The 62,144-nt window shown below is 39.3% G+C and overlaps 2 protein-coding genes across 5 annotated transcripts in view; both read right to left on the reverse strand.

Annotated features, from left to right (window-relative positions):
• The window catches only part of LOC139130991 (sodium- and chloride-dependent glycine transporter 2-like), a 31,271-nt gene extending 20,364 nt beyond the window's left edge, over positions 1-10,907 (reverse strand). The window contains exons 1-2 of one of the 4 annotated variants that reach the window (XM_070696876.1): positions 10,381-10,907; positions 1,286-1,499 (exon numbers count right to left, since the gene is read on the reverse strand). In XM_070696876.1, the coding sequence (XP_070552977.1) occupies positions 1,286-1,499; positions 10,381-10,413 (247 nt within the window). In that variant the 5' untranslated portion in view covers positions 10,414-10,907. Of the gene's footprint in view, positions 1-1,285; positions 1,500-4,980; positions 5,146-10,380 lie in introns of those variants that run through there. The other 3 variants (XM_070696878.1, XM_070696879.1, XM_070696877.1) reach the window with 3 other exon arrangements.
• A 13,801-nt stretch (positions 10,908-24,708) lies between these two features.
• LOC139130994 (sodium- and chloride-dependent glycine transporter 1-like) lies at positions 24,709-44,754 on the reverse strand. Its single transcript, XM_070696882.1, has 14 exons — positions 44,475-44,754; positions 40,296-40,506; positions 33,200-33,331; positions 32,370-32,604; positions 31,194-31,326; positions 30,714-30,848; positions 30,008-30,111; positions 29,640-29,764; positions 29,147-29,259; positions 28,073-28,213; positions 27,662-27,761; positions 27,204-27,322; positions 26,200-26,373; positions 24,709-25,995 (listed from the first exon to the last, which is right to left on the reverse strand). Exons 1-14 carry the CDS (start codon positions 44,502-44,504, stop codon positions 25,852-25,854), a joined length of 1,896 nt encoding a protein of 631 aa, XP_070552983.1. The 5' UTR covers positions 44,505-44,754; the 3' UTR covers positions 24,709-25,851.
• Positions 44,755-62,144: the final 17,390 nt, after the last annotated feature.

The raw sequence follows: 62,144 nt of genomic DNA on the forward strand, positions 1-62,144 counted from the left end.
TATATATATATATATATATATATATATATATATATATATATATATATATTACAGTATTTATATTATTACATATTACAGTTGTCGCGTGCGGGGGGGGTCACCCTGTTTTCAAAATTTGGAATAGGGGGGTCAGCCACTTTTTGACGTCGGCAAAAAATAATCCACCCCCCTCCCCCCAGGCCGAAGAAACTGACCAGTCCCTAATTTGTAATTAGTTTGACCCTGTTGATCACAAGGTTACAGTATGAATGGCTCTATATGAGGGAGGCTGAGGTGAAGGGATTGATGCCTGTTTACGTTTCAGAGTGAAGAGAACACGAACTTACACACCCTGACCCTAATCCTATCAGCATTACACATAAAACAACTTCTGTATCGCTCCCGTGATCCTCGCTTTTGCATCTCCGTGTCATTTTTCTACGCTGAAAGAATATCCAGGCGCCATCACCGAGCGGGCAGATCAATGCTGCGTTTCAATTTTCCAGCACATAGCTTTATCTTCTGCCTGGCAGGCACCTGATAAGATAGCTCGAGTTTTCATTGTTATTGCCGGGCATGCGCGTTGATCGTCAGGATTGTAGGAAGCCTATTTCATCATGTCGGATATTACGTTGCGGAGGAAAGAGCCACCTGTTCATCTTAATCTTTATTTTCCCTAATATTGCCATGGAGTAATCTGTTTGATGATTTAAACACTAAATTTATTACCCAATGCATTTGGTTTAAGAGAAAGGGACAGTAAAACTCGTTAGCATTTGATTGTCAAATTTGACATAAGGCTGTGAGCGTTGCTCATATACGTCAGAGTGAAACGTGAATATTTTCACAAGTTTGAACGGGTAATTTCATTGAGATCATGTTGACACGATCGTCTTTTCCCCTCCATAGAGTACTTTGAACTGTCTCTGAAACAGAACTGTCTTGGCAAATAGTCAATATGCACTGCTCACGAGGTTTGCAAAGTAATGCAAACTTCTAGTTTAAAAACTATTACAATTCGGTAAATTTAAGGGTATAATGACATTACAATAACAAGATTCATCGGAAAGGACACTTTTCTTCGCGCGTACGGCAACAATTTTGGAACTAGGACACGCGCACGCGCAGAAGCAATTATCCGAGCAAAGGTCATCTGAATCAAATGCAAAAGAAATCCCCGGGAAGAAATCATTTCGCTGGGCAAACTACAGTAGCTACCTGGACGCAAATCGCAGGAGAACCGTTGTTTAAATACCCTAGCAAGATAGCAATACAAAGCAGAAAAAGACTGCGTATGAACGCTCACCTCCTCCATTGCTGAAACACAGATAAGGAAATCGCCAGAGGTTTCCAAGGCCGACGGCGTAACCTAGACAAGAGAGAATGAACTCGGCCTTGCGAGACCAGTTTCCCCTTTCAACGTTTTCATCTTCCGTCTCACCCTCAGCTTGCCCTCGTTCACGCAGTTCGATGTCCTGCTTGGTTTTGAGTTCATCCTGCTTGGTTTTGAGTTCATCCTTCTGAAATAACAAACGGAGAAAATAATTCAATTAGCTTTACACATAATATCTATCTATCACATGTGGTACTTTTGTCAGAGGTTTTAATTAAGCTTATCTAACAAAAATGGGTACAGAAATGCAGAGTTAGCCAGACAACACCACTGAACAATGTTATCTCATTCCATGACCCTCTCACAGATAACTTTTCTAAAAATGGGATATTGCAAGTTGGAATGGAGATTAGGGAGGAACGACTAAAAATAACTGTGGGGCATCAAAAAGATAAAACGTATAGAGTAAACATTACATTCAAAGGTTTCATCTGGCAGTGGAAATATAACTGAAAGTATATAGGTAAAATGCGCTTCGAGAGCATATATTTGGACTCTCAAACTTTTACAATATTCTTTTGACCTACCACTTGTGGGGTTTTTATTTGTGAAAATAGGGAATTTCATTTCCCCTAGAGAGATAACACAGAGATGACGGCCATTTTGAATTTCAAATATCGGTAAATTTTGGGTAAGTTGTTTCTCTAGTGCCGAAAATTTGCACGGTGAGCTCTGATTTTTATTCTGATTTTGGACGTTTTCTTGGGGAAAGTTTCAGCAAAAGTTTAAGTCTTTCATTTTCGAGGCTCGAACTACCTTAAATTTCAGCTTTGTTCGATCGCAATGCTGAGATTGTGTGTAGCATAGAAGCATTCAAAAGTCTCTTTGTGAGATCAAGATACACAGTATGTCGGTGTCACCTTATCGCCTGAACATCACTGCAGCATGTCAAGTAATCGTAGCAACGGGAAACAACAACGACAAAGGCTGGCTGATAAACGGTAGCAGATAAAACTGGCAGCTATCGAGTTAGCGCAAAGAAAGGTGAGAGTGTACGCGGAAAATAACAGAATATCACGTGATCCAATGACGTATGGTTTTGTGAAACTGAATACATCGGAGATATTTGCATAATGTTTAGTTATAAATGCCTCAGTTTGACACCAATTAAAATATTTCACTATAATTTTATCATCATAATTGGATTTTTTCATTGTTCCAAAATGGGAAAGACTAATTACACAAGCTACAATTAACTATAATGATAAGCAATTAATAACAGATCTTTGGGCATGCTTAGCTGTCTCTTATCCAGAGCAAATTAGAATGCTCTGTGAGGCAAAAATGCTCTATTTCGTTTGTATCGGGTGTCGGTCATATAAACCGTTGCAGAGTCCTTGTACACCACACTTAAAAATAAGAGGACAACAGGGTCACCGAAAAAAATCTGTGATTTGAAAAATGTTATAAACATCCGCAATATCGGCACAGCCTTTGTTTATCGTGTATTTCTGTGAGACTTAAAAAATGGGGATGCAATTAAATCTCATGTTTCAGTGACAGTATATTTTCATACATCAATTAAGCGTACCGTACAAACTTTCATTCTTGTAGTCCACGTGGATAAAACCACAGCATATGCGACACAGATAACTGTTGCAAAATAGTAAGAAAATCATCGCCGCAATTATTGATGAATTCTGCTTGTAATGGCTTGAAATTGAACATATGTAATTGACTTTCACTTGTCAATTTCTAAAGAATGTCCATTGGCAGAGCCATATATGTGGCTCTCTGTTTTGCGAACTCTCTATTCGATCATTGCAGCGAAAGAAGCTTTTTAAGCAAATTATCGCATGCATAAGACGTCACACTTTAACAGGGTTGAGATGTAAGAAAACTTTCTTGAACAAGCTCCGATATTCAATGAGAAAGCCTTTCTTATCGTCATTATTACTGAATAGCTATTCATTGCTCGTGGTATCAGATTATTTTGGGAGGCCTGGTGCATGTGTACGTATGTAGATTAACCCGATGTTTGACAAGAAACAGAAAGCATTGGCAAGCAGACATTATTTTGGTGATCTCGTGGGAATGTGGACAAAGTCTATATGAGTAAAAATACGCCAGTGTTAGGTAAAGTTGGACGGATGTAAAGTCATCAACATGTCTAGTAGACAGTCGGGTCTGTGTATATACACTATAGCAGCCTAACCATTGTCTAAAGCTGTTACTTTCGGACCAACCAACACAACAAATGAATAGTCACTGCGACAATTCAAAGGAAGTGTGTGTAGTGGTCATGTGGATCACGTGACTGGTGCATCTGAAAATCGGTATACATAATCCACAAACTGTTTCTCGTTACGGGACTTTGCCGCCACTACCGCTTTCCTGTGTAAATATCCCCTGGTTTCACGTTGCTACTGTTGTTTGTGTACACGCCTTAGGACGGAGTGTCCAGCGCTGCTGCCCAGGGTTCACCGTCAGCCTCGATTAGCACGTGCGTCCGATGTTAATGACAGGCGGCTGGCAGATAACGGTACCAGACTGCAGCATTAAGCGTTTGACAGTCATCGCCATTTATAATAAATAATCGGAACATTAATCTATGCTTCCGACGCTAAGTGGCTTCCATCTCACGAAAATGAGAACTGGATATTGAAAGAGAATCTGGATGGATAAATGGAATAAATGAAAGATGCTGGCCAGTGATAAACGAGAATATGTAATTACGTCGGCTTTAGAGCTAATATGTACTTCATTTCATGATTAAATGAAATTATTTATGTACGTACGTATAGTTTGTGTATATGTGTGTGTTTGTGTGTATGTTAAATATATATATATATATATATATATATATATATATATATATACAAATATATATTATATATATATATATATATATATATATATATATATATATATATATATATATATATATTGTATAATCCATTAGACTTTTCCTTGATGTTTGCATCTGTGAATTAAAAAGAAGTTAATGGGCCTGGAGTTTCATATTTCATTTATATGGAAAATGATATGCTATCTATTACTGTGATTAGCGCCCTTCGCCCATGGGTATTGGGCAAAATCTGTATAACTGAGCCGATAAATCATACGTTATATTTTGAAGCTGAGCCGATTAACAGGTAACGGCTGCAACTAGACCCGCCACTGTGAATCCGCAATTTGTGAAGCTGAACTGGTCCTTTAAAAAAACGACACAGCATGTGTCAATGAAGTTTGGGCCGTACGTGTTGGAGACGAGCCAATTACCGTAATGAAAGCGCACAAAGGATGACGCAAGGCGTGCATATGCACGCTGCAGTTCCGGACATGAGCGTGTGTTGTATGAATCCTTTGAAGATGTTCACCTCTAGTTATTTATAGCTAGTCCTGTTAAATCAATCGTGAACCTGTACGCCAAAAACAGATGATGGAGTCCACGCTACCTATTAGCAGCGCACACACACAATACAAACCTGTAACTTTCACCTACATAGGTTCCCGGGCCAGTAACGTATGGCCGCAAGATACGTATAAGCAGACACTTTCAAAACCATTACCCATGGTCCGTTCAGAGTGCAGGATTCCACACTCTTCAAGTCCCCGGGGACGGATCCCTCTAAACACTAGAGAAGTTGTTATAACAAACAGCTTACCACAGAAAGTAGAGGTTGTGCCATCATGCAATAAACAACGCACTTTGCTCAAATGTTTATGAGTTCCTCTTGAGACATTTCGCTCGCGCCGCTCGTCATCGACTGAATATTGCCCTGGAGAGAATCGCTTGAGCGCAGTGCGCAGTCTCCGAATACTATGGTACTACTGTCTGTTTACCTGGGTATGCAAAACGGAAGCAATATAATTACAAGCTGGGATGTTTTGAACCAACGGGATAAAAGTGGCATGGCCTTCGCGCTGCCGAGACAGACAAACGAACAGATTTGTTTCGGGTACGTATGCACCAAGGCTAGAATCAGCAGGGAAGTATTATTCTGGCCAAAAGAGCGACTCCACACAAACCCAAATATCTTGTGTGAGGCAAACAACACGGACCGGATATAATCAAAAGGTCGTATTGACATTTATGTCAAATCGTTAGTGCTGAATTGCAAAGAAGTCAAAGCTGTCATGTCGGACAATATTGAAACATACTTTTGGAAATGACCTTTTACGATATGTGATATTTTGTGTAACAGACATTCCTTTTATCTAATCAAAGCAAACACACAGACAAGCAGACACATACACATATGTATGTATGTATATATATATGGGGAACATCTTCAAAGGATTCATACAACACACGCTATATATATATATATATATATATATATATATATATATATATATATATATATATATATATAAACTGATTTATACACTGATTATCCTATATATTTCTCTGTGTGTCTGATATATTTTTTCTGTCTGTCTGAAGATTGTGGGACGCGTACGCATGAAACTTAATTAAAAATATTATCACTTTGTACTTCAAATAATGTGATATATATATATATATATATATATATATATATATATATATATATATATATATATATATATATATATATATATATATATATATATATATATATATATTTGCAAGTCTGATGGCATCATTCAGCTGTAGCGTACTGTGTACATTCGTCTGTGACTATCGGTGATATACATTTTACAATGTGTTCGTACCTGATCATTAAGGTAGAGTGCGTCTCGGGGGCACATATTTTGGCTCTCAATTTTTTTCAGTGCATTTCTGGTATACCACTTGTGGGGATCATTTTACAGCTCTTGGTGTAATAAGATTTTACCATCTTAGCATTTTGAAAATAGAATATTATATTTTCCCCATAGAGTTAACACAGGAATGGCGGCCATTTTGAATTTCAAATATCTGTAAATGTGAGGTAATTTCTTTCTCTAGTACCAAACTTTACACACTGACTCCTGTTTTTTATTTTTGATTTGATAAATTTCTTGAAAGTTTCATTGAGGGAAGTTTTAGCAAAAGTTTTAAGTCATTCACTTTCGAGGCGCATACTACCTTAACAGGAGATTCCGACAGAGATCTTTCGTAACCAGGAAAGAGTCGACCTTGCTCGCGCCAATGAGAAGGTTAGGCCCAGCGTATCCACCTCCTTGGCGCTTATATCATCAATCGCTTGCTATCAGGTGACTAGCTTGTTTACGTTCGGTTAGCCGGCATTTACGACCGCTGGCTGGGAAGTTTATTGACGTGCAACAACACTGGGCATGGAACCAGCAACCGTCACGTTTTCAGCCTGCAATTTTGTCTTTATTTTGGCAACAAAGCGAAAGCCCATAAATTCAGATCGTGTGAAGATAAATATGAACAGACTGAACTGCCTGTGAGGTTACAGATATCTCAATGCCATCAAACAAACAGGCGTTCTAGGTTTATAGTTTGTAGTTTGTACTGTGACCGGAACAGCTTACTTTCAGCAGCATGTTATAATCTGGCATCTTACAATGACAAAGCTACTGGTTTCACTTGTTAGATTGCTGAGACATCGGTTTCAGCCAACTGCACTTTTCCCACACACTCTTGGTGCCGTTGAAGAGTTTGCCCAATTAGCTGCTTTTTAAAGCATGAAGTACGACCTGGGGCGTCTATCAAGAATCAGCGTGGTCTGATGACCGTACAGTCGAGCAGAGGGCAAAACCGCTTTTGATCTCATTTGCACTTTACTTCTCAGCTGTTACGAGACACGAACAATCAAGTTGTGGTTAAATTTATTCACCGTTTTTCAATGCGGACTTCATAGACCAAAGGCACGTTTAGAAATACCGCGGATGCGTAACCGCAACCGTTGTGCGATCTCCCTGGAAGCTTGACGAGACCTTGGGCAGAAACTTGAAGAGAGACCAGTGGAAACCGGATGACCGCCTACAAGTTGTTTACCGTCAAGTTTTTGCCACGTAAACAGCTATTGCGAGGTGGCTTGGCGTATGACGAAGAATACGGCAAAATAGAAAACACATATATTGTTCGATTGTTTCAGAAACACGGAGCGTTAGAGATACGAAATGTATCGTGTACACTCAGCCACATGTACGATTTCTCGCCGGCAATCTTAGGGTGCTTGATAACATTATTGTGAATTCGACAGTGTTTACAGGTCATGAATACAAATGCAAACGCGGCTGTTCTTTATTTTTCTCCCTCCTCTAATGTCTGGGCTGGCATGCTCTTGTAATGATAGGGATGCTATTGTCTTTCATGCATGAACTCCGGGGCTCCAAGAAAACTTGTATTATGTAAGATTGTTCTGGAATGTGGATTGAACGCACAAGATCTTCCCCAAGAACCCAATCCGGAAAGCGGTTTCAAGTTCAGTGATGGAGGAGTGATCGCAATGTAAAATTGCAAAAGTACCTGTTCTGCTAATAGAAATCGAGAAATTGGGTCATCGTCAGACCCTAAACCCTCCGCATTCCACTGTGGTCTACTACTAATTAAAGGTAAAATCTGAGAGCCACCGGGGCAATATTCCCTTGTCCCGATGAACTTTCTTGTCTTCAACAACTGCCGGTACAAAAACGTTTCAGTAACGAAGGTGACGAGTGCCACACACATAGGCTTCTAAAGAATTGTTTGCCTCACAAACTTTAAAATGCCAAGACGTCGCAACGAGGCATAAAACTTTCATTTCATTGTGTATAGTTCTGAACTTGTCTGATTTATCTCGTTCCAAATTTCCCGTAACTGCCTACGAGAGACAGTTAATGAGTCGCCGTCTTCCCTCTCATAACCGGTATGGTGTAGTAAATATAAATCAATCACTTGGCCCAATTACGTAAAGCTTGGCTGACAACCCCACTCAGTCTCACTAAGGGGGAGAAACACTTGCTTTGTGAATGTAGGGCGCTGAAGGCTCGGAATCTGCCTCCGAGTTATCTTCGAAATATTAAAACGACCTCCTTGGTGACATGCACAAGAGCATGGTTTGTATCCTTCCGTGCTGTATGCAAAGATCAAAACTTCTGACCCTACGTTCAGAAGAGGTTTCGTCGTCAACAAAGCAAGGAAGTTGATAAGCCAGTGCTGTTGATAAGCCAGTGCTGTTGATAAGCCAGTGCTGTTTTCAGTCTACATGATCGTCATTATCCAGCTGTCGGCCCTTCTTTTACCCTCTTCCTATCTTTTTTTTAGTTAAGCAATGTAAATGTTGTAAAACATGATTTAAACGCATAAGCTTATTATGTAGTTTATTGCATAGATTATCGAATGATCAATTTGGTATCAGAATGTTGATGATGCAATCAGATCTGAGGCGTTGTCCGTCCGAGTTGTTCATACTGCCGAGATGCCGTAATACCTGGGCGTTTTCGACGCCATGTCAGCCATGCATTTACTAGTAAGAGTCAAACCCACTTTCCTAGTACACGATTCGCGAGATGGCCAGTGGGTATTTTTCCCATCTGTGAGCCACGGGTCAAAGACGCCCCTTGCATTTGTCACCTTGCATCAGCACTACAATGTAAGTGCAGAGATCCCCGCAGTGGCACATTTTACTGCGGTGTTTTCCACTCGGAGTGACATGGTCATGGGAACACGGAGGAAGATTACATCCAGCCGAGTGAGCCACACCGGGCGTCGCACGTACTACGTGACACACATATTCCTGTCCACCCGAGCCCACCCTAGTGAAAAACAACTAAATTGCTTTTGGAGCCCCTTTTTCTCGGCATAATGCGTTTCCTACCCAGATTGTCTCGTCTTCTCGCCTGTTAAAAGGTTGAACCGTTTAGAGTGAGCCATCTTGCGATGCCATCACTCATGCCGAGGTCAGGTCGGCTTGACCTTTGCCGGCTAGATGGGCCGAAATAGATGTGTTCTTTTCAGATGGTGAATGGGAGGGGTAATTTCAGACGATGCGATCTTAAATTCCACGCCCTACATCGTGTACCGCCGGCATATACTGTGAATTGTCGATTCTATGGAGCAAAATGAGGTGTAAATTACAAGTTTTTCCCCCCGTATTCAAGATGCGTTTCAGCAATTTTAAAAATTTGGGAAAAGCGACTACGGAGAGGCCACGGTCGCCAAATGGACGGGCTGCCATCATAAGAGATGTAGCGGTTTCATAGCTGCACGCACTGGACTGTTCACCCTTCGTAACTCTTCAGAGAGACACATCAATGAAATAGTTTCAATGATAAAATTAAATGCATGATGATTGTAATGATTCGATCGCAGATTTCTCGCAGTGACGTGTAAAGCATGCAAATAGAAGAAAAATAATGACGTAATATGCTTTCGTCTGTACTGAGAAACCCGGTTCAACTTGAAACAGAGACCGTAAAATCAAATAGCTTAGGCACTTCCATTCACTGACGCTTTACCAACGATAACGCTATTGCCTGTCACCATCTCAAAGTCATCGCCCTAAATTGTCCAGAACAACAATTTCTGACAATATTCGAATCATTTGTGTAACTCCTTCATGCTGATATTTATTATGTCGGCAATCATTTCTCCTGGTCTGATTCTCTTGTCGAGATAAGTGGTTTTCATAAATTAAGGGCACGGCTTCATCACCGGTCGTCGTCTGAAGTCGATGGAATTTCACTCCTTCCAGATCCGGCATTCTAGAAGTAGATGTCGAAATAACCATAGTGAATTTACCGGACCTGGAAAGCCCTATATACTCGTGAACTCTAACCCTGTAGCGCACGTTGCAAGACAACTTGAAGAAGGCCCTTTTACAAGAGGTCTTACATGCGTTCACCAGGACTACGCGGGTCTCCATTTTTAGTTTATGAGGGGCACAGGGGCGACTGCATAAGTGTCGCCCAAATAATACCAGCACCGTGTATGACATCAGCGAGGTTAACTGGTAGACATGTAATGAATGTTGGGGAACTCGCCGTCCTTGCCAATCTATGGCACGCTGTCAGGAAGAAAGCGTGTTAAAGAAAGCATATAGCAAGGCCCCTCCATGGGTGTTCAGTCCAGTGACGGCCGTTGCGCTAAAACAACTCCAGGGCACTTCTCTTTCTGAAACGTCTGTAAAAGAAAAATGTCGTTTTACCTCTGTCTTGTATGAATTCGCCTCCGCTTCCATTTTACACTTGAGCCAACAACTTTTGTTTTCAACGAACAGAACGTCCCAGAGCTGTCCGCGTCAAGTCTCCACAATGAGATGGAACAGTCCTGGTGTAACAGTGATGTAGTCAGCTGAGCAATGCTCCACGTCGACTTGAGTAACCAAACTGACGAAACCAACAGCAACGAGAAGAAGGCGACCCGTGCGAAGGACGCGGCAATAGCTACTTCAGCGTAACCCGATACTATAAATGTGGCCTGATCAAAGGGTGAAATACGTCATAAAATCCATCTCCATCACATCAAAACTTTCTGCGGCGTGGTCTTTCTCGTTGTGTATATCATATTTTATAAGCATACAGACGTACACTAGAAAGGTGGCATTTTTGCACTTATTATTTGGAGGTTCTTTAACGTGGCTTTCCCGTTGCTGATCGTCTGCCCAAGAAAGTGAAAAACGCATTGCGTGCCAACATGTATTTTTTGGATCTGAGATGGAGTATAATAAAATGGGGTCCGTCGTTTTGTAGTATAAAACGAACATTTTTTAAATGTGTTTTCCATATCTGCTCGGTTGAGGTTTTTGACCGTATATGACTTTCTTGCACTTCCATTTATTGCCAGTCATAAATTAGACCATAATCGAGAACGGTACATCTGTCGCCGGTTAAGTACGACCCTCTTCAAACCGTGATGCTATTCTCGCCTTTGAGGGCACAATGTCCAACGCTGAAAGGTTGACTTTTGGTTTCTGAACAAAGACAGGGGGCCAGACAGTCAAGAGTAAAAGGTAGTCGAGAAAGCGTTATCCATTACTCTTTTAATTACCTCTCGTCCCGTCTCGTCTCGTCTCGTCTTAATTTGAGTACGTATCGTCTATTTAAAGATCGGTTGGGATCGCAATAACAGCAACGCACCGGTCAAAAGTTACCTCAGTCGAAGCCGGTATAGTTTAGGTTGCAAGGAATTCATCCGGAGGGGAGCATGATCGCACACGTGGAGAGAGAGCGACGGTGGATGCCTCTGAGAGTTAGTGGATGCATACTCTCTAAGCAGTGGCCGTGACCCAGAACGACATGAGGTCAATTCAATGAGGAGACATTTAAAATGATGTTCTACATAAAATGAATGCTTTGTGACCGAGATAAAAGTAAAAGTTACAACAGCAGGGCCGATATAAATTGCACTAAGCTCGCAAAATTATCGCACATCGCCAGTAAGGTAGTGGGCTGAGAGAGTGCATTTTCTTAAAGAAGAAAAAATAAACTTGTTGCAAGCCGCAAACAGTGAAGTCCTGCATGTACGTATAGATGATATGGCTGTTAATACATGTCAGCTATGTTTGAACACAAATGCAAGGAACGTTAATACGTGCGATTTGACGGTCAACAGTGACCGCTGCCTATTTAGGGCTTGTATTTGAAATAGATGATGTTAAAATAAAGCTTGCTGAAAATTTCCTACTGGAACTTATTACATGGAATGGTTTGTGTGGGCCATGTCTTCATTTGCTAGATATAGGCCCCATAATTATGCTGAACTCTCTCCTCTCCTAAGAAAATCAAGATAAACACAGTGTCTGATGGTAGCATTAGCCACTGTGTATGTAAAGTTGTGCGAAGAATCACAGCCTAAAGTTTTTATTTTGGTTTTATTTTGGTTTCTTTTGTTTTTGTTTTGTTTTTGTTTTTTTGTTTTTGTTTTTGTTTTTATCTCGGCTGTTAACATCGGTGATTCCTCTGTTGATACAAAGATTCCACTAACAACATTTAGTGTTCTAGGTTGGAAGTATGACGTTGCAAACGCAATGAGACCACCGCCGGAAACATCCGGGACGAGTTTTTTTTTTTCTGCGGTACTGCCCTCACTCGGATCATGTGAGCGAAGGAGCGCAGAAAAAAGGCTGTACTTCGATAGCGTAAAAGACCGGCCCATCTCTACATCGGATTTTAATCAGGTTGGTTTTGAACAAAGTCCGACTGATTCGCCAACCAGCGTAAAAACACACAACAAGCAACAAGTATGGCTCTCGTCAATAATCCACTCATTTTATTATCCATCTGCATCAGATCGTTGTTAACAGTAGTAAGTATTATCATAGTATAAAGAAAAGGGAAAACTGACCAATTTTAGAATAATAGACATGGGTAACGATTTTCCTTTAAGCTCACAGTTAAATGTAAAATGGAATAAGGACACCTTTTTATGTTTTTCATTAAAACGTTCTCGAAAGATAATTAGTCTATCAGCCCGTTTTCATAACATGGCTACTCATTCCGAAAAGGTTATAACAAAACGACGGTACCCCTCTCACCAAACGGGGGTCAAATTATTGCGTCCATTCTTTTCATCGTGACTGCCGATATATTACTTAAAGCCCCTGTAGCTGTAACTCTTGAGATTTGTTGACCTTAAAAAGGTTTTCTTTTTTCTCTGGTTTTCTTTAAATTCTACAAATTTAAGAGATATAGTCTTTTACTACTGAAAAATTCGACAAGTAAATTTAAATTTTAATTGTTATTTTGATTTCCCGCCATTTTTAAAAACGGGTAATATTACAAACAAAACAAAGTATATGATGTCCCAGAAAACATTCAGCACTTTGCATTATATTGGACTACTCTGTTGTTTCTGTGAAGATTCCAATGCATATATGCACGAATACAGTGTTCTTGCTTTATTTGCATGAGGGCGCCATTTTATGTTTGGGCAAACGTTTATTATTTATCTTGCACAAAATTGCACATGCAGTCCCTTATACTTGTACAAACACCCCTCAATGACTAATTCCCACGAACTTGTTTTAGTTTGGAAGTAAAATCACAAAAATAATGCTAAAAGATATAGCTATTGGGCCTTTAAAGCACTGGACACTCGAAACGAAGATTTTCGAGTGTAATGCGTATACAAACATCATCGTAAACGAGAGTAGTTAAGTTTTTTAAAAAAAGATGAAGTGAAGGTGTGAGCAATCGGTATATAAGACAGTGGGGATAATATAATAACACTTTTGCTAGCACTTTCAAATTCGTAAGTTATTTAAAAGGACATAAGCTATAACTTGAGGCAAGTTTTTCAGTATTCTGTTTTTGTATATCAACTACCTTGTCTGACCCTATACCGTTTGTCATGCTGAAATTTCGAGTATTCTTTTTGTCAACACAGCTTGTATGTGTGTAAAGATCATTGTTTATTGTTTACAAATGAAATCTTGTCCGGACTTGAATACAATTTTCAACAATAACAATGGAGATTGTACTAATATAGGTTGTGTTGATTTGCTAAATACTTGGTATTAAATTACAGTTTAGGGATTCAATGCAGAAAGTGTAGGGAAACCACAAAACAAAAGTTCTGAAAAAATAGCCAAAGATGCAGCTTATGGAGCTTAAGTTTAAATCCGTGGCACATGGCGGCCAGTCGATATTCCAACTTATTCATTCAAATAGAAAATAAAAATTAGGCTAATAGTCAATCTTGAAACGTTTCTTTACGTTGATGAAGCGCTTTTTGGTCCTTTTCGAAATGAACAAGTTTTCAACGCTGGTGAAATTATGAGAAATTGGTAAAAACCCTTGTGAGGACGGTACTTTGCGGCCAGTCAGTATTTCATATACAAACGTCATTGTAAATGCTAGTTATCTTTGAAAAGTGCCTATTTTCATTTATGTTAGTGTAACTCTGTGCAGTGTGGTGTTCACCTTTCAAAACTGCAAGTGGGAATTGGCTTATTTTCAATTTGCCATTTTCCGATTTGCTATTTGAGTTTAGGCGTGGTCTAGTCGGCATGGCGACAATACCTCCGTTATCTCGGTATTTCGTCAGTCGATAGATACTCTGGATGAAACTGCTATAGCAGCATTTAAGCGCCGGAAATGTAGGTAATTCTGCAAGGAAGAAGTTTAAGTCGTGATACCTGTATTGTGATCGCTGGTACGCGATCGGTGATCGATATTTTTAATTCGAAGATTCTGCTTTATTTCTTCAACAAATTGATTACTACCGCTTTAGAGTATTGACACTTCGGTTTTTCGGGTCGGCTTTTAATTAATTTCCAAGGTAATCACCCGGTAACATGCTGTGAAAGTTTGGATGTCCTAACGTATCAAAAAGGGTAAAAACTATACTTTGCAACTTAACATTCGTGTCGTTCCCCGACAAAACGCAAGAATTACAAATGTTTTAATAATTACGGGTCCGATGGACATTGCCCCCTACCGATGTCGGGCCGCGTAGCTTCACCTTGACCTTTGAGCTTTTCGGGTGGGACTTTTATTAATTTCCGAAGTATTTATCCTGGTAACATGCTGTGAAAGTTTGGATGTATGTCCTAACGTGTCGGAAAGGTGAAAATCTACTTGCAACCGATGCTATATCACCGCTTCTGAAAAGGCCGACTTTTGTTTTCAGGGGTTCAGTCCGGATAGATGTTTAGGGGCCCACTGTGCTCCTAAGCGCATAATTTTACTACAACCGACTTGGTTTTGAATACTCCAACTATTCCTCAATCTGAAACTGGGGAAAAGTTTTAGAACCGACCAGCTTCGTGCATATTTAATCGATTTTCTAAAGAGGCGTACCCGACCAAATCACCGAATCTAGGATGCGGCCCATGTTGTGCATACATTGCGTCAGGCGATGGTAGAATATTATTCATGAATTTGAAATTTGTTGTGTGTACCGGTGCCTTACTCTCTGCCGCTTTGTGTCTATGTTTATAACAATCGACTATGTGTTACCAATTTTAACCTAGTGTTATCGGATTATGGATGGGTATGATTATGATTATTTTCGATGAGCAAATCTTTTTCTATTCTACATCATGCGTGCAAATAATTTAAGAAATTGAAAACTCGAGTACAAGTCCGACATGGCTAAATACTGATGTCAGGTTGATCCGGTCTGACCTTGACCTTCGACCTTTCTGTGTCGGACTTTTGTTAATTTTCAAAGCAATTATCCCGGTAATACGTCACGAGAGTTTGGTTGTCCTATAATGTGACGGAAAGGGCAAAAAAATTCTCACAATTAAAGCTTACCCACCCGCAGCTAATAAGCCTGGAGAAGTGTAATTGCGGGGGGTAGGGATCACTTTGCCGGCCGCCGAAGCACCTCCGCAGGGCATCCCGCGATGCCCGTACTCTGCAACTTTACCCTGTCTGGGTTTTCCGACAAAAGATAAGTTTTTACTCTTGCCTCTCCCCGGCACAAGCCAATGGTGCACAGCCGGGCGCCGACTCATCTCTCCATTCGGTCACCTTGTGATGCCCGCACTAAGCAAACTCGATGGTCGTCTCGGTCTCCGTGTAAAGTTTTCATCATAGACTCTCCCCGACAAGACCTGGTCGGACCGAGGCCGAAATTGTCCGTCCGCTGCGGGCAAATCGGCGGGTCGTTGAGGCTAACTTTCAGTAGATCGCAGCGAAGAGACTGCTTTGCTAAGTACGATACTCCCCGATCCACACCCAAGTCGTCTGCAAGTAATTTGGCGCACCTTCCACGGTGACATTTGTCTCGCCAAACGATCCGGCCGGGTTCGGCGGGGAAGGCGCGGCCGGCCATCGGGTCGTCGTGCACCAGGCAGGTTCCGACTTAGAGGCGTTCAGTCGTAAGCCCCAAGAGGGTAAAGCCTCTGCACCCTTGGCCTCTCGGCCAAACACTTAAAGATCAAGTGTCTGAATCTGCGGTACACTGAGCAGAATCACGGTAGCAACGACGGTCTCATCAATAGAGTAAAACTACCCTGTCTCACGACGGTCTAAACCCGACTCACGTTGCCTGTTAGTGGGTGAACAATCCAACGCTTGGCGAATTTTGCTTCGCAATGATTGGAAGAGCCGACATAGAAGGATCAAAAAGTGACGTAGCTATTAACACTTGGCCGCCACAATCTATTTACCCATGTGGTAACTTTCTGACACCTGTTGCTTGAAACCCTCAACCTCGAAAGGACGATAAGCCGCGTTTTCGCGGTCTGTATGCTTTTGCCATTTCCTCCATGGTGGGATTCTATCCCCAACGAGCTCGCCTTAGGACACCTGCGTTGCCGTTTGACAGATTACCGCCCCAGTCAAGCTGCCCGCCTGGCACTGTCGCCGGAGCGGGCTTCGCCTCTCCCGCTCCCCGTCTTACCGGATAAGTGAAAAAACTATCAGAGTAGTGGTATTTCACCGGCGGCCCGAAGACCTTCAACAGAGTCGGACTAGAGTCATTGCTCAACAAGGTGCGTGAGTAGGAAAAGAGCAACCTACTCTCTCACGTATCTACAAAGATCCAACGCAGGGGAGACCACAGCTTTGGGGCAACAGTGTGCCGTATCGGCAGGGCCGACGCCATAGCCGCTATGCACCGCAAAAACCCGTACTCTGTCACATAGTTTCCCTTAAACCCTTTTCAAGCAAAGGGTACTCCCCTTTTTGCAAGGGTGTTTTGTCTTTTACGGGACGCCTAAATCGGCCTATTGGGCCCGATCACCGTCCCACGGACGAAGCCGAGACGGCACCATCTCTAGGCGCTGATGCACCTCTCCCTTCAGCCACACCGCGGTGCCCGAACTCAAACAAGCTCGATCTTAGTCTCGGTCTCCGTGTAAACTTTTCATCATAGCCTCTCCCCAACAAGACAAGGTGGGACCGGGGCCGAACAATCCAACGCTTGGCGAATTCTGCTTCGCAATGATAGGAAGAGCCGACATCGAAGGATCAAAAGATGACGAGGCATTTGGCTATCTACGGAGAGTAGTAGTTACTCCCGCCGTTAACGGCGCTTCATTGAATTTCTTCACTTTGACATTCAGAGCACGGGCAGAAATCACATAATGACAACGCCTGGTGGCAGTCCTCGAAATGTACTTTCTCGCAGTTTCCCCGGACGGGCTGCAAGAGACCGCCAGGTTTTCGCACTGTCCCTGGAGTATTCTCGACTCTGCTGATACCATTGATGAATGTACTGAACTTTTCTACGACATCTTGTTTGCAGCTATAAATGACAGTGTTCCTAAGGTACGAATCAAGAAAAGAAAATTCCCAACGTGGTATACGCAGGACTTGATTTGTTTACTCAAGGAAAAAGAGCAAGCTCGCAAAAAATACCGGGCTTCATTGAATCCTGCAGACTATTCTCGTTTCTCGCGTAAGCGTGCTGAATTTAAATTACTACGTAATTCTATTTACGAAGACCACTTACTTGAACTGCAAAATTCAATCAGCGCAAATAGTAAACGTTTTTGGTCTTTCGTTAATAGTAAGCATAATACTAGGTCATCACCCTCTACTGTTAATTATAAGAGGACTTTGGCTGAAAATTCAAAAGATATTTCTGAACTTTTTAACCATTATTTTCAATCCATTTTTACTAAAGATAATGTGACAGATTTACCAGAATGTAATCAGTACTCTTGCAATGTTCTTAACACTTTCGACATATCAGCTGATCAATTACTAGCTGCATTGAAAGAGATCGAGCCGACGAAAGCGTGTGGTCCTGATGGCATTTCAGGAATTATGAATTATGTTTTTCCAGCTATTTTCAAGCGTGCAAACGTTGTCCCTATTTTTAAAGCTGGGGACCGAACTGAGGTTGGAAATTACAGACCAATCTCACTTTTGCCCTTATTCAGTAAGATTTTTGAGAAAGTAGTGTACAATAATCTTGTTAATCATGTTAAATCTGTCATATGTGAAAGCCAACATGGGTTTGTCAGCGGCCGTTCGACCACGACAAATCTGATATCTTATATTAATTATATCAGCACAGTGATGGACAAAGGAGGGCAGGTTGACTCTATTTACTTGGATTTTTCAAAAGCTTTTGACTCGGTCGACCACACTTTATTAATTCATAAACTTCAGTCATATGGTATAGGTGGTAATCTGTTAACCTGGCTTTCCACATATCTTCAATGTCGTTTACAAAGGGTAGCTTTTGACGGGGAACTGTCATCATGGGGACATGTCACATCAGGTGTACCCCAAGGGTCTATTTTGGGTCCGCTCCTCTTTGTACTTTATATCAATGACATGTCTGAATGCATGAACCATGCAAATTTATCTTTGTATGCTGACGATTCCAAGTTATTTATGGCCATTACTGATATGTCCGATTGCATCAAACTACAACAAGATATCAACCAGGTTGTGAAGTGGACGAGCAAATGGAAGTTGTCATTAAATGTTAAAAAATGTTCATGTATTTCATTCACTTTGAAAAAAAACGTCAAAATATTTCCTTACAGATGTGCTAAGCAAACTATCTTGACTCGCACCAACTTTGTAAAAGACCTTGGTGTATTTTTAACAAGTAAACTTAACTGGAGTATGCACATTAACCATGTTGTTTCAAAGGCTTTTAAAATGCTTGGATTTATCAAGCGTTCTTGTAAATATTTTAATAGCATCAAAGTTTTAAAAACATTGTATGTCTCCTACGTCAGAAGCCACGTTGAATACTGCTCACCCATCTGGTCCCCTCATCAATTATATTTAATAAGGAAATTAGAAAGAGTCCAAATAAAATTTATCAAGTATCTTTGTTTCCGTTCATCGATGGCTTACTCAAGGGCTCTGTATAGTAACCTATGTTATGAATTTCGCCTTCCCACATTGGAGAACAGGCGAAAATTTTTAGACACTCTTTTTCTTTATAAAATCCTTCACTCAGTTTATAGTGTACCAGATGTCCTTGCACAGATTCATTTTAACGTTCCTGCTTTTACATTGCGTCGTGCTGTTCTTTTTAGACCAGTGTCAGCACGTACGAATATCTTGAAACACTCATTTTTATCACGATCTCAGACATATTTTAATTCTATCTGTAACAAGCAAAATTTAGATATTTTTAATAACTTAAGTAATTTTCGTCATGGATTATGTAAGATCCTTTTTCTGAATGATTACTTTTATCTCTATGTTTTTCTGTGTGTCTTTCGCTGTGTTGCTGTTTTTTGGTTATTTCTTATGTGAATTCTCCTGTCTGTTTGTTTACGTTGTAACTGTTATATATTTTTCGTTTTTGTATTATATTTTTATTTTCAAACGAACCTGTTATTGGGGCAACCTGTTGGTTCGAGATTAATAAAATGAAAAAAAAATGAAAAAAAATGGAAAGGACATTATTATTTGCGGGCAAAAGCTATTTGTCAACCCGCTAGGCAATATCGACAAGCACAGCTTGAAGCTGCAAGAGACCGCCAGGTTTCCGTTCTGTCCCCGGAAGGGACATGATTATTTGCGGGCAGAAGTTATTTGTCAACCCGCCAGGCAAAACCGACATCCACAGCACAGCATCAAGCTGCAAGAGACCGCCAGGTTTTCGCACTGTTCCCGGAAGGGACATGATTATTTGCGGGCAAAAGTTATTTGTCAACCCGCCAGGCAAAACCGACATCGACAGCACAGCATGAAGCTGCAAGAGACCGCCAGATTTTCGCACTGTCCCCGGAGAGGACATTTTTTGCTGGCATAAGCTATTTGTCAACCCGCCAGGCAATATCGACAAGCACAGCATGAAGCTGCAAGAGACCGCGAGGTTTTCGCACTGTCCCCGGAAGAGACATGATTATTTGCGGGCAAAAGCTATTTGTCAACCCGCCAAGCAAGACCGACATTACAGCTTGAAGCTGCAAGAGACCGCCAGGTTTTCGTTCTGTTCCACGAGGGGACATGATTATTTGCGGGCAAAAGCTATTTGTCAACCCGCCAGGCAATATCGACATCGACAAGCACAGCATGAAGCTGCAAGAGACCGCCAGGTTTTCGCACTGTCCCCGGAGAGGACATTTTTTGCTGGCAAAAGCTATTTGTCAACCCGCCAGGCAATACCGACAAGCACAGCATGAAGCTGCAAGAGACCGCCAGGTTTTCGTTCTGTTCCCCGAGGGGACATGATTATTTGCGGGCAAAAGCTATTTGTCAACCCGCCAGGCAATACCGACAAGCACAGCATGGAGCTGCAAGAGACCGCCAGGTTTTCGCACTGTCCCCGGAGAGGACATTTTTTGCGGGTATAAGCTTTTTGTCAACCCGTCAGGCAAAACCGACATCGACAAGCACAGCGTGAAGCTGGAAGAGACCGCCAGATTTTTCGCATTGTCCCCGGAGAGGACATTTTTTTGCGGGCATAAGCTATTTGTCAACCCGTCAGGTAATACCGACAAGCACAGCATGAAGCTGCAAGAGACCGCCAGGTTTTCGCACTGTCCCCGGAAGGGACATGATTATTTGCGGGCAAAAGCTATTTGTCAACCCGCCAAGCAAGACCGACAGACACAGCAGCTGAAGCTGCAAGAGACCGCCAGGTTTTCGCACTGTCCCCGGAGAGGGCATTATTTTCTTGCAAAAGCTATTTGTCGACCGCCAGTCAAAACCGAATGCAGCATGAAGCTGCCTCTGAAGCTGCAAGAGATCGCCAGTTTCTCGCAGTTTTCTTGCAGGGGAGACGATTATTATGAGGCAAAAGTGTACCGTACCGGCAATGCCGACACTAAAGCCGCCAAAGCACAGCAAAAGACCGTGCTTTCTCTCAGTTCCCTTTAACCCTTTTCAAGCAAAGGTACTCCCCTATATATAGTCTCGGCGTGAACCAGGATGGAGGGCGAAATTTTTGCAAGGGTGTACTGACACGTACGGGGCGCAATAATCCGCCCACTGGGCCGGCTTAGCCTCCCTCCGGCAAAGCCGAGACGTCACTGTCTCCTATATATAGTTTCGATATAAACTAGGATGGAGGGCGAAATTTTTGCAAGGGTGTACTGACAGGTACGGGACGCCAACATCGGCTCGCCGGGCCAGATAGCTTTCCGCCGGCAAAGCCGAGACGACACCCTCTCTTATAGTCTCGGTGTAAACCAGAATAGAGGGCAAAATTTTTGCAGGGGTGTACAGACAGGTACGAGACGCAAAATTCGGCGCACGGGCCTGAATTACCCTTCAACCGGTAAAGCCGAGACTGCACTGACGGCAAAAAATATTGGCCGCCTATGTCGGGCATCTCGGGCGCCTGCCGTGAGCCGACGTACCTCTCCCGCTGAGCTTTCGGCCATCACCGTGCTCTCCTCATGCTCCTGTACTGCCCCTTGGTTCAAGACGACAAGTTAATGCTCAAGCCTCTCCCCTACTCTCCTGCGGGAGCCCACGGGCCCGGTCGGGGCCCTTATTGTCTCTACCGCCTAGCCTCCTGCAGTCTCCGTACATTCCTGCTGGCACATGTCATTGTTTCTCGCACGGGAAACGACGACTTACGGGCCAAAGTGTATACTACCGGCAATGCCGAAGCTAAAGCCGCCAAAGCACGGCAAAAGACCGTGCTTTCTCGCAGTTCCCTTCAACCCTGTTCGAGCAGGGGTTGTCAGCTATATATAGTCTCGGCGTGAACCAGGATGGAGGGCGAAATTTTTGCAACGGTGTACTGACAGGTACGAGTTGCCAAAATTCGCCCACCGAGCCGGTTAACCTTTGCCGGCAAAGCCGAGACGGCACCCGCTCTTTTCTCTTTTCTTTTTAAAACCAGCTGTGCAACACAAATTTCATGAACTTATTTCATTGGTTGATTCTGATATACTGCATAGAATTTGCATAATGAACTACAAAGATGAAAACAGATGGAAGATACACCATATCAAAATATTTTTATTGTGTTTGTAAAGCTTTACAGTAAGGGCTGCACATATTCAAAACACCGGGCAACGACCCCTGCTAGTTTGTTGGGCGCTTGAAAATCTATTTCATCAGATCAGTTGATGTTCGAGGGAGACAGTGATCTTGTACACCTCGCAATAAAAAATTCTAGAAAGTTTGCGTAATGCATGTCGGAAATAGATATTGAGAAAAGTGACAAAGGCGATTGATTTCCACTTTCTTTAAAGCGACGGTTAAACTAAACCAAAAAGCGCGACTAGATCGTTTCCTGCATGAAAGTTATGATCATTGAAACCATATTGACAACATATTATGAACAAGGATATTCATTTAGAATGTAGCATAGACATTGGAGGGTCTTCAGTGTCACTGTCTATCGATGTAGCCAAGATGTAGATGGGTTGGCAAGCGTGAGGAAATTAATTCTTTCGTTATTAAGCGGGCAATTGGTACAAAGCCCTGCAGAGGGAGGGTCGGGAGCATGATTCTTTATTTTCTGAGATTTGAGCGAAGGAGATTTAACATTTACAGTTGGAAAGGGTTGTGGGAACATTTTATTGTAATGGAGAGAGTGGAAGCGGGAAGGTTTCCTGGCGGTAAGTTGGTAGAGGGAAAACCTAGTGAGTGGAAGGGAATTAGCGATGCAGGTATGCTATACGTTAATTTCAGGGACACACATGTTTCCATGGAAGCTGAAAGATTCCCATAGAGTCAGGAGATTTTTTGGCTCGAAAGTAACGGTAATCCCCTGAAACGAAACAACAAAACTAGGGAATGATTGTCTCATGTTGGTCATCAGCTGTCAGGCCAAAAAAATAATCTGCCGGAATTTTTTTCAAAAATATTTTTATTTCTAAATATGCATTTTCAGGGGTTCAGGGCGGTCAAATACTGGCCACAAGATTTCCAGAAAAATGTACCATACATATAAAAGGGAAAAAAGCATAAAAGACATCCTCGTTCAAGCAAAAATCAAATACCAAGTAACGAACGCGTGATTTTACGGTTTTATTTTCTTTCTTATTTTATTTCCGTGTTAGCGTAGCTCTAAAAAGTTTAGGGTCGGCAGGTAAAAAATAGGGTATGTCGGGTAATCGGAACAGTACATTTTTTGTTCGGCCTCATACCAAATCTCTTCCCATTCAGGACGATAAAAAGAGGGGACACGGAGGATGGTGTACCTTTTTGTCTCCCTGTTTGTTAGTTGTATAAACGTTAGATTTCACTTTATATGGCAAGAAAACGATTTATTGTTGTTGCACAGTTCTATACGAAATTACTGCTTCAAACTTCTTCCATGCACTGTCACTGTGTTGCTTGTGGCTGTGTAGATGAAATAAAACCACACGAGAGAGACGATTTTCAAGTATGAGATTTATTCTGTCAGATTTTCAGTAAATAGTCATCACATTGTTTAGAAATAGCCATATGGCTGGGGTAAGAGCGCACTGCCAAATGTATTATTTGGACTACTAGTTTACTACCGTGAGTTCGACCAACTTTGCCATGTGCGAGATATATAACACATCCAGTGCTGCGCCTGAACATTCCCTATCTGTCACACTGCGGGCCTAAAGCCCTCAATTTTGTTTCATAATAGCGTGTCACTTTTTCGCCACACAGCCTTCGAGTACATGAGAGAGTCAAGTCCACCTTCAACGCTATGTTTGCTAGCACTTTCAGATTCGTAAGTAATACAGTTATTTATCTGCAGATACGTAAATATTCGGCAACTTGAATCTACTTTTTTCTACCAGATAACTATACCAGACAATATAGTGGTACTCACCTACGTCTGTAAGTTGTAACCTATAGACTTTCATTGTACAGTAAGATACGTAAATATTCGGCAACTTGAATCTACTTTTTCTACCAGATAACTATACCAGACAATATAGTGGTACTCACCTACGTCTGTAAGTTGTAACCTATAGACTTTCATTGTACAGTAAGTTTCGCTATCAGAGGATGTAATACGACAATTGTACAACGGAGGCGCTTAGCACCACAGCGAACCAATTTCACAAGATAAGTAGAATATCAGGTGTAGCGGTTTACCGGGTTTTCAGTCCCAGTCTTACCTACCTGTCAATACTATACCATTATATAATGATATATTTCCAAAGGCCGGCATACAATGTCAACTTACTCATCGACTGAAAGACGAACTTAAATTTGTCGACCTCTAAAGATGTCACTGTCCATGCTTTGAAGCAGTCTCCATATAAAGAACATGTCTCGCGTGAATTTCATTATGGTAAATTTCATTATGGTTCTCTCCATTAATTCGATCATTGAATTATTTCAGCGGTGTTAATTTCTGATTAATTCGACGATTTCAAATCGTAATTATTTTTCTGGTCGAATTGACAGTTTTGTTTTGTTTTTTTTTATAGTTCTGTAGAAAATACGATCGGAAATAGCAGAGTATCTTGACAATGGTAGAACGTCTACGCTATCGTCTAGCTGCAAAAATTATACAGTTGTAGCCCCACGCCTGGGCCCCGGGTAAGCCTAATTCGGAACTTATAAAGTCTGTTGCGGGCATTATGTATGTGTATGTGTGTGTACTCACACACAGACACATGTGTATGTGTTTTTCTGTCTGTCTGTCTGTCTGTCTGTCTCATCGTCAATTTTTTTACACAATAATAGACATTTCAAATATCTTGAAGTCAGCATAGAGTACAATTATTACGAACTTTCTTTATTATCGAAAAATATATTCATAATCTCGTTGATATGTTGATTTAAACATTATTCACCACGTTTCAAAATTTTCCAAAGATTAAGACAGGAATGATATGAAAATTTTTCATCCAAGGCGTCATTTTCTGCTAAATACAACCAATTTTTCATTGATAATGGACTTCAAGTATATTACATTATAGCGCGGTCATTTAATGTATATACATCGAAAAAACCTGCGTGTACTATTTGATTCTAACATTTCTGTTTCACAAAAAAAACTGATGACTTTTGTCAGTCTGCTTTTGAAAAAAAATAATTATCAGCGAAGGGATTTTAAAATTCATTGTTTCTGCAAGCTATAACTAAACTATGTCTTTCGACTAACAGAATAGGATATCACTAAATTTCATTTCAAGAGGGAATGTTTTGCGATATTGCATCGCAAATTAAATACTTTGTCGGGCTTTCAGACGAAATTATTCCCCTTTTCTGGAAAATAGTTCTTATTGGACAATAAAATAATGCTACACGTACAGTATTTCAAATTTCTCAGCCCTTGAACAATGTGTTTGAATGGGAACTTGTGAAAGAAGTATATTTCCTAGACTGATCGTAGTCATGGGGAGCCTTTACATCATAGTAACATACATGTGTCTGAATGAATTATCGCTCAAGGGTAGTATGAATTTGTCGAGGAATAATGCCATCTGCGTTACAATGCCATTTAGATCTGCGACAAAGTTCAAGTCCAAATTCAAGTTGTTGAGACGGAACACCACAGTAAACTATCTTGAACTGTTAATAATTAACTATTACAGAAAAACTTTGCATTGTATTTCAAATTCAGAAGGTTTCCCGCTTTCAACGATTCACGAAAAGAGTTAAAGACTTTAGAAAAATAGGAATTTCTATCATTTACAAAGACCACTCCTCGCCGACACAAAAAGGGCGCCAAGAATTCAACCACAAATTTCGAGTAAAGTTATGATAATCGCTGTGAAGCATGAACCATATACAATGAAATTTCTTCGGCGAGATTCTGATTATGTCAGTAATTGTAAGGAATGCTTTCAGCGCAGAATGATCGGTGTTCTGTCCTCCTTTCTCTTCCCAAATCGAGGTCACATGTTCAGTTAATCGTCAGCGATGTAGGCGGCGTTGTCCTTCGTTTGAGTGTAGGATTCACGCGTTGGGTTGCGGTATTCTTCAACCTCCTTGCGGTGTTTCTCCAACATAGGACCCCAATCAGGTCTCGGCTTCAGTGAATTCTTAAAACGCTGCAGGTTACAAAAAATACCCCAAATATTACTCAAGTAACATGCTTATGTTAAATAAACAACAGAAGGGAGATATTTGAAATAAAAATCTGCATTTAAATTTTGCCAAATCTTCATTCGGTGAATGTTATGCGCAAATACTTTATGTTAAGTAAAAATATCTGGTAACAATGGGCAATGAGTAAAAATAAATGGTTTGCTCACCTCCATGAAAGATCCACTCTCCTTGACAGGAAGATGATACATCATATAGAAGAAGATTGCACTGACTGATCCCATGACCATCAGCCACGCAATGACTGGATCAGCCCAGTAAGGATACACGTAGGAACCAAGGGTGATTGGCTTGTAATCGATGATGTAATAGACAGTCACAAACTGTAATAATAATGGATGTATATCATCATTATCATCATTGTCGTCGTCGTCGTCGTCGTCGTCATCTGTTCTTAAAATGTCAGTTCATATTGATTTCAATTGAGTTTTCTGATAGTTAGGTTTTCTCGCATATTTACACGTCACCATCATTCCTATAAAGTGTTATTTACGGACACTCGCATATTTACGTACGACCAACGGTCCTCTTACTAAATTCCGGTCCGGGACTATTAAAATTAGCATCTTGATGTATGATAATGATGTAATGGCTGCAGACTGTACACGAGATTCAATAGAAGCTATTAAACTTACTAAATGAAATTTTCACCGGCAAATGTTTAATATAAAACGAAACTTTAATGTTTCCTCATTTGGTATCACAGGGATTGCGACAACTTTAAGGTAGAATGGGCAACGGGGACAGATATTTGGACTCTCAAATCTTTTCAATTTTTTTCTGAAATTTTCCTCAATGAAACGTTCAACCATTCTCTTACCAATTCATGAAGAAATATCAGGGAGTCACCGTGCAAATTTTGGCATTAGTGAAATTTCCTTTGAAAATCGAAAACTTTCTTTCTCCATAGAGTTAACACAGGGATGGTCGCCAATTTGAATTTCAAATATCAGTGAATTTAATCTTGGGCAATTTGCTTCTCCAGTACCAAAATTTGCGCGGTGACCCTCGATTTTTATTCTTGATTTGGAAAGTGAACGGTTGAGAAATTCCTTGAGGGAGGAGCTACAGTTATTGTCCCCTTAGGTTTCTCTTTATCGCAATATCACGGAAATCATAAAATTGTAAAAAACATTGCAGTTCTGTTGCTTACCATGAGCAAAAATGGTGCAATGAATAACGGTATTATACCAGTAATGTACAGAAATACCCAGTACACTTTGGATCTCTCTCCGACCATGACCCTAATGTGCTCTATTATATTGCGGAAGCCTTTATGTAGAAAAAAAATGAAAAAAGATCAATAATGTTAGCTTTCACCAACCCATATCGTGAGCTCGTGAAAAGTGCGACACTTCACACTTTGCTTGGAGCACAGTGTGTGCTACATGTAATAGAAGCAATGTCATACAAACGCACTAGCGTAAGGGAGAATTTTCACATTATTATTCACTGTTTATTTGAATATACACAAGTCTTCTGCAAATACCGGACAAATACATGCTTGGGGTCACACTCCCAGCGATTCGCGCTCACAGCATACCCATCTTCACAGGATGCGCATTATTAAGATTTGGCTTTTACTGACAAAGAGGGCGCTCGTTTACTCACCGTAGATATAAGTGACAGCAAGAAGTTCGGTCAGACCGATAATTAGCATAGAGAATCCCGCTGCGTAGTTGTCTTGGAGTACCAACCAGTAGATGCCAGACTGAAAGGCAGTGGAAATGTGTATTTTTTCGTTGATATTCGTCTTAAATTTCCAAATTATTCCTAGCAGCCAAGTCATTTTCAGAATAATCAACAGAGAATTAATGTGTATTATTCTTTATATCAGACAACTATACCATATTGTAAGCTGGTAGCATCTTAACAAGAATTACAAGACTTTTAAAGATTATAAGTAACTTTTTTCACTTTCTGTTTTCTCTCATCTTTGTGATCTGAAATAATCGTTTTCTGCAGCACTGACGAATGTTGATTCAAATATCATAATGACAAAAATAAAAGAACAATGACTACCTCTGTCACGTGCAGGAGGCCAAGAAGGAAAAATGTAATGCAGATTACGAGGGGTAGCAGCCAGCGTCGTCCTTTACAGACCTTGCGAATGATTTCGAAGTCGTCGAGGAGGGAAGTTACGATCGTCTCGACCATGACCACCTGGTTCACAGATACATGTACATGGGTAAGTATCGAAAATGCATATAGATCTTGATGGTTCGTGTTTTAATCCACTCGGTGAACCATGTTACCAAACCAGGGTGCATATAACGAATTATGGTATGTATGCATGTACAATTAGATAAATAGATAATTAGGTAGAGCAAGCGGTAGATTGCATACATACACACACATACATACATACATACATACATACATACATACATACATACATACATACATACATACATACATACATACATACATACATACATACATACATACATACACACACACACAAACACACATACATACATGCTGCATGCATGCATGCATGCATGCATGCATGCATGCATGCATACATACATACATACATACATACATACATACATACATACATACATACATACATACATACATACATACATACATACATACACACACATACATACATACATACATACATACATACATACATACATACATACATACATACATACGTCCTGTTCGCGATATGAGCGGAGGGTAAACGCATACATACATACATACATACATACATACATACATACATACATACATACATACATACATACATACATACATACATACATACATACATACATACATACATACATACATACATACATACATGCATGCATACATGTATGCATCCATTTATCCATCCATCCATCCATCCATGAGGATGGAATCTCGTGTGATAAATCCATGAGTATTTTCTTATTCATTGGATCATATTCATTTCGCGGCTGCCGCTAGTCAGTTACTAATTCATAGCGACAGTTGCATACACGAAGCCAAGAAAATCAAAACAGGATATGAATTGGCCAGATAAACAAAAGCTAATAAGACGAAGATAGGGTGGAACAGATGGGCAACCAAGGATTACTAGTACTGCAGTTTTTATGTTCTTACCAGTGATCCAACACCGAGGGTAATCAACATGATGAAAAACAGAATTGACCAGAGCGGGGAAACCGGTAACCTTGACAACGCTTCCGGGTAAGCGATGAAAGTCAGTCCGACTCCTGCAAAATCGAGAGAGTCACCATGGAAATTAAAAATATGTGGTTAAAAATATGAAGTTGCTCATGTTTGCTAGACGAGCTGGTAACTCACAGGACACATGCCAAAAACTGATACAATGTGTAATACTGATGTGCTGTAATTTAAGGAAACAGTAAACGGTATCTTACTAAAACTACAAATCTTCATTCAAACCGTTTTGCTTCTAGGGCTAACAAAGGAGCATCGGCATCGTCAGCCCCACGTACTGACAATATTTCCCTACAACTGGCTGATTTTAGCATGACTTTACTGCACCACGAATGTTAAACGCGGGTTCAAGAAGTGTCATGACACCTCCAAAATGCTCACATAACACGTTATCACTATGAAACACAAATACCTGAATCGACGACGTCCTCGACATCTTGTCCGGTCTCGTATGCCATGAATCCAAGAACGGAAAAGATAGCAAAGCCTGCAAACACACTGGTGGCGCAGTTCAGTAGGGGAATGATCGCCGCATCACTGCAACCATAACAAGATTTCAAAATTTAGTGATACCTGATTCCATAAAACGATAATAGATTGCTTTCCGTCATCCATTTTCCCTCTTCTTTCCCTTCATATCTCTCTCTCTCTCTCTCTCTCTCTCTCTCTCTCTCTCTCTCTCTCTCTCTCTCTCTCTCTCTCTCTCTCTCTCTCCCTAGGGTCTACTTAGGGTCAAAGCCCCTACAGTGGTGGAAGAATTCTGCGGTGGTGATCACTTACAGGTATACGTTGTTGTGGAACTTATTGTAGCTTGAGACCACGTGTAGTCCACCATTGGCAGCACTCAGCGAGAAGAAAATCTGAGCCGCGGCGTCTTTCCACACCTGAGAAAATAATGTGATTAGGAACTTGTTTCGTCAACGATGATTTGCAGACTGGTGATATACAGCTTAAGAATGAACAGAAAGCCATTTTGTTCACGAAAGGCGTACTGTTTGTGTTTCTAACACTTTGTAGAATTCCTATCATGACGAGCATTTGTATATTTTACTGTTATTACATTCGGATAAGGCGTTCGTTTATAAGACGATGGAAAGTATTCGACATCCAAAGCATCATTTGCAGTTTTGTTCATTATATGTGGTTTATGATGGACAACAGCTTGAACGGCCGTAGTTTGTCAAGGCTTGTTTGTTTCTTTGTTTTTGTGTGTATTTGTTGTTGTTTGATGCTCTGAATGTAACAGCGCCAAAAAAAGGGGTTCGCGACAGATTTCGCGGCTCTCCTAGTGGCAAAACTGAGAATCCAAGCTGCGAAAAATCACGTGGAAAAATTTTCTGTGGGACCTTTTTGTCATGTATCATTGGGTATAGAGTCTGGATTAGGTGCGGCTGGACTTTGAGGAATATGCTGGTATCTGCCATGTACTAATCGACACCCATTGACCCAGCGCTAGGATGTCACGTTCACAGGCATTATGACCCACCTTGGCTTCGGTTAAGTACTCCCACTGAGGCGATATGTAGAACATGACGCCATCTGCAGAACCTGGGAGGGTTATCCCTCGTATGAAAAGCACCAGGAGGACGGCATAAGGGAATGTAGCGGTGAAGTACACGACCTGTTAGGGGAAGAAAGAGAATTTGTTATGATAAGATCAGATTGCAGAAAATCGCTACTTATGCACCGTCGTATTAAAGACACTCGCCGTAAATCTTTAGAACAGTCCGTGATCAATAATGCTCAAAACACCGTGGTCGGTAGTGTAATTATCACCATCCCAACCGATCTAAATAAGACCGAAATAAGCCAAAACATTACCACTACGTCAAGGTGACACCATGGTTTCCTTACACAGAGAAACGTACACACTATCAACATGATCACCACTTTGTCTATTTCAATGTTCTTGTTACAGTCACCATCTACATGGTTATAAGATCCGTAGACAACTGAATAAACTCACTTTGCCGACGGATTTGACCCCTTTGATGAGAGTCAAAAATGTCAGAAGCCAGGCGAGGAAGAGGCACAATACCAACGGCCAAACAAGAGTCCCAGTGTCATCAATTCCTGTGGACTGCTTCAGAACATAAATCCTATGGTTGACAGAAATTCAGAAGTCAGCTAATGGTATATTGTATGACACAGGTGTCAGTAAGTATGTATGTCAGTATGTCAGTATGTCAGTATGTCAGTATGTATGTATGTATGTCAGTATGTCAGTATGTCAGTATGTATGTATGTATGTATGTATGTATGTATGCATGCATGTATGTATGTATGTATGTATGTATGTATGTATGTATGTATGTATGTATGTATGTATGTATGTATGTATGTATGTATGTATGTATGTATGTCCACACACACCTATCAAAATAGGTACGTCATTACCGCTTAGGCCAAGAAAAATAAAAAGTTTGTTTCTCATTCTCGCGCGCGTCAATTAAGACCCGCCGCGTCAACCTTTTTTTCTGCTCATGAGGAAATAAAACGAAAAAAATATAAATAAACGCCAAAATACGCGACGATAGTGCATAACACAGTGCTGTATAAAACAGAACTGTAAACAAAATAACTGACATTAACATTCTATTCAGAACTGTACACGTACGTCACTGTTGTATTAAGCTGTCAAAACTTTGCATTGCTGCACTAAAAGTCAAACCACAGAACTCTTGCTAAACAAAAATACTAAACCAACACTGCTGTGCATTTCTCTCTGTGTACATTCCTATGTTGTTTTCATGTTTTGTGCACGTTCTTGTTGATTGAAGAGTAAAAAAATTTAGAGAGAAAAAAAAACACGTCACCGCATCACTTTTGCAATATATCTAGAATGAGAAACAAACTTTTTATTTTTCTTGGCTTTATCCTACAGTATAGTGGACGAATTTACGTTTATCACAAGCATAGTCGTGGTAACTTCTGATGGAAAATAACGCCTAACAAGTTCTGGGACCATGTTGTTAAAACTGCCTTTCACTAGAAAAAGACACGAATGCTGCAAGTCTGGATAATATTTATCTGCTCTCTGCGTCTGTGCATAAAACTTGTGTAATGTTGAAGATGTGGTGAGCTCTGCTATATTGTTGCTTGAAACTGAATGAGTTTGCAATGCTGTTTGTAATCAGCTTACGTGAAGTATTCCTCGCTGGCGCTCGTTATGTTTGTTCCGTTTTCAGGCCTTGTCACATTGTTGGAGTCCCTGTCGTCATAGCATTTGTCAGTATTCCAGTCGTTGTTGCATCCAACCCAGGGCAGACTTGGCAGGGCCGTGAAGGATGCGTATGTGTAGAAGACAGCCCAGCACATGACGACGTTGTAATAGATGGCAACCATCCCGCTCAGTATGACCATAGCATAGCCGAGGCCTGTGGGACGATAAGGAATCGAATGGTAAGCACTCTTTGAGTGTAATTTTAATGCGAAGTGCTGGATTTATTGTTTTATTCCACAGAGAATGTTGACTACTTTTATGTTTTAATAGTTTTATTGAAGTTTATAACTGACGCTCTAGCCTTTACCGCCACCTTAAGTTTCAAAAAGTAAGTATATGAAAACCGCAGGTAAATATCGTGACGTATTTGTCTGTTGACAAATGGTTTTAACAGGGCGAAACTTTTCCTTCAAGCTAAAGAGAGTAAGACGCAAACTTACATTACACAAGTGCCACAGTTGTTGTCGAGTTTATCGGCGCCCACCTTTATAAATGCTTGCTCCGTAGAGTAGATTGAAATTTTGACAAGAAACACGTGACACTGATTTGTTGATACCTTCACGTTGGTTGTGGGACTGATTCAGAAGTGCATGCACAGTTCTGACGGATAATTTCCCAAAACGTATCATTTCGAAAGCCACATGGAGATCACTGATTTCATGACGTCATCGTGTTGCCACCAAATATTAGAGAAAGTGATAAATGATTGACGAAATAAAATGTGCAATCCTACGGACGCTCTTCCTTACCTTTAAATAGAGGGATACATTTCCATACTCCGATGCAGCCCTGGCTGGCATACTGACCAAGGGTCAGTTCGATTAGAAATACCGGCATACCCACGAAGAATAACATGATAAAGTAGGGTATTAAGAACGCACCTGGTGAGGAAAAAAGAGCAATTTTATAACATGCATATTTGAGTGCATAAGGTCAGAAATGACTTGTGCCTCTGCCGCTAAACAAGTTTGAACTCGTCGACCTTAAAAACAATTCAAATTTTTCGACAAAATCGAAAAAAAATCCATCAGGATTTGCAGAATTCTTGTGTTGGAAGAGGTTCGTTAAGATTGATTGACACGACAAGACATTTTCCTAAAAGTGTAATGCCTTTAGAAGTATTTTGGTGGAAGAAATGAACGTCGGTCTCAGAGTTTTGACAAAACAGAAACGTCAGCATTTGCCGAAGGGGGCGCTAAACAAGGCCCGATTCCTCGGTTGTAACTCCCGTTGGGGCACACTACTGCGTTAGTTAAACACTGAGGTCGGTTACCTTCTAGATGTTCATCTCTTTGTCTCTGATGAAATACGACATAACTTATCAAAAAATAAAACAGAGTGTGGTGTGCCCATCAATTGATTACAACATGGCAATTACACGGTACATGATGTTTGCACCTGTCACACTAGGTCAAAGTTTATTGTATTCGAGTTCTTTCTACGGAAAGTCAAGATTCTCCCTGGCTCCGAGATTCAGCCAAATTCTGTTGCGCATGATCACACAGCTCTAACCTACTTAGCCTTTGCATTCCATGCATTTCCGATACAGAGTTCAAAATTTTCCTTCGGACTTAAGTACTACAACACTATCGATTGTATGTCCTGTCACATTTAAATCTAATAGGCTTTTGAACCACAGTCCCCTCGCCCGCGTGGAGGGACTGTTTGGACTGTGGACAATCTGGGAGAGCTACTATTATCAAGACGCCCCGTCGCTGAACGATGTCAAATCTATTCTGATTATATTTTCAAGGAATGGACCTGCGGCCAATGTTGGTGAGGAAAATTCTCTTTCTTCGCGCCACTTCGTGTCGACCGGATGCAAAGAGTGTTGTTTGACGTCATCACAAAGGCTCTTGATATGATATTCTTATCTAGACATATGATGTATGACCCGCCACATGCCGGCCGGCGAGGGAGCACAAATCTTTATGGCCAGGTTAGAGGGTAGATAAGGTTGGTTTTCTTCGACTCTGAAAAGATCGGAATGACCACGATGATATGGGGACGACAGGTGAATAACGCGGCATTTGACAAGACAGCAGTTCATTTAGAAGAAAAAAATGTTATGGCGGGAGATTCTTTTTGAAAAAAAATGAGGAGTTGTAAAATGAATTATGACAGGTCATATTGGGGTTAGTGGAGATGGGTATATTTATGGATTATGGCCGGATGATTGTATTGAAGCAGCTGTTGACTCCTAAAAAAATTCACGTCGTTTTATATCGCGGTTGATTTATAGTCAGACATTCAAAAGATGCCTGAAAATTCGCCGACGCGTTCCACTAATTTTGAGAACGTAGTTTGTGGCTCGTGTTTACTATTCTCGTCGTATATTATGAATGGGAAATACATGAATGTTCGAGGAGATGGGGTTGCCATATTGGGAAATTTTCAAGTACATAAACGGCAGTATTTTTGAATTATAGCTGCTCCGTAGGAGTAAACTCAGTTATCGATGAACTACACTAGTGAATTTTCAACAACAATGAGGTTTTCGCAAATCTACTTATGTTATAATTGCCCGATGGTGATTTTCAGACTAAGATATTAATCAATTCCGTCTAGTAAAGAAGCTCAAGTTGGAAACGTCGGCCTGTACAACTCAAGGAGACTTGTGGGTAATTTATACAATGTTGTCCTGCGTACCGGTTATGGAGCAGTGTTGTGTGCGGCAGTTACACTGCGAACGAGGACGAGTCCTTTAATTAAACACACATACAAGAGACGCAATGGTGGTGAGAAAAATGATTTTGTAACCAGACACCAAAGGTATGATGCAACAACGTTACTACTGAAACCGATGCATGCATGGAGTCGAGCCAACGACACAAGAGGTCGAAGAAACCACGCTAAAATGGGCTTTGTTTACAAACATAGCCGGTTTAATAACATCTTTGTGTCTTCGATCGCAGGAGAACAAGATTATTTCTGGAAGCTTTAGTGTTAGTGCGTCATGAATCAGCATGAGCACAATATGGTTTAGTTGTTCAGTTGTCCAGGACCTGTTGCTTGCAACCGTAAGCTTATATATACACTTATTTAACTACCCTCTGGGACTGTATAAGCGGCCTACGTCGAGTAACCATGGAGACAAGGATGATGACTCTCAACCGTTAGTACTCAGATACATCGCTTATTGACTGAACAAAGTACAAAGGTGCTTTTGAAATAATATCTGTAGAATATTAACACGGATATTAGTCGTTGTCTGACTAAGGCGATGGGTGTATTTGTTTGTCGTTTGGAATTAAAACCAGTGCATAATGGGACAAATATCACAAATAACCAAATTCAAAATGTCTCCCGGCACAGCAGAAGCAATACAATTTCTGTTTATGCTACAACCGCGACTTAAAGTGGCGGTGCCTTCTCTGTTTACATATTATTTAAGTAATAATGTACCTCCGGGCCTCCCGGCCTATAGTGGACGAGGGCAATCTTTGCATGACATAATGTATGAGGCGAAGCTGAGTACATTGTGGAGTGCAAAGTTTGCTTGAGTCCATCATGGACCGGGAGAGGTGCATTATTGCTTTTAATTCATAGTTTTGGCGATGCAAGTGAGTTTGTAGTTGTAGAAAACATCTGGGCCAAAATGTCGGATAATCGGTAATCAGTAATAGTCTGATGGTATGGCGTCACAAAATTCACTGGTTTTGTGAAAGCTATAATATAATTCAATATATAAACCGCTAGTAACGTATGAAGAAAAAGGTCAGCATGTCGGTCAGAGGTGGCTTCTACTCTCCTGTCTCCATGTGCTAAAATACACAAACATACTAAGTCTTGCCAGGTGCGGTAACACAAGCAAAAGTAGTTACGGGCCGTTTCCTCAAAAGGAAACGCAAATGAATTTGGCGTTCTTGATTGGATGAGCCTAACTTCACAACTGTAATTATATTTTATGGATAAAAACATTGCTACAATTGTTCTTTTGGTTACAATTTGAAAGCCTGTTACGACACAATTCTGCCCACGCGTGTGTGCATCCGTTTGACCAAATTTGATAAATCAGATTTGGTATGATGCTTCAGTCACCTGCATCAGATTAAATTATTATATACTGAATTAGAGAGGGCGGGTCGTGCAAGTTGTTCATGCATATTCAACGACTTATTGAATTAGGTCTAACGTCCGAGCTGAGAGTCCAGAGTTTGTCCATGGAGGTAAAAGTGACTGACTCCTCTACGTCCATGATTTGACCATCACCAAAAGACACATTTGAATACAATAGGAAGCTTTAATAGCACTGACAATGTTTAATTATGATGTTGAAGTTTGGGGGTGTGACATTTTGTCATGATTATTGAATCAGTTACATACAAAACCACATAATGCTGGACGAGATACATTGATATCTATATAGCCTGTGTAATGGGAATAATTTCGGACCGAGTATGCAGATCTGGAAGTAATGAGTTATATATGTATAGATTATTCATGTAACTCAAATGCGCTACAATTTATACAGTCATTTTTAAAGTTTGCACCCGATTTTGCTCTTTGTGTTCACACAAGTCTTACTTGATGACGGTTCAGAGGACATCTAACTCCAGTTTTACCCACACATTGTCAGGCTTCTGGGTGCCCATAAACTACACAAATAAAATCTGTAAATTGATAAGAAAAACCCTGAGACTGACGTGCAAATTGGACAGGTGTTTGCAATGCACTTTTTATTGTTTGCTTGCAATAAGAGGTCGGTTGAATTTAGGACAGTGTGGAAGGGTTGAAGTTTATGATGGATGAAGTTGTAAATAACAGAGATTCTTCATCATGGTTTTGCAACCTCTGTTTGGCTTAGTATAGATTCCCTAACATCTGTCTGCCTTCTTTCTCTGCCTGTAAATAACAATGCGATATTTTAAGTAGCCTATAAACACAGACATTTTCCGTTGAAGTAAGCATAATCAAGTTCTACAGGTACTATCAAGGATAACTATCGCTAGTCTATAGAACTTGTAATTATACATACTCGTAGAGTTCTCTTGTTTACAGTAGGGCGCCACATGTGTTTGAACTGGTAAAACCGATACACGGAGACGTGTCAAATTCGCAACAGGTTGAACTTTTTTTTGGTTTTAGAGACATCGATCATAATTATGACGGTGTCGCTCAAGTGTACAATTTCCTTTCGATTGACTATTTGAACTTCTGAAATTTGCATATGACCCCAATTTCAATAAAGTTAACAATTCTATAGATTCAACTCACGTCCCAAAAGAGTGAATTTAAGATTTAAAAGAGAGACTGCCAGCAGTGTAATTGTAATTTTCCTCAGCTAGCAATAAAATGATCGTAGTATTTACAAAATAAAGTAATTTGATCGATCAGTGTTCACCAAGTTCTATCTGACGACGATGCTGACCTTCGTGCAAATTTAGGTCGGGCGGTAAATGTAGATTTGAAGCAGATTATTTATTGATCTTTAACTGCATTTTATAATAGCAGCCTGTGTACTTGTAGGCTGTAAATTGTGTCCATGGCAACACAACAATAGCAACATTTACAAGTTCATATTCATTCCCGTAGGGTGTATACGTCATGCATAACCGAGATGGTCGACCGATCTTGCACCTTTTTTTCCATTTTTTTTTCACAAGCTGCCGCGAGACATGGCGTCATCATGGAAACTGTATCCACGACGTCATAACTCATGGAGGCGGCCGACAGGACACAGTTTGGTGTGTTTGATCATGAGTGCAGAGAATGTGGCACGCATGTATTTATGATGTGTTATAAAATTTGCTACTCAATGTATGTTTGTTATCTACGTTTGATGTTAAAACAGCTTGAAGGTCACTAACTGGGTTACCTATCATCGAAAAGTTTGTGAAGTAGTGAATGTATATTGTGAGGATTTTGTTTTCATGAATTCTATCGCCTTAAACACTAATTCCAAATCGAGGCTAAACCTCCGACAAGAAGCCTGCATCACGGTAACCAGGGTGATCACAGTCGATTTAATGATGGGAGTAAGGAAGATTTGATAAATCTCACCCAAAAATACTCTACGGCCCTGACAACCAAGACATCCATAGATTGCCGCCATTTAGATATTGAAGCTTGACAGGGTCAATGCATGATACGTAAAACTACTCATTATTCAATTTAATGAGCCAGCACCTGTAACTTTTGAAGATATTTTCACTGATTTTTGTTCTATATGCCAGCGCCATTGTCTTGTTCTACTCCCGACAGCATGCTGAAACAAGCACTATTTAGCTTGTCAACACAGCGTCTATACATATTAACTGTACTTTTATTGCTATCATTTGAATTCCAGTCTGAACAGGAATTCACTTGTCAACAATAAATATAGGTCTATCAATGTACTCTACACATGTGCAGGCTGAGATGACAAGCTGGGAATACCGTCTCTCAAAATGCTCTGGGGATTTTGAGTCGAGACTTCACATGGTTTTATTTATTTATTTATTTAACTTTATTTACTGTCGATAACATGTTCGGCCAATAAGGCCGATCTTCCACAAGGTCGACATAAAGGTTTTGTGCATAGCCATATAAATGTATCTGTAGTTTGGCTGGGATGTAAAATATAACTGTTCTGCCGACTATACAATGCAAGATTCGCGGTACATGAATATTCCATGTTGATTAAGGGTCATTAGCATAGAATTTTAATACCGAAACAATGCTCATTAATGTAATCTGCATATTTGAATATCATTATACCTCGCATCTTGCACTAATATCTGCCGACGACAAGACTGACAGTAACTCATTTGAGTGGATATATCAAGGGAAATTTTCCATGTTAGATTCTCACGAACTTGCAAACAGGGCAATATTTTTGAGACATGTATCTGTAATTTTTGATATCTGTAAACATTAATGATCAATAAATGATACATTTCAACCTTTAACGTTTTTAGGTTTTCAAGATAGTACTTTTGCTATTACTTTCTTCGTGACAATTTTGAAGTTAAAAATGAGTTTATTAGGTAACGCCGAATTCAGATATTCGTTGGTACAAACATAGTCCCTTCTAGCACAACGAGCCTGGCCGGCAATTTATAGTACCGTCTTCTAATAAATTAAGGTAAGTGCGCCTCGGGGACAGATATTCGGATTCATAAACTTTGAAATTACCTTTTACTTATGAGAGCTCATATACAGCTTATGGAGTAATTACCTATTTTGTTAAAATCGAAAATGCAATCTTTCCCTGGTGAGTAAACACCGGGATAGCTGTCATTTTGAATTTCAAGTATCGGTAAATATTGGACAATCTTTTCTCTGGTACCAAATTTTACGTCCCCGATTTTTATTCTTGATTCCGCCGAGTGGGAATGCGGAAAACTTGATCAAACTTTTAAATCTTTCAATTTCAAGACAGTGGATCTGTTAGCGATCTGATGACGTCTTGCTTAATGCTGGTGATCGGAGTATCCGGCCATGAATGCGATAAGGACTCTAGTACAAATTTACAAGTCGTAAAAGATCTTGTATTACAGCGGTAATTACCTACATTGATCACGTGAAATGACCATCATAAAAACGCGTTACGGTGAAAATAACGGCACCTCTCGTACAGAATACCAAAATGATGTCTATCTTTGCATGATGTTTCATGGTATCTTTAACCATCTACTGTCTCACTTCGGTACACACCGCTCTTTAAAAAAGCTTAATCCGCACTGGCGTCTTCGCTGAAAGAGGGGCACAGAGCATCAGTGAACTTTATCCCGATGACCTGTAAGCCGTTATATTAATATTTTTACGACTGTCGTCCCATAAAAAAAAAACTTGAAAATTACTGAGTTTATCTCCCCCTTGATGTCACTCGTCTGAGGTTGACCCTTTAAGTGATGTACCTACCTCCTCCATTACTATAGCAGAGGTACGGGAATCGCCAGAGGTTTCCCAACCCAACGGCATAACCTAGACATGATAAAATAAATTCTGCCTTGCGTGACCAGTTCCCTCTTTCGACGTTCTCGTCCTGGCCTTCCGGCACGTCGCCATTCGGAGCCTGATCTCCCATAGGCTTCAGCTCGATGTCGCCGTTGGTGGAATTAACTTTTTCATCCTGAAAAAAAGTGGGAATATTCAGAGAACATTTATCCTGCAGGCCGAAATCACCGAAATTTAAATGACGTTCATTTTGTATTAAGTGTAACATCGGATGTGAGATTCAAACAACCGCCTGGTCTCTAGTTTCGCCCAATCCAAACATTACAAGGCTGTGTGAGCCCGACAAAATTTTCAAGTACAAGACACGCTTACCGATTTCAGTTATAGATATTCTGAAATTAGTAATGAGAATTTTTGGCAGATTAATTCCATCCTACATGTACATCCCGTGGCATTGGTGTGATAGTAAACATTGCGTGTGTTCATTGTTTTGCTTCGGAATCTGTTCAGTGAATGTAATTTGCAATTTTCTGTGTTGTTTAGGTTTGCTTATTTTGTGTGTTTGCATGTGCTTTATTTGTTTTCTAAGATACTGCCACTATAAAATGACGAGAAATGGAAATATAAGTGAATACACATTAGGCCATTGGTTTTGACCATAAGTGCATTAGTATGTGTCAAGGACCGACTCTGGAAGCAAAGTGGGACCAGTCGTGAGACATTACGAATCGATGGCACCCAAAGTCTTTATCAAATATCATGCCGCGACACTTGTTCTAATATAACAGGAATTTCTTTATTCCGTTGGGCGACTAGCGTAACATGCTGTACGGACAACCTGTCCATCTTTTTAACAAAAAAAATCAAACTTTTAACCGTTCTTCTATGATAATGAAATCTTGGCAAACCCCTACCAAAACCCCTACAAATGCATATAGAAGCTGGTGTCAAAGCGGGCGGAGCTTGATGGTTGCTACTCAGCGGTATTTCACTCTGTATGCAACGAAGGGAACAACAAATGATACTGGATTGATATGTGGGCTGACAGCAACCAGCACTCTCGCTAGGATAAATACAAGCAATATCAGATGGAGATGAATATGTACCGAGGCAAACTTTTCCATAACAACTGAATCATTTATAGGTCAGGTGAAACCATAAAAACATCGTTTTACCATGAGTAAATATTGCATTTCGCATGTAGACACAAGACCTGGTCTATATCGCATTTTATCGCCCATACAATGCAAGAACCACTGAGAGCGGAACAATGCTTACAAAACACGTGTTTGGCATGAAAAAAAATGAAAAACTGATGTAATCTACTGATAGAGGTTGATATGAGGTAGATACCTTGGACTTTAATATGTCTTTAATCGATCAAAATGTCCAAAGATCGGTATTTGTTGAGTTTCCATTGTGAGGCGTATTGGCCATGCATCATCACAACGATTTGACTTGAAAATGTGTATACTATATGATTCGTCTGCAGATTCTGATGTACCCGGTACGGATCCTAACTATACCCAGTTGTCATCGTCATCATAACCATACCGTGTGCTTTAAATACACACAACATAAAAATAATGAATGCTAAGTCTCCCCTTTGGCAGTGGAGAAAGGTGGACAGGAAAGACGAGGCCGCGACAATTTCTTGGCTTCGTAACCTGTTCATTTAATTTGGAATTTTTAACTATTAAATGCGACTTAAAGCGTCATCTTCGAGAGGAATTTCATCGCTTCCAAGATCCACTACTTGACGAATAATTGAAAGGTCAATAATTTGCACATATTTTAATAGTGATAGGCTGCTGAGCGGTATACAGGTACAATAAATGGATGCATGAGCTGCCGATCTGCGCATGTGCAAACAGTATCCTCGAACAACATCACCGTACAGGTACATGTGGTGATGACGATGATGATGATGATGATGATGATGATGATGATGATGATGATGATGATGATGATGATGCTGAAATAAAACGAAAGGGAAGATAAAAAGTCGACAGGTCGATAGGTTCACTAGTTAGTGAGGCTGAAATGGTTCTATCTAATCGATTGCAGCCTCACTTCTGGTCGCGAAGCAATAGTCTACAAGTAAGGTAGTTATAATATTCGAAATCGGATGCAAGTTCTGTCTGACTTTTTCAGCTGACCCTACAACGTTTAAGATTTTTTAGTACTTGAATGTGAACCGCAAAACGACATAAATTCTTCTTTAACCTGATACAGTTAGCGTCACGTTTTGGGTCGCGACGACATTGTCGCCCCTCGAACGCTGACAGTGGGTCTGGAGGGATCGGTCACTGCACTAGTGTAACCATCTAAACTGAAGGTCACTCTGTGTGTTATTTATGGTTTATTGCTTGTTTGATTAACTTATTACCTTTGCCAAAAAATGGACCCTTTGTCTGAGTCCGCTGTGGTGTACTCGCGTTTAATGGTGTTTGACTTGGCGATAGCCATATCAGCGCGCGAACAAACACTGCACGTGTTTCTCACGATCCAGCCAATTTTGTACCAAATCGCGTTTCGTTTTTGTCTGTAGCAAACTCTTTGATTCCTCTATTGTGGCTACCAATTGATTTGTTTGGATCGTAGCTCCTGATACAAATGCATGAAGACATTATCATTGGTGCGACAAGGACAGTCTCGAGTCAGAGCGAAGCCAGGATACAACGAGTTGTTTGATTGGTCAGCAATCTGGAAGCTAGAATCCGAATTGAAATTGTAAGGCGTGTGCATTTATCGAAATATAGGCGGACTTCATAGAGTTTTCCTATAAATCCTAAGAGAAGGGGCGAACAAAATCCATGGCTGCGGTTACAGAAATAAATCTGAGAAAAGTTTCAATTCAAGTCGTAGAACGGATGCAGATACTGTCAAGTGTTGTCCACGTTCACATTTACAGCAGGCGTCCCAACTCTTCCAGTAACAGAGCTTCGCGTAAAGTACATAATTAAATGTAGACCTACATTTCGTGGAAAAAAATAATACAACTGTTTCAAAATACAACAGTTAAGCTGTTCAATCAAACCAGGTTGTTTTTCAAGAAAGTTAATTCGGATGTTTAGGATAGAGTATGATGCGAGATGTACATCTGCAAGAGGACGAGGATCAACAGGTTGCACTGCCAAATAGATGGCGCCATTTGACATCGAAGTTCAAATTTTAACTGTGGATGAAATGTCCTAATTTTTCTGCTGTGACCTGACATTCTCCTTGCTCTCAGGTCTGTGCCCTCGTGTTGACGGGATATGTGAAGCAAGCAACCGCATGTGAGCTGGTTATGTCTATTCAAATATGGAGGCCAACTTACAAGTCATTTTTCATATAAATATGAGTGTACATGTCATGTCCGTCTGTCTGTGTGTACCGGTCAGTGATCGGGTGACCTCGTCCTAGATTCTATCCAATGGTCGATGACATTATTCCCCCCCCCCCCAAAAAAAACTGATGAAGTATTCAAAAATACTTCATAATCAGTGTACCGTTAAATATGATTTGCTCAGCTTAGTGACGTGAAAACTTCGTCCCATACACTATTTCTGGAAAATACACATACGAGAACCGCCTGTTTACTTCAAGCGAAGGCGTGGCCCAAATTTTGAAAATTAATATTTCTGAGTCATTCACAATTTGACGTTTTGATTTCTTCTTCCAAAATTTATGGCCACACCCAAATTTATTGCAATAATTGTTGCCACTTCGCCCTTTCTCGTTCTCTTTTCCACCAATCAGAAGCGGTGGTTTCTGCATCGTTTCTGCTTCTGTTGTTATTGTTGTTGTTATTGTTGTTGTTTGTGAAAAGGGACGATATATGTAGACATACCTAAAGAGATTTTCGTTAAGGGACGGGCATCGTTGAACATAGATAGGAAAATGGAAAAGATTGCAAAAAGCGATTCATTTAACTTGCTTTATGATCAATGCGGAGTCACTGATAAGCATTTGCACGCGAACACGTCTGGGACCACAGAGCTTGAGTTTACATTAAACGAGATGAAACGATAATGGCGACCAGTGCAGAACAGATCGACTCAAACTATAAAAATAACAATATTCGATTTTGATGAAAACATACACTCAAGGAATACATTCAATATATCGCGAAGCCGATAAGGGATGATGCAACCCTACCTCAGGCGTAGATAACTTGTATGAACTCATACCGTCCTTGGTTCGTCCGACCGCTTTTTGTGGTATCTTAGCACTTGGATGGCACTATTCCTCTCAGAGATCATGCAGCAACTAGATCGGAAGTAGGGCGAAAGTGCGGTTAGCTGGTCTTCCCCTCGGCAAGACAGGACACGTAAAATGCTTCGCGAAAAGTAGGTCCCACCTTTCTCCAACGACGGCTTGCCAAACACTGAGACCGCGTGGAGATCTTCGACTGTTTACACTGCTGGCACGTGAAATACAAATATTCATTTATATTGGTAGATATGATTGATTGCCCCCCCCCCCCTACACAGCCAACCCCTGACAGCGGAGTTCTGATAAACAGATACAGCATAGAAGTCGCCTTCGCAGTGGCAAAAAACATTGTAAAGTATAGTTTGTATCATGATTGCTATTGAGAAGATACCATGGTCGAGAAGACAAATGTAGTATCCGTTGGTCCTGTACCCAGTTTTCAAAGTCAGTATTGTTAATCTTATCCAGGTAAAAAACAATTTTCCTCATCTTCTGTGTTTTCATGGCCGCATAGAACCATGCGACAGTAGAGTCGCCCTCAGTCTGAGGGCTTATCGTTCTCTTCGTTTCATGTTTGGAAGAACAAGAATTTTAAGAAGAAAAATAATCATTACTTTTGTAGCATGCGCGCAATGGACACCTTGTACACGTCGATAGCTGTGCCATCAAGCAGAATTGGTACGATCGCGAAAGAATGCAAGTCACTTGCTTGTGCCTCTCTGTCTGAGTGAGATACATATGAAAGCTTTACTCCGCGAGCTGTAACTTTTGAAATGTTCCGATGATTTTTGTTCGTTACGTTGAATAAAGCTTCTCGTTTTACTTCCGAATCACATCAAAATGGCCAGTATATATATCTTGTTGTCGCTGTCTGTACATGTATGTGTGCAATATTTGATTTACTTGTTGAATACTGAATGTTGGTCCGCACTCACTTGTCAATCCAGTAACGTCTCCTATTAAGCAAAATGCATTTGAGTGTGCTAATTCTTTGGGTTCGAAATCAACATTGGCGAGAATAAAGAATGTATTTGTGTCATGTAGAATATGAACAACGAAAAGTATCATCCAAACACTTCAGGGATTGTCCCTTAAAATAGCTAAAAGGCAAAGACAACGATTCATACACCATTTAGACAGCGACAGATTAGGCGCCATGCAATAGTAAACAAGCGCTAGGCGACTGCTGGGCCGGTCTGACCTGGGGATGTGGTATTACACTAAAAAGTTGGTGTTATCTACATCAACAGGGAATGAGAAGCGGAAACAGAGAAACGCCAGCGCTCATTTAATATTCACATTCCACAAATGTGAACTTACCCATTTATGGTGATTACAAACAGACACATTCTACTTCTCTGTTGTAAAAGTTTCACATCCCAGGTTGAACGTGTGACGGGAAGCGCCATATTGCGTATTGATTCACGTGGCTGCTGGTATAGTTTCCTTTTTAGACCGAAATTCACCCTTCTTAACGCCAATGCTGCAAGGAAATAGACATTTCAAAAATTTTGTCCGCGGAAAACGATCATTTAATGGGTGCTGTTCTATTCGTTTGATTTCATTTAGTGTTCGGTCTTTTACTTCTTTTACTAGGATCAATTCATACTAAAAATCATTATTTACTGATACCAAAATATTTACATTTTTAAGCAAAGCTTATCAACACTGGCTTTACATTATCTGCAGTGATAATTAACCTTTAACTCAAAATTGCGTAAAGAAAGAAACCGAAAAAAATGGAAGTTGCTTGGCTCAATTTCAGCGGTAGAGTTCAGCGATATCACCATACAGTGACACGCATGGAGATTTGAAAATTCATAATTTATGAATTTGTATTCATGTACCTAATAAATTACATCCTTGATAACCTTTCTTCCGTAACAACACAACTAATGCATGGTATTCCGTGATCACATGATTATAAAATTATGCTGTGACGTGAAAAGTGTCCTGCTCACGCCTTTCGTTGCATCCGTTCTATTTTGCTCATAACAGTCTATTTTCGTAACAATAAATAAAAACCACCAGACCTCGCAATATGGGATCACGCGAGCTAAGAACTCATGGTGCGGTCAAATCGACATCTTTGACCTAAAAAAGGCACACACGTCTATAAATATGTGCTGTCCAGGACTTGGACATTATGCGATTAGCCTCGACTCGCTGTCATAACATGATAAAAGCGTTCGTATACGCGTATTGCCAACCACAATGTTTAATCTGCAAATATATAGGCAAATAGTATACTTTTATTCTGAGCGATTAAATTTGCATGTAATTTGCAAAACCACTTGTGAGCATACGTCGGTTAGGCATTATTTGTGATGATTTTTCATATCGTTTATGAATATTAATAAATTATTAATATGAATATTACAGAATATTAAAACTTTTTTTTACAAACAATATGTCTACTTTGTGTAAATACCGTCTGGAAACCCCATTGTTGTGATAAATATGATTTTTAATAAATTATGATTATGTCTGGAAACCCCATTGTTGTGATAATTATGATTGTTAATAAATTATGATTACGAATAATAAAGTCATATTTTTCACATTGTAATCTCTACTTATGTAAACCATCCTCTGGAAATCCATATTTAGTTCATGATATACGCTAAAGCATACAAGTGACACCGTTGTCCATGTTCAGTCTACGGCGAGAGTTACTACACAGTGTACACTGTATATATGTATATTTTGGCATAGATAGTGAAACTATAAAAGGGTTTCCAGAGGGTTGTTCACATAAGCAGATTACAATATGTAAAATATGATTTTATTAATCATAATCATAATTTATTAATAATCATAATTATCACAACAATGGGGTTTCCAGGCGGTATTTACACAAGGTAGACGACAATGTTTGTAAAAAAAGTTTTCATATTCTGTAACATTCATATTAATAATTTAATGATATTCATAATCATTTTTATGATAATTATAGCAAAAATCATCACAAATAATGCCTAATCGACCTGTGTTGTGAGTGCTCATTTGTCGCGAACCGTGCGATGATTTAGTCGAACAAAAATAGTTGTAAAGGGACATCATTGGATCAATGAATATAGTGACACTCTCTTCATCTTCGCCGACTCTGAACACATTTATAAACACGTTTTAGGTGGAATGAATACTTCATTACTGATCTTTGAATTTTGCAGTGGCGTTATGATTCAATATTTAAAGCCCAGGGCGTGTTGTTGTGGTCGTTTCAGAGTTCAAGCGCGTGCGCAGAAACAACTAGCATGACGTGCATAATTATCGCACGGGGTCAAAGGTCACATAGGGAGTTTATTGCTTTTGCCAATCTACAAAGAGTGCATTCAAACGCAAAAATCAGCCGGGTTGTCGATGATTTACCAGCGTGCCATAATCATGCGAACATGTCGTGCACGATATATGGGGACGTTAACACAGATCTCGGACATCATAACTTCCAGAAGTATGTTTGTTTATATGATTGATATAATGTTTTGATGGTGCGTGGTGACAAATGAATTCACCACAAGGGCGGACTTACGATAAACACCATCACCTTGCCATGGAGATCAAAGTTTAAGTCTTTCAATGTATTCATCAAATGAAGTTTTCTTTAATGTTCTATAACTCATTGTTGGGTTTCTTTATCGGTTAGTAAGCGATGAATGTCTACGGTGTAGCGGATGAAAGTCGAAAAAAATGCATTAACGAATTGTCTGAAAACTGTGGTCTTTTAACTAGGGTGTGCCTTTGGATTGGTTGAATAGTAACATGCCAAGAAGGCAAGCCATATTCAAATTTGGCATTTAGAATCAGGTACTGTATGCCGTGACAATGGTTTTATGTTCTCAAATGAATGATGGCACTCGTCTATAGTATATGAATCACTAAAACTACAGCAGGAAAAGTTACGTCCCATGCATAAACAGTTTTAAAAATGCATTTTGTCAGGAGATTTTAGGCAAATTACGAGCGCTTACCAGGCTTACAACTTAATCCCACGTCAGCAGCCTACTTCGCTGGTGCAAATATGATTGTAAACATTATTAATCTTAAGGCGAGAAATATCTAAAATTTTATTAAATTCTGTCCCTCAAGTTTCCATATGGCCCGATTTCGATGGTCTGAAAAAGACGGAAGTAATTTGATTACTCAGTCGGCGCACCATACTATATATAAAGCTTTGGTCTGGCCTTATCAAAATGGTCTGTCATTACTCACTAATGTCACACATAACCGGGATGTTACGCCTACCAACCCTTCTGCCTGAGTAACCCGCAAAAAGGTATGACTCGTGTATTTTAACATTATCGGTCAAATTCAGTCCAGTGGGTTTTGTGAGAGCGCTTGCTTTCAGTGATTAATGGCCCACAGCTAGCATATCGTGCCCACTACACATCCGATGTAATTGAATATTAGTCAGAACGATGCATCTCTACAATCAAGTACAGTTAGTTTGTATGATAGGCAAAGTTCTAGTAATGTGTTAAACATTTTAATTATTCATAGTCAACATTTCACGAGGACCACCCTTCAACGTAGATGAATCTCATTATGACTAATGCAGGTATGAAATTCGATGGAAACAATTTTGATATATTCCTCCGTCAGTACTTCACCAGGTCTTTGAATGTTTACTGATAAGCTGAATTATTTACACTGGCACGCCTACACGACTCTGTGAATAATCGAACATCGACCAAGACCAATCAATTTCTGATCAAATCCAGCGCCGCCAGTATTGTTATATCGACTTGTAAAATAGGTAATTTAGTTTTCTTTCTCACATTCCATGCCAACAACAACAGGTGCAATATTACAGCATTTTAGCCTGATCTGAGTAACATGAAAAGTGAAATCGAGAATTTTTTGAGATATTCAAATATAATTAATATCAATATGTATACAAAATACAGTTATTGTACCAGCAAACCCTACTTTAAACTTAAATGCGATCTTGTAATTACAATGAAAATACCAAGTACCATATTCTATGGAATTTATCAGAGTTTTTATTTATATGTTGTCATCGTTTAAAATTGTTGACGCATATACCATACAGGTAGATTGGCACCATGTGGCACAGTTTGTGGATCCAACCATGGACCCTTGGGTCTATGATCTGACACACCGTTATAAATCTGTTTTGTTTTTGTTTTTTATTTTAAAAAAAAACCTTGAAGAGTATACGTACAAATAATCGATATATCCCTGTTAGAAACTTCAATTAACAGAGCAAGTTATTGATAAGAACTCGTTCACTTGCTTGACGAGTCATCGCCGAAATCTTTAAAACCTTCCATTGCCAGGTCTGTTTCTGATCATTAACATATGACATGATGAGTGGCGTCTTAACAGACCATCAGAGATGATACAGGCAATCTTTAAGATTGTCTGTATCAATTCATGCGATGCTCATTTGGTACGTTCTAAATGTTATACATGTATTTGTAGATGTTACATTTTCAGGCGTAAAAATACAGCATATGTGATCAGTTTATGTACAAACAACTGACCAAATTTTATTTGGCGCGTATTTAATATAGCCAATTTGATATGACAAGTCGTCAAATATTCATATTTTCATTCAGTTACTGGGATGCATATTTAATATGTGAGCTAGTTACTCTTATGTTTGTATTTATTTGTGTGTTTAACATGATTTTATAGAATATATTATTTTTTGTTCGTTTGTTTGTCTGTTTGTTTGTTTGTTTGTCTGTTTGAGATGACGCTGTCTTATTGTGACCTTTGTTATAGCAGATCACACTGGGTGCTTGCTGTGTCAATGTGGAAAGTCAACAACTGTGGTAGGGGATACTACAAGAAATCTATTTTGTCCATCGCTCATTTGCTTTTTGCTGAGTGATATGTATACTTAAAGCTCGATGATGTAAGAAAATAGTCTAATATTTGTTTATGTGCCCTAGGCAGAGGCAGATGTACTTAAGATGCTGTTTTCTGCATTGTCACTTTAATGAATTAAACATGTTAACCACCATGACACAGAAAAAAACATAAATGAGCGTAATGCAAATAGACGAGCGTTTGTTTTTGCCAATGTACATGCCAATGTTCACAAAACATTGCTAAGATACCATTTGGGATTTGGGATATAACGGGTGCTTTACTAAATGCAGACGTTCTGCACGGTATCCATGGATCATTGATCATACCGTTCCAGTTATTATTATGCAATAGTGGGGTGGAGTGGTCAATATTTTTATTTCGGCCAACTCAGGGCAGAACCAAAATGTTTCAAGTCCCCCTTCTGATGTAAGCCAACTTCCCCCATAACCTAATGAGATCTCCGTATTGCATCACTGTACTACATATCAATGCTAAACTTTAGTGGCATCTGATCTATAGTTTTGATAAATCGTAAACAAAGACAGATACAGGGGCAATAGTTGCGTAGTAGCTCTAATGTGTAAACACAAAAGATAATTTCATATCTTAGGAAACGCATAGTGTCTCGCCAGATGTTGTTGGACGTCCATATATATGATCATTTGGACAGGAAACATACAGTAAATACCGTCATGTGGTCAACCATTGATTTCAATTACACCTAAAGAATTCCACTTATATGAAATGAACATCCAAACAAAACTCACATGTCCGTGCGAGACCATAAACACAGCATAATATGCTGTAAATTTACGTTACTATGTGCCCAATTGGCAAAATGTTGATGTGCTTTGGCGAGCCACAGACGGTTTTAGACTAGAGGGCACTGCTTGTAAGAGTCTTGAAGTTTATGATTGTCGAGCTCAGTGACCAAGTAGCATAAATCAGTCTCGTAACATGTCACTGCATGAAAAAACTAAATCCTCATTTAGTATTACATTTTACATTACTTACCATCAAAATTTGCCTTACTAGTACCTCGAGAAATTCTACCTGTTCAAGCGCATAGACCATTGTAGCGTTTGTGTGTATGTGAAAAATGGCACAGAAAGTTTAGTGAAGGGAGAGCAAATTCGGCTTAGGTGTTGCAGTGACGCTTAATATTCATCCCTCGATGATTACTCTATGTAAGCGTGCTTTGTCATCCGGTTGAAGTCACTATCCGGATCAAAACCTAATTGCAAATGATTCATATTTTCACAAAGGTCAACACATTGCGTACTTTACAAGTTCGGCATGTGAGTGACCACCGCTCCGTAGCTTGTCTGGTAACGGCGAAACACACCTGCCAACTACAGTTTTTAGTCATCAAAGCTTGTTACGTAAAGACAACTCAAACGACAATTCACTCGGTCAAACCATTTATCGTTTTGCTTCTGCAGTAAGAAACATCGCGCCTTCTAAAGTGATCAATCTTTATCATTATTTATGACATTTCAGTTACATCCCTCAATACAGCGTGCCGCGTCGGGTAATCTAGTGATATAAATATTTACTTTGATGTTGGAGAAGCGTCCAAAGCAGTACAGGTACGTTTCAGGGAACCGTGCCAAGATTTGACTAAAAATATTAATATTTACATTTACGACAGAGCGATAGACAGATAGACAGAGAGACACGCTGACACATAGAACACATGGAAACTTTAACAGGTGGCTAGCAATTGATGGGTTGGGACAACCACAGATGGGTTGATCGATCGCAGATTGATTGATTGATTGATTGATTGATTGATTGTTAGACATACAGACAGGTTGACAGACCAAGTACAGATAAATACTGTAAACAAGTAGAATAAATGATCACTTTATATATATATATATATATATATATATATATATATATATATATATATATATATATATATATATATATATATATATATATATATATATATATATATATATATATATATATATATATATATATATATATATATATATATATATATATATATATATATATATATATATATACATACATGTATACAAATAAAACATATAAGTGTGTGTAACGACAAGTGGCTTTAACAGTCGTATTGGTCGCTGTTTTCAAGCTTTGACATCGTGTACTTACATCACCGTCTGTGGGATTTGACGGCCGATGTGTATCAAAGGTGCTAGGTGTGTCACTTCAAATAAAGCCTATGTCTAATTATATCATGTGTAGTTTTGCATATCGAAAACGAGGTTAGCACACTGATAAACAATATTGCTGCTAAGAAGGAACTTGAAAGCATAAAATGGGGCGACTTGCAGCGATTTCGAAGCTGTTATCCAATTGGTTGGCAGAATCTTACCGTTACAATTAAATAATGCAAATAAACTCCCTAAGTTGCTGTGAATAGTGACAATCGACCGATCAGATATAACCTTGCAAACACGCTGCGAGTCAGCCGCATAAAATGGATGTCTATCGACTAAATAAAGTCCGGTACTTCCTTGATTATTCGTCCTCAAGCTGGCTCAGATGACACACTATCTTGTCTGCGTCACTCACCTGAAATATCGCTTACGTGGCCGTTCTTGACTCTATAGTTCGGATTTAACACATGTTTGGCTTTTTCTTCTTTCCTTATTGCCTATACCAAAGTGTCAAACACGGATGGAAAATGGCGGCAAAATGTGTTGACTGTTTATGTATTCGAAATAAATCTATGCATGTGAAAGCATTTGGCACCAAAATTAAAGACACGTTTAATCAAAAGGCATTATTTTCATTTGTCTTTTGTGACCGTACTGACATATTGCAAATATGTTTACGTCATACGATTTGGTAAAATTAGTCCCATGAACTTTTAGTATTAATACTACTAATTTTTATTTGATATTAGAAACTGTTTCGAAAAACACAGTTATGCACACTTTAACCGATTTCTCGATAGTTTTTTTTTGTGAAATTTGCTCACAAATCTATTCAAATTTGACTGAAATTATGCAGAGGGCGTTTACTTTAAACAGATGTTTACTTTGACGGCCGTCCCATGCAAATGACTGGTCGGGACATCGATGGTATCTTGCCTATAAAGCCTATGTATGTTCATTTCTTAGTGATTAAGTTCAATTCAATTTGGAGTCTTTTTAAAATTTGATGGACTCATTTGAATATCCGCACTTCACGCGTCTAAGACTTGCAAACAAGCGTTTGTACGCTCTGGGTAACGTTATCATCTGTATGTTACAAGAAAAAATCGCAAAAAGATCAATATTCCCTGATTCCCGAGCAACAGTTGCTGAGCAATTGTTGAATATTTCGTTGTCACCTTAAGGTAGAATGCACTTCGTGGACAGGTATTTGGACTTTCAAACTTTCACAATTATTTTCTGATATACCACTTGTTGGGGCTTATTTAAAAGCTCTCGGCGTAAGAAAAAAATTCACCGTCTTAACTTTTGGAAATCGACAATTGTAATTTTCTCCTTAGAGTTAAAACAGGGGTGGCGTCTCGAAAATTTTCACTTTCGAGACGCATACTACCTTAAGGTAGTACGCGTCTCGAAAGAGACAGACTTCTAACTTGTTCTCAAACTTTCCCCAAGGAATCTTTCAACCATTACCTTACCAAAATCGAAAATAAAAATCGGGGTCACAGTGTAAAATCTGGTAGTAGAGAAACACAATTACCTAACATTTACCGATGTTTGAAATTCAAAATGGCCGCTATCCCTGTTGTAACTCTATATAGAAAAATTAAAATTTCAGGGGTTTTTTGTTGTTTTTTTTGTTGTTGTTTTTTCTCTCTCTTTGGAGGGTTTTTGGCAAAACTAAGAAGGTTAAAACTTTACTTACTCCAAGCGCTTCAAGATTAGCCCCAACAAGGTGTAGATCAGATAAGTCTTGTCGAAATTTGAGAGTCCAAATATCTGTCACATAGGCGCATTCTACATTAATGGTCATTATTTTCAAATATGATATACCAACCCTTACAAGCCTGACTTTCAGATAACATAGCTACAATTATCCCTGTGTAGAGAGGTTTAGACCTGAAAGAGTTACGAAAGCATATGCTATAGAATCAACAACAGTGTTCAAGCTAGGGCGCCACCAACTCGCCGTTCAAATGAATTAAACAGAAGGTATTTTATGGCTATCAGATGTTACTTCCATACAGTTTCCAATAAAAACAAGCTAGAATTCTTGTCTGAATCATTTGAATATAATGTGACCGGATACCGATATCCGGGAGATCCTTTTGCATTACTGAGGCGACTTGCGTGAAGATGCAACTTTCTCACGACTGATAACGCTTTAAGCGCTTTAATTTTTCCCATCAAAATTATAGTGCAACATTTTACCAAATTTTATGAATTTTTCTGAAACTTTTTTGATAATTTTTGACCAATGTATATTGCATTTTATTAACTACACTTTTTTATCAAAATTTTAGCAAAAATCTCAAAAAAAATTGACAAGGATATATTTATTTCGTATTTTATTTTTTAAAGGTGACAACAATTGACTTTGGCGCTCAAATGATTAAAGGAAGAGTATTTCTCATTCATTTTCTGATTGTATACATAGGGTTCATTGCTCAGAGTTGGTGCAGGGCATGACTTTTCTTCGTCGACTGGATCGTACAAACTGCAAATTTCTTCACCAAAAAAGTTGCATGCCATCCTATTCCAATCGCTTTATTACATGGTTTTGTCTTGGTTTGAAAAGAAATGAAAGGCTCGACGATATTCTCAAATAATTTTCTTCTTCTTCCGCTTACGTCAAAGTTGGGAGACCGATGTAAGAGTTCGACAATTACGTTCGTTGAGATTGCATATTACAAGGGATAATTCGTACTCGAGTCACAAAAAGGAGCAAAAACGCAATGAGACTTATTTTCGAAACGCTGATGAGTCAGATATGTTTTCCCTTTCTAAACGAAAAGTTATCATCACCAACCATGCATTTTAAATGAGTTCTGTTCACTTCAGTTCAAACACAATTTGAATACTCTGGCTGAGCATGGAAGAAGCGCACAGGATCATCACGCAGGAGTCATTGTGATACCGCCCTCATTCGATACACACGTGTAGAGACATATCGCTTCCTCTACAAGCAGCCGCTGCGCGCTTGGGTTGCTTTGAGCTTATAGCGAATTTTTGAATCCACATAAAGTAAATCCCGATCACAGACCAACTTAAGTTCCTAAATGATTGGATTTAGGAACGGAAATAAATTAAAGATTGCCAACCAATCCAGATAATCAATCAATCAACAATAACAATTGAACACGGTACAGAACATTGAGAACTAGGTCAATTGATTTGACTTGACGTAAAAATGGATTCACCGTTTGGTTTCCGGGAAGATTCTGGAAATAGAAACTGCAACAGCAGCATTTTTTTATTTTATTGTATATTTATATATTTATTTATTTATTTTGTTGCTTACGGGAAATCATTTTGGCACCGAAAAAAGTAGACAGTCGTGAAAATTGAAAGTGTACCTAATTCCTTTTAGAATTAAGTCTTCCGAACACGTTCATCATGTGGAATTGCCATGGAAACGTAGGCTCTTACGCAATGCTCGTGCGTGTCCAGACACATCCTGAAACCTAACGTCTCCAACATTTAGAACCGGCAATACTTCCTGCAATTGGGCAGAATAAACCAACAAATGAGGCTTGTTCATGGGGGATTAATACCGGGGGAAATCATGTGATGGTCGTTTAAATAATGACTGTAAACGGTAGATTGATTGTTTTCCCTCATAAAAGCTTGTTTGAAGTGTTCTTCAAATTTATATTTCCCAAGTTCTCAGCAAATGATTGATCTATCGACGGCAGTTTTGTTTGAATGAAGGAAACTCAACGCAAAGTAAACTCCTCTGAGCAATCAACATTCGATAAAGTGATTGACAGTGTAAGTCGAGCTTAAATGTCGCCTTGACAATAGGAAAGCATGACCCCTCTTATACACGTTGGTTGCTATTCGGAAAAACAAATATTCAGCTCAACTCGGAGATTTTGCTTGTCATACAGTGTCATTACGCGCTTCTAAACTGATGAAAGACTTAAGATTTTGCTCAAACTCTGCTTGAGGAAACTTTAAACCATTCTCTTATCAAGCCAGGAATTCTAATCCAGGATCTTAACGCAACTTTGAGATAAAAGAGAGACAAATTACCTAGAACATATATTTTGAACTCAAACTGTCAATCCCCAGTACATTCACCTTATGAGGGAATTTAACATTTTCGTTGTTAAGAACTTGCAAACCAAGAAAGTAAAAATTTCATTTACCCAACAAGCTTGAAAACGAGTCCACACATTCAAGTAGCATATCGGCAAAGATTCGTAAAAACCTGAGATTCAGAATTAGTGTTCCCGTTGCGACGCATACCATCTGAGGATGCTTGGCTTGCCATTAAGGTGCGGAATTGTGTTTTTATCGTTTTTAGAAAGTTTAGCTGGAAGTTTAGAAAGCTAAATTAGAATTGTCTAAATCTAAATCTAAACTTAGAAAGTTTAGCCAGAAACGATAATTATCGCTTTCTAAATAGCGTTCTAAATTTAGAAATTAGCTGAAGTTTAGAAAGTCGGGCCTCGGGTGAAAACATTTTTCCAAGGATATATCGGATAAAAACGATAATTATCACTTTCTAAATAGCGTTCTAAGTTTAGAAATTAGCTGAAGTTTAGCTGAAGTTTAGAAAGTCGGACCTTAGGTTGAAATTTTTTTCCAAGGATATATCGGATAAAAACGATAATTATCACTTTCTAAATAGCGTTCTAAGTTTAGAAATTAGCTGTAGTTTAGAAAGTCGGGCCTTAGGTTGAAATTTTTTCCCAAGGATATATCGGATAAAAACGATAATTATCACTTTCTAAATAGCGTTCTAAGTTTAGAAATTAGCTGAAGTTTAGAAAGTCGGGCCTTGGGTGAAAATTTTTTCCAAGGATATATCGGATAAAAACGATAATTATCACTTTCTAAATAGCGTTCTAAGTTTAGAAATTAGCTGAAGTTTAGAAAGTCGGGCCTTGGGTGAAAAAATTTGTTCGAGGATATATCGGATAAAAACGATAATTATCACTTTCTAAATAGCGTTCTAAGTTTAGAAATTAGCTGAAGTTTAGAAAATCGGGCCTTGGGTGAAAAAAATTTGTTCGAGGATATGTCGGATAGAATCAGGAAAATACTGTATCAGTTTTGCCAAGCGGCAAATCCAAAGCTCAAATGTTTTTTTCCATAAACCCGCGAGAAAAGCACCCCTTATTGATTTGACCATTGCAACGGGTAAGAATTGAATGTCATGAAGTATAGCAATGTGGCTCTGAGTGAGCGATGACGAAAAATTGTGAATGTTTATTCTTTGACCGTCAAAAACAAAGACTGTCAAATAGCCACCGCTAGTGTTAATGACAAATAAACCAGATGTGTGACGTGAAGACGAATGTAAATAACCATACTGCCACAATTCGCATGACCAAGGTGTGTTCAGACACAGACAAGAAGAGGGTCAGATAGTTCAACGACAATCGTGTCCATTGTGGTGCAAATTAATGCTAATAGCCTTATCAATGCCTCATTAGCATTAACTTGAAGCACAAATTGACGCGCGCGATCGTAATTGAACACACCTTGGTCATTAGAACTGTGGTAGTATTGTTCCAATTTTGGTTTATTGGACAAGCTCATTTGAGCTTTGGATTTTAAAACTTACTTCTGGGGGAACAACGGATAGTATTTTCCGGGTTCTACAAGAAAACTCCTACATACTCACACTTTTTACTTTAATAAAAACACTTGGAAATATACAGATGACAACAGAAACGTTGTATCAGCCTTTTTTCCGACATATTCTTGGAAAAGTTTGCGGGACTTCATCTCACGCACTCCACATTTCACTGTGAGCACGCAGCCTGGAGATGGCAGCCTGGCCGGCAACACTTTTGATAGGGCCAATGCATTAATTTGGAGGTACTATCTCGTCGGTCTATTGGACAAGTCACATTTCAGCTTTGGCTTTTAGAACTTGCTTCTGGGGAAAACTGATTGTATTTTCCAGGTTCTACAAGACTGCTCCTTCAAGCTCACACTTTTCCCCTTGAAACACTAGGGCATATACAGATGACAACAGAAATGGTGTACCAACGTTTTTATCCGATATATCCTTCGAAAATGTTTTCCACTGACTCCGACTTTCTAAACTACAGCTAATTTCTAAACTTAGAACGCTATTTAGAAAGCGATAATTATCGTTTTTATCCGATATATCCTTGGAAAACTTTTTCCACTCCAACCCGACTCTCTAAACTACAGCTATTTTCTAAACTTAGAACGCTATTTAGAAAGCGATAATTATCGTTTTTATCCGATATATCAAGGAAAAATTGTTTTCACTTCAGGCCCCATTTTCTGAATGATTCAATCTTTTACTGTGAGCACGCAGCTGGAAGATGGCGGCCTGGCCGGCAACACATTTGATAAGACCATTAGCATAAATTTGCATTAATCAGCACAAATGGACGCGATCGTTGTGGACAAAGATAATCTCAACACACCTTGGTCATTTAAGTTTGGCAATATGGTCACTTTTATTTACATTCGTCTTCACGTCACACAGCTGGTTTATTTGCAATATACACTAGCCGGGAGGTTGCTTGACAGACCTTGAAAACAAACATTTACAATTTTTCTTCACAAATTTTGTTTTAAGCTGACTCACTGTCATATTTCTCTACTTCGTAACATATACTTCTTGCCTAATGCAATGAGCAGAAGGTATAGTATCTCGGGCATCACATTTGAGATTTCGATTGTAAAACTTACTTCAGGGGAAAACTGATAGTATTTTCCTGGTTCTACAATAATTCTGCTACAAGCTCGCAGATTTTCATCCGATTTATTCTGGAAAAAAGTTTCACTTCAGGCCCGGATTTCTTAATGACGCCATATTTTACTGCGAGCACGCAGCTGCCAGGTGATGGCAACCACAGGGGCAACACGTTTGATAAGGCCATTAGCATTAATTTGCATCATTACTTAATCTGCTCCTGTCGTGGAACTAAGATAATCCCAACACACCTTGGTCATTTGAACTGTGGCAGTCTGGTTACTTTTACGGTATTTACATTTGTCTTCAAGACACACAACTGGTTTATTTGTCATAAGCAATAGCCGGGTGGTTATTCGACAGACTTTGTTTTTGAGGGACAAAAAAAACATTTACAATTACTCCTCACAAATTGTGTTTGTGCTTACTCACTGTCACATTTCCCTACTTAGTAACTTTAAACTTCTTGCCCAATGGTAAATTTTATAGGAAGTAGACTATCTCGGTGGTCTATTGGATAAGTCATATTTGAGCTTCGCATTTTAAAAATTACTTCTTTGGGAAACTAATAGTATTTTCCTGGTTCTACGAGACTACTCCTACAAGCTCACACATTTTCCCTTGAAACAATAGGAAAAAATACACATTTTAAACCAAATGCTGAACCAACGTTTTCATCAAACATATCATAAACTACAGCTAATTTCTAAACTTAGAACGCTATTTAGAAAGCGATAATTATCGTTTTTATCCGATATATCCTTGGAAAAAAATTTCAACCTAAGGCCCGACTTTCTAAACTTCAGCTAATTTCTAAACTTAGAACGCTATTTAGAAAGTGATAATTATCGTTTTTATCCGATATATCCTTGGAAAAAATTCCAACCTAAGGCCCGACTTTCTAAACTTCAGCTAATTTCTAAACTTAGAACGCTATTTAGAAGGTGATAATTATCGTTTTTATCCGATATATCCTTGGGAAAAACTTTTTTAACCTGGGGCCCGACTTTCTAAACTTTATAAACTACAGCTAATTTCTAAACTTTGAGCGCTATTTAGAAAGTGATAATTATCGTTTTTATCCGATATATCCTTGGGAAACTTTTTCCACTCCAAGCCCGACTTTCTAAACTACAGCTAATTTCTAAACTTAGAACGCTATTTACAAAGTGATAATTATCGTTTTTATCCGATATATCCTGGAAAAAAATTTCAACCTTAGGCCCGACTTTCTAAACTTCAGCTAATTTCTAAACTAAGAACGCTATTTAGAAAGTGATAAATATCGTTTTTATCCGATATATCCTTGGAAAATTTTTTTTAACCTGAGGCCGGACTTTCTTAACTTTATAAACTACAGCTAATTCTAAACTTTGAGCGCTATTTAGAAAGTGATAATTATCGTTTTTATCCGATATATCCTTGGAAAAATTTTCAACCTAAGGCCCGACTTTCTAAACTACAGCTAATTTCTAAACTTAGAATGCTATTTAGAAAGAGATAATTATCTTTTTTATCCGATATATCCTTGGAAAATTTTTTTTAACCTGAGGACCGACTTTCTAAACTTTATAAACTACAGCTAATTTCTAAACTTTGAGCGCTATTTAGAAAGTGATAATTATCGTTTTTATCCGATATATCCTTGGAAAAAAAAATTCAACCTAAGGCCCGACTTTCTAAACTTCAGCTAATTTCTAAACTTAGAACGCTATTTAGAAAGTGATAATTATCGTTTTTATCCGATATATCCTTGGAAAAATTTTTTTAACCTGGGGCCCGACTTTCTAAACTTTATAAACTACAGCTAATTTCTAAACTTTGAGCGCTATTTAGAAAGTGATAATTATCGTTTTTATCCGATATATCCTTGGGAAACTTTTTCCACTCCAAGCCCGACTTTCTAAACTACAGCTATTTTCTAAACTTAGAACGCTATTTAGAAGTGATAATTATCGTTTTTATCCGATATATCCTTGGAGAAAAATTTTCAACCTAAGGCCCGACTTTCTAAACTTTCTAAACTACAGCTATTTTCTAAACTTAGAACGCTATTTAGAAAGTGATAATTATCGTTTTTATCCGATATATCCTTGGAAAAAAAATTTCAACCTAGGGCCAGACTTTCTAAACTTTCTAAACTACAGCTATTTTCTAAACTTAGAACGCTATTTAGAAAGTGATAATTATCGTTTTTATCCGATATATCCTTGGAAAAAATTTTCAACCTAAGGCCCGACTTTCTAAACTTCAGCTAATTTCTAAACTTAGAACGCTATTTAGAAAGTGATAATTATCGTTTTTATCCGATATATCCTTGGAAAAAAATTTTCAACCTAGGGCCAGACTTTCTAAACTTTCTAAACTACAGCTATTTTCTAAACTTAGAACGCTATTTAGAAGTGATAATTATCGTTTTTATCCGATATATCCTTGGAAAAAATTTTCAACCTAAGGCCCGACTTTCTAAACTTCAGCTAATTTCTAAACTTAGAACGCTATTTAGAAAGTGATAATTATCGTTTTTATCCGATATATCCTTGGAAAAATTTTTTTAACCTGGGGCCCGACTTTCTAAACTTTATAAACTACAGCTAATTTCTAAACTTTGAGCGCTATTTAGAAAGTGATAATTATCGTTTTTATCCGATATATCCTTGGGAAACTTTTTCCACTCCAAGCCCGACTTTCTAAACTTCAGCTATTTTCTAAACTTAGAACGCTATTTAGAAAGTGATAATTATCGTTTTTATCCGATATATCCTGGAAAAAAATTTCAACCTTAGGCCCGACTTTCTAAACTTCAGCTAATTTCTAAACTAAGAACGCTATTTAGAAAGTGATAAATATCGTTTTTATCCGATATATCCTTGGAAAATTTTTTTTAACCTGAGGCCGGACTTTCTTAACTTTATAAACTACAGCTAATTTCTAAACTTT

This window comes from Ptychodera flava, chromosome 4 (assembly GCF_041260155.1).
Source record: "Ptychodera flava strain L36383 chromosome 4, AS_Pfla_20210202, whole genome shotgun sequence".
Lineage (NCBI taxonomy): Eukaryota > Metazoa > Hemichordata > Enteropneusta > Ptychoderidae > Ptychodera > Ptychodera flava.

Coding starts and splice junctions, on each gene's coding strand:
- LOC139130994 (XM_070696882.1), bottom strand. CDS start 44,504: ATGAGTTCATACAAGTTATCTACGCCTGAG. Junction 32,605..33,199: donor ATGTATCCCTCTATTTAAAG/GTAAGGAAGAGC, acceptor ATCGTCCCACAG/GCCTCGGCTATGCTATGGTC. Junction 27,762..28,072: donor GCCTCCTGCACGTGACAGAG/GTAGTCATTGTT, acceptor ACTGCCTTTCAG/TCTGGCATCTACTGGTTGGT.